The sequence below is a fragment of the Macrosteles quadrilineatus genome, unplaced genomic scaffold (assembly GCF_028750875.1).
Source record: "Macrosteles quadrilineatus isolate MER2022 unplaced genomic scaffold, UCM_ALF_1.0 Scaffold_2__2_contigs__length_208266976, whole genome shotgun sequence".
Taxonomy (NCBI): domain Eukaryota; kingdom Metazoa; phylum Arthropoda; class Insecta; order Hemiptera; family Cicadellidae; genus Macrosteles; species Macrosteles quadrilineatus.
This window is the reverse complement of record NW_026542595.1, coordinates 193,659,276-193,731,364: the sequence shown is the minus strand read 5'-3', so window position 1 is coordinate 193,731,364 and position 72,089 is coordinate 193,659,276. Positions and strand designations below refer to the sequence as shown.

Genomic DNA, 72,089 nt, shown 5'->3' with positions numbered 1-72,089 from the left:
CAAAAACTTAAAGAATGGCGAAAACTAGAGGTCACTATCTCTTCTCTATCCAAAATGGTAGCCTGTCAAAAGTTGTAGAAAATCAATGGTAAAATTGGTTTGTAATTGTAATATTGGCTACCATTTTGGATAGAGAAGAGATAGCGAACTCTGGTTTTCACCATTCTTTAAGTTGTTGGAAACACTTCAAAATGAGGTGTCACTTGAGGGGGGTTTACATTGAAAATATTTGAGTTACCCCCCAAATCCCCCCTTTTGGGGGAACACTAAAAAATTTCAAAATCACAAAATGAAACTTCCTGCTAAAATTGCACGACCACCAATAGGATATCTCTGTATATTTACTTGGAAAAATATTAGAGGGGGGGGGGGTCTTGACTTTTTATTCACCCTGTATAAAAACATGTTGTGGCAATAACAGTGTAATGATAAATCCTTATTATTTTTATAAACCGACCTGTGATCTGGAGACAGCTTGCACTGAAGAATATCATTGGACGAGTGAATCTGACCAGTCTCCAATGTAAAAGTAGCACCTAGGGGTAAATAAGTAAAAGATAACAAATATAATATCTATGTGAAATGAAAAAAAACTGAATTCTTTATCGTTTCTACTTTCTACAAAACAACCAGAACTGAACTATCTTTTGGTACAGAGTTTTTATTCATTGTGACGTTGGTTGTGAAATGTTACTATTTTTATTTTCTTGCACTCTTCCAACATTTCTGTCTTTTGGTATGACAACATTGTTGCAATCCCGCTAGTTTTGAATTTTTTTACTCCCTCGAGTTTAATATCAAAAATTTTAAGTAAGTATCTTCATCTAAACGAGATGAGACAGTTTAATTTTATAGCTTGCCTCAGAAATAGATTACTGCAACCAGCAACTCGTATGAAATGGACAGTATTTTCACTAGTTAAACTTTGTGGTCACTTTCAAAGGCGAAGATCCGGAAGTCTCACTTTGATTGATAAGACTATCTTGCAAATCAAATTTAAGACCTCATTTTAAGTACTACAGTTCCAAAAAAGAGCTGCATGTTGGCTCTGCCAACCAAGTAAAAAGAAAATGCAAACAAAATGTATGTGAGCAAAACCTAACTGTAAAACAGAGATTTAAAATGGTTACCCCTCCAAATTAACATAAGGCCAAAAGAATGAAATGCACTATTTTAATACAAGTATTTTTCCACTGACGTTAAACACGTCTGTGTCTGACATATAAATCGTCATACCATTTATGAGTGTTTTAAGCTGCTGATCAAAGAACTTGTTCTCTTGTAGTGTGGCTGGTGTGCAGTTCTTGCAGACTCTGACAGGGTCTATGAAGCACATCCTCGGCAAATCTAGCTTGTGGTCACAACAGCCACTGCAGTAGATCTGACCGCAACGGCGACAGTGGTGCTTTACAAACAAACATTCATTATTTAGTGGCGAAAAATGAATAACCCTACCTAAAGAACAAGAAAAAGTATAAAGTTAGTTTTGTATGTATAATAATAAAGTAAAATCATGACTATCTAAGCTAATGCGGGCTCACCAAGGTCAGATCAGCAAAAAAATCAGCAAACACAAACAAGGTGATTAAGGTACCTAACTATAACAGTTGTGAAAAATTATATGTACAAAAAGTGTAGGCATCCATCATTATTATCAGCAAATAATCCCTTCTACCTAGTTAAGTTTTAACTTAATTTTTAATTGATTTATTTATTACTTGGTACAGCACATATATACAATGAATTTAGGATACAAAAACTGCATAAGCCTTATAAAAAGGTTTGTCCGCAGCGTTTCTTATAATACTAATTGTCTTTTCCATCCTTATCTTGATCTTGAGTCAGTGTGAGCTTTTAACTGTACAGAAATACCGGGTGTTTCAAAATGAATAGCTGGGTTTTAACGCTTTATAACTTTTATACTATTAAACTTACATTTTAGACTACAGTGTAACCTTTGTCCAAGATTGATGAAAAATAGTTACACACTTAGTCCTATTATTTATAGATGAATGAGCAAAGTACAAAAACAGCCCCAGTGGCTGATTATCCAATAAAATATCATGGATGTCACAAATCTAAAAGAACTTTTTAATGTTCAAAAATTCTTTGAGCTTTACCATACACTGCATTATCCTTATAAAACTACGTACCCGCCTTGTAGTAAATCCAAATTTGATACCACATCTGGTACATGCTGGGGCCTAAAACAAATAGGTAATATTGGTTAAGACTGTAAACTGAACAATTCAAGCATTATTTACATGAGAGTTGGATTACATTTATTTGAAATTATATTTAAAAATGCTTTGCATTGTTTTATTACCATTCAGCTCATGACCATTCATGACAGCTCAGTAAAAGTGCCTGGTATGTGCTGCAACCTTAAAGACAAGCCTGGAAGTACCTGATTGAATTAAACTCGGTTTGATAATACCGAGTGTTCTAAGGTGTTGTATCCACTGCCAATAGACAGCACTTAATTTATTGCAGATTGATATTACGTCTCGATTGTTAAATCTGATATAAAACTACCTGTTTTTGGATACAGCTTAACACAGGAATAGATCACTATCCTACACTGGCTATAGAATTGCTCTCTAAGGTTCTTATAGAATTTTAAAAAATATGATCATATCACAAGTCACAGTAGGATGTTGAATACAATATCCGTCCAGGAGAGCTGTGATAAGCAGGTTATCTGTATGGTGCACAAGACACTTGTCACTGAGTCACCGCAGTATTTAAAGGAAAAACTGAAAGTGAGGTCGGCCGTGAGAGAGCGCAGAACTAGACAGGACTTGTTGCTTGACATATGCAAATTGCAAAAATATAACCCTCTGTCGGGCGCATTCATTTTCAAACATCAAAGGGCCCTCACTGAAGTTACCTCCAGAAGTACAAATACCCCCGCCGCAGCAAACCTGCAGACTAAGCGAATTTCCATTTGCCTGATTTGATTTTCAATTACATTACAATTACTCTTCAAATAACATTAGGTTTAACAAAATATTACCTAGGTTTGCTGCCTACAGGGAGGGTAATAAAGTGTGTTTTTTAGTAAAATATTAATAGGTAGGTTCTTAGTATAAAATAAATAGATTTGCCAAGTTTGGTCCAAATATATCAATAAACAAGCAAACTACAACAGTTTACTTATTCTCCCAGGCCCACTTTTATAAACGGGCAGACTGGGCATATGCCCAGGGGCGCCGGTGGTTTAGGGGCGCCCGCTGGGTGCCCCCAAACCAACACCAGCCAGCACTAGAAGAAAAGGGGGCGCTACTCTTGGGTTTGCCCAGGGCTCCACTGACCCTTAACGCGGCCCTGTATTCTCCATAAGAATAACATGTGCATTTTTTTAATTAAAAAATTTCTCTTTAACTAATAACAACACAAAAACACTTCAATATACTAAATTATTTGTTTTTTTAGCTCTTCAAAATCGTCTTAAAGAGAAAATTTGGGAAATTTTATTCTTTGAGGCTCAAAAACGAGAAAAACAAATTTTACCCCATCCATAAATCCCCCCATAAAACCCGGTGGGGGACACGGGAGGGACTAAGGCTAACATATCTTGTAGTGTCAGCATTCGCCGCTAGAACCGCTAAGATGAAAAAATTTAATTTTTTTTATTTTTAGTTTTAAAATCAACTTTTTAATTATAAAATATTGTTTTAAAACTATAAAATTAATTTTTAATTTTTAAAATAAAACTGTCATAACATAACCTAACCAACCAGACTTGCTGATAATATAAAAACTGTATAAGATAAAAATCTAATTAATGATTACCTATAATTTTTAATTAATTTTAAAATTTAGTATTATAAAATTAAGCTGTCATAACCTAACCTAACCAACTAAACTTGCTGATATTAAAAATTTTGTTGACAAAATGTTAGTGCTACCAGCGGGATTCGAACCCGGGACCTCCTGAACTTCAAATCATAACGCTACTAACTATGCCACGAACGCCGCTGAAAACACATTGTTTCGTTACGGTAATCGTGTTGCCTCAAGAGTAGACATTAGCCACTAGAGATATGACATCACTACACCTTTAGCCTTAGTCCTTCCCGTGTGCCCATTCCGGCCAGTTGTAGTAATGGCCGTACATTATAGCCTATGCATGTTATAAGAAATAGGTAAGGTATAAAAGGAAATACCCCCGCCGCAGCAAACCTGCAGACTTAGCGAATTTCCATCTGCCTGATTGGATTTAAACTAAAATGTCTCCTTAAAAAATATCACATTTATTCCCTATTTAAACAGAATTAGTTTAATGAGTACTTAGGTTTGCTGCACCAGGGAGGGTAAAAAGTTTTTTTTTATGTAAAATATTAAAAGATACTGTGGTTTGGTAAGAAATTAATGTATTTTCCAAATTTGATCAAAATATGTTCATAAACAAGCAAACTACAACAGTTGACTTATTCTCCATAAGAATAACATGGGAATTTTAAAATTACAATTTTTTTAAATTTTCTCCGTAACAATTAGGCGCATAATAACGCTTCAATATACTAAATTATTTGTTTTTTTAAGCTCTACAAAATGGTTTAAAAATAAATTGTGAAATTTTGTGTTTTTAGGGTCAAAAATGAGAAAAACCTATTTTTACCCCATAAAACCCCCCATAAACCCCCGTTCCCATAGTCCGATCATGCTGGTTCGCGAACTCATTCAAGTTTATCCCGCCTTACACCTTCAAACCAAATTTTATCAAAATCGGACAAAAATTACTCAAGTTATCGTGCGGATGGACACATATATATATATATATATATATACTAGCTGTTGTACCCGTGCTTTGCAACGGGGAGAGGACACAAAATAGAAACATTTTAATCTTTATCTCTTGCATACAATAGTTACACATCCGCCAACGCTTTTAGAAACAAAATTCAACTTTTATGGCCTTAATAGAAACGTTTTAGTTATGACCTTTAAATCTGGTAAGTAGTGGATACCACCATTTTGATTTTGATTAATTTTAAATCTTGTGTAGGCTGATATGAGAAAAACTGACCAAATCTTCGAGTAAAACCTTGACATACATGATTTACCAGATTTACCTTCATCTCCCTTAATTACACATGTTTTAATTTATTATTGACATTTTCAATTTCAATTTTGAAGTTGCAAAAATACTAATTATTAAATTTAAATATCTTTATATTAAACTCTTCTTTATATTAAATCACAAATCCTTTCATCTTCAGTTTTTCACTCACAATAAATCAATAGCAAAACTAAGTCAGCTGTTATAAACTTTAGAAATATTGCTGTGCCTTACCAATACATACAGTCTTTTGAAATATTAAAGAAACTATATCTATAGGTACTTAAAAATTTCAAACAAATAATGTAGCATTAATACAGCAGACAAAACTAATATGATTATCAAGGACTAAAAAATGTAATAGCAAATACAGTATATGTTTCATTGCATCTCTGATTCTACTAAACAAAAATATCAACAAACAACTTAATATACAAACCAGTTCTTTTAATCAGTTCCATCATCCATTGCTTTTACATTTTCACACTTACCATTAAGAAAACATAGTAACAGATATTTCATTGATTTTAGAAACAAAAGAACACTGTGTACTGCTTAGTTTTATGATATTTTCCTTGGTTTAATTTAATCAGTGGTGTGGCAAAACACAAATAATAAATGTATCAAATAAAGTAAATGTGAACTGAAAGCTTTGTTAGGATAAAATAAGAGTATTTTGTATTACCATTTGATAATTAAATATAGTTACACATATATAACAGATTTTAGAAAACAAAAATCAACGACAATTTAGTTATTGATGATATTCTTTAGTTTAATTTAAAACACAATAACTTAATTTACCTAAATATACATATAAAAAACAATGTGATGTGAAAGCTATGTTAAGTTAATTTAACACATGTGAAGCAGTTAGAATTTATTTAAAGTAGCCTCCAAATGCATACAAAACATCTATACATTATAATTTTCATACTGTTTCCATGAAAACATATCAATAACATTATTTTCACTTAAGATTATTAACTTAAGACGCTTTAAAAAATCCAAAAACGGTTATAAAATCTTTTTTTTTCTATAATCATTGTCATAGTTTTAGAATAAATAATCCATGATAAAAGGTTAGATTAAAATAAACCTACCTCATATTTATGGAAAATATTATATTTAATTTCTTTGTATCAGCTGTCTGAAATTGTGAAATATGCAGTTTAGCAGTTCTTCTTGTTTATATGTCAAAGTAAATGTAAACAAACATTGTTAGTGTTCTCATTACAGCCATGGAGACCAATCAATATTTACTTTTAAAATGTTCATCTCAGAACTTTTAAAGCCAAAGGGGCAAAGCCTACGGTCAGTATCGAAATGTGAATAGTCCTATAATGGTCCTTGGTATAGTAGCTATATTTTTGTAAAATTTAAGCCCAGTTGGTTCAGTAGTTTTTGCACCTATTAGTAATACACATACAGACACCATTAGATTTTTATATAATAGTATAGATATAGATATATATATAAAAATTTGAACGAATGGTGTTTTTGGCCTCTGGGGACATCAAAATGAAAAAGTAAATCGGTCCCGGGCTTAGGTCTTACCATGAGACCTACGGTAATAGCTACTTCCCTATAGGGAAATTCGCTAAAATCAAGAAGACATGATAAAACAAATTTCACTTTTACTCAGTGTTATCATAGGGCATTCACCAGTTAATTTTAAATCAAATTAAGCCTTCTCTTCTAGCTTGAATTAAAGTCATCAATAACTTTGGAAATGTTTACTTCAGCTTTCATTTCAATAGCCAAAAGGGCTAATTTTTTATTTTTCTGTCTGCGGCCCCCTGAGAATTGCGGCCTCTAGGCAGTTGCCTATCGTGCCTAATGGGTAATCCACTACTGTCCCACGTTGTTCTTGAAGAGATTGGGCTGAAGAGATGATAGTTGGTGCAGAGATGATCACGAGAGAAGAGGTCCTTGGATGTTGAAGATCTACCCGCCCTGAAGTTCAGAAGTTTGAGAAGTCCGGGACAGTCGATTAAGCCATTGACCAGTTTGTAAATGAGCAAGATGTCCTGGATCTCATGTCTGGACACCAATAGAAGGATTTGAAGGGCCACGGAGGATGGGTACCTCTCTGTAGTTGTAGCGTTGTAGCCCAACCTCACACCGACCACTCTCAAGAAGTGATTTAGAACCATTTGAAGTTCGGTCTTGAGATACGGTAGTCTTGGTGAGGTGACCAAACACAACAGCCAAACTCTAGGTGTGGCAATACAAAGGCCAGGAACAGGGTTTTGAGTAGAGTAACGTCTTGGAAATATTTGAAGCTTTAAAGAACAAAACCCAGGTCTTGAAGGGCTTTTCTGCAACTAGAGATAATGTGACGCTCCCATGACAGGGAGAAGATTAAGGTCACACCTAAATCCCTCACTTCATTAACTCTTGCAAGATTAGATTGACCCAAACTATAGACAAACTGAAACTGAGACTTCTTCTTGCTAAAATATATGGCTACACACTTTTTAATGTTTAGGTCCATGTGGTTTGAGACACACCAGTTCTGGAGACTACGTTGGAGGAGAAGGCAGTCTTTGTGGCTTCTAATGGTACGGTACATCTTCAGGTCGTCAGCAAATAGAAGGCAAGGGATACCATCATGGGTCACCAGGTCAAAAATTCATGGGATAAAGAACCAAGAAACTTAACTTGAACGGGTTTGTGAGGTAGGACTGGAACCAAGATAGCATTTACCCAGTTATGCCTACACCAGCAGATTGGAGCTTAGTGAGGAGGAGCGGATGGTTTACCCTGTCGAACGCCTTAGCAAAGTCCAGATAAATGACGTCCACTTGCAAGCGATCTCGATAACGATAGGATGTCAGCTTGTATTACCAAAAGATTGGTGGTAATTGAGCGTCCGGTGGAAAACCCATGTTGCAGTGGAGAGAGACTAGGCTTGATAACAAAATTAAGTCTCTTGAGGATCAACTTTTCAAAGAATTTGGAGAGTGTATTTAAGATAGCTATAGGTCTGTAGTTGCGAACATCTAGAGTAGGACAAGTTTTGTGAATGGGTAAGATGTAAGCACTCTTCAGGGCATTAGGAAACACACCCAAGGCTAAAGAGTGGTTTAACAGAGATAAAATAACAGGAGCCAGTACATCACTTGATTTGAGAACATTAGGCGGTATGTTGTGAGGGCCGAAACCCTTGGATCCATTCAGATTCCTAAGGCAGACAACGACTTCGCCACGCTGAAGCGAGCAGGAAGAAACTCACACATCAGGTGGAGGATTATAAACATGATTGTTGGTGTAGACCGATGAGAAGAAGTCAGCGAAGAAGTTGGAAATGATATCAGCATGCTCCGAGGAATGATCATCATACTTGAAGGTTCAAGGCTGATCATCAGAAGGTTTAAGGTTCCTCACAAAAGGGAAAAGTGAAAAACTTAGGCCTCGTTAGTACTCAAATCAGAAAAAACATGATTTTTTTCTATTAACATAGGCTTGGCAAGACTGATGAATTGCCAATCAATTTCTTTCAGGACAACAGTATAATGTAATGACTGGGATGCAAGTCATATGATGTAACTTCAGGCCTACTTGACTAAAAACTGCCAACCCGAACCGTCTATCTAGGAGCTAACTTAAGTTAATGCTGAGGCATAAAACAGATGATAACACATTTAAATGAACATCTGTTAACACGTTCGCTGCAAGAACCCCTTTGGCAGTACGGTCGGAAATGTGACACAGCCTTGGCGTGCCAGTGACTCAGCGAACGCAATAGCATTAAATATATCAGTCTTGACAGCGGCAAAACAGCGGTGGTGATGATGGTGCTGTGTTACCCTGAGAGTGGACGTAGTTCACTGAAAAACTCAGAGATAGCAGCATTGCCTGGATCCATAGCCAGTGTCTTTGTAATGTGGCTCAAAGAGAGAAAATCCCTGAAAACAGGACAAAAATCGTTGCCGGACAGGATTTTAAGGGAAATTTTACTACCAACCTAAACCCAACCTACACCAAATTAAAGTAAGTTATAGGACCAGCACAACATGCTGACATAGTTGTTAAGTTGATCCCCGATAAATGCGGAGATCACAATTGACAAACTTGTATAACACTGCACCGTGACTCCAGTCGTACGCACACTGTGCCAGTACGGCATGACTCCGATTAGAGTCGTCAGCAGCGAACGTGTTTAAAGTGAGAACATCAATTTTTTTGCAACGATGGTAGATCTAGGCCTTAGTTATTGATGATTATCTCTAATCAAGACCTTGGCCTAAACAATGTTTCCTCTTCCTGGGATAGAAAGTAAAGTGCAGCCCAACAAATATTGGGTTATGGCAATTTTGAGCTTTAAAATTGCGCGTCTATCAAATAGGAGCTAGACTAAGTTACTTACTTCTTTGTCTGGGATCCACTGAGGTTCACAGAGATGAAATGGGCTTTCGTAGTTTTCATCTGCAGCAACAATTCTCAGCCCTGATTTAGATCGAATTAGCTTTTTGGAAGTATTCTCTTTGCTCATCGTTGAAAGTTTCACTTCACTATATGGTTTAAACGTTTCCTGAGTCCTTATTTATTCAGATTAACTAAAGCAATTAATTTGTATTAATTATTGACTTTATCATTAATTAATTATCATATGTGATACTTTAATTGACACATAAACAACAACAGAACAGATTAAGACAAAGAAGAAAAAGAAGATCAAAGCAATTACTTCGCCTATTTATCTGCCATGTGTTTTTCTAATAACTGAAAAATGACATGGTGGAAGGAAAATACATAGGTGGGCTATTCCCGTCATATGCCATTGCCAACGTCCGTCATCCAAATTGCATTGCAAACAAAAAGTTATCTCATTGTGTTGCGTTATGTAAGTACGGTATAATTGTTTAAAGTGAACCTTTTTAAAGAGCTTAAAAAAACAAATAAAAGTGTTTTTGTACGGTTATTGGTAATGGATAAAATAAAAACAACTGTAAATTTAAAATTCCCATGTTTTTTATGGAGAATATGGTAAAATGTTGTAGTTTGCTTGTTTATGGATATATTTTGATCAAACTTGGCAAATTTGTTTATTTTATACTAAGGTATTAAAATTTTACTAAAAAATACACTTTATTAGTTTCCTTGTAGCAGCTAACCAAGGTACTCATTAAACCTAATTTTTTTAAATATATTTAATTAAAAATGAATTCAGACGAATGGAAATTCGCTTAAATGGCAGGTTTGCTGCGGCGGGGGTATAATTGGTGGCCGTGATTCCGCTGCTGTAGGTAATCGTTTTAACTTTTGGCTATCTTATTTATTTATTTATTTTACATCTTTGGCCATTAGTAGCTATATAATATATAATATGTATAGTCAATGCTTTGGCATTATTGAGGACTGTGACTAAGCATGAAAAAAATGTAATAAAAGCTGAGCAAGCCCGTTGGTTGGATTGACCCTCCCCTCGCCCGTCCGTCCTGTCCTGTCCCCAGACCAGATGGAGTGGAAGTGGAGGGGAGTGGTGTGGTGGTGGAGAGGAGAAGTGAAGTGAGACTCTTCCTTCAGTTGACGAAACCCATATTGATTTCCTCGGCCCTCGTCAATTGTTGGATTCATCCCTAGTTTCTTCAAATTTCAAAACTCATTTACTCCGTAGACATTCATTTTTATATTCCTTTATTGATTCTAAAGTTAACATAAATAATAGCCTTGGTTGTTACAGTGAAAGAAGATTTGTGTTTTAGACTTCCTTTATAACGTCAAAAAAACAAAATGGCCTGTGCTACTCTGAAACGTTCATTAGATTTTGATCCGGTTCATAGCAGACCCTCCAAACGACAGAGATGTATACCTATGTGCATTTCACCTTCGAACTCTCCGCCTACAACACGAAGTGATTATGATCCATCGCCTTTTGCCAACGTTTGCCCAAAATTAACTCCAGGTAGGCCTAGTTAAGTTCAACTCATTGTGTTTCAGGTCCAACATGGAAGGCGTAGACCTTCCCCAGGAGAATATATTATCTATAATTAGCCAATTTTAAGCTAACAAGTGCGCTCTTTTCTGAAATGTTGACGAATTTGCTAACTAAGTTAATAAGGAAAAGTTGGTTGCATCACGTTCACTCACCTTTTTACTTTTTTTTATTGCATGGGTGACTTGTGGACCTAGGCCTAGCTTAGACCAGGCTTACAAGGTTGAATAAGATTACCTAATAAGTTACCTACGGTTTTCATTTAATTACAAATATATTTGTTAGAATTAATTACTAGCCTATTGACCTTACCACTGTTTGCTTGTTAAGATAACTTGTCTGCGTATAAGTAATAGGCTACAGAAATTGAAGTTAACTTACCTAACGTATAGCCTAGAAGTTATTGTAAAAATTGTGTCTACCGTTGAAAATGAATAGGCCTAAGTAAGGACTAAGCTAGGCCTATGCTGATTATGGAACTAAAATAATGGCAGGCCTAACTTAGCTTCCTCTCTAACATGTGCTTTTCAGTCCCACCACTTCACATCATTGGCCCAATTTAAACCATAGGCCTAGGCCTATCTATGCCATTAACCCTAGCTGTGGCCAAAGGACTAGATTGGTCCATTTAACCGCTCATCTCACACCTGTAGAAAGGCCATGGACCAATTAAGTCCATTTACACTAACTTATGTCCATAACTTTTCTAATGCTAACTTAGGCCTATTAAGTTAATAATTTAATTGATAAATTAACTCTTGAGTGGATAATTGATATAGGGGTGAATCTCACAAAATGTGACACTTTGAATAAACTGAAAAAAAATTTTTTAATGGTTTTAAATAATTTAATTTATTTAGTAGATTGTAACTTTTATTGTACCTATATTAAATTTTCATATCAGCAGAGCTAAATTTGATCATTTACTTACTATTTTCCCCAATATTTCAAATTTAGTTGACACAGAAACATTTACAATCAGGTAACGCTTGAAAACTGATAAAAAATGCAGTGATAAATTTTATTAAATGATAAAATAGGCTAATTATATTAACAATATAATAGACCCTTAACTTAATTATTAAAATTCCAATGTAAAAAAATGTTATTCAAATTACTTTGCAAATTATAAGGAAAATTCTTGTATTTGTTGGTTACCTGATAATTTAAACACACAAACTTTCTAATTAAACCTACAAAATCTTGGGATCTTTTAAATATTCACTGTTACCAGTTAATATTTACTCTAAAGAATATAAAATACCTATAGGTAATGACTATTTAATTATAATTTTAACTAAATTATTAACAAATCTGCACTAGTTTTCATATTTGTTACCTGATTGTATTGACCGTTGTAGTATAAGGTATAAGTACTACCTTATTGTAGTATAAGGATGAATCTCACGCCAATATGATGTTCTGACAAATGAATAATTGCCAATAAAACTGTGTTTAATTACTTCCCTCAATCCCTATTCTCCATTGCATTACTATTTAGGAATATCAACTTAAATAGGCCTATTCAATTTATATAGTTAAGAAAGTTTAGGTCTATTTCACAAAAATACAATTCGGTAACGTGTCATCGACTATTGTCTGCTACTTCACTGCACATCCAGACAGCTGGGCATAGAGAAAAACAACACAAAAGTGACATTAAAAATAATACTTAATTTTATAAGTAGGCCTAACACTACCGGTAGTTAAAAAATAGCGAAATTAACAAAAAAAACATGGTTAAAGTTAAGTGAAAGATTAATTTTACCATGTGAACACTTAATGAATAATACTAAATTAATAAATCGCCAACTAAAAATTGTATTGGTGGATCTTTCGGATTTCATCAGTGTAATGTAGATTAATCTATGATTTTATTTAAAAAAAAAAAATCTGTTTGTTGGGGTGACACGTTCTAACTTAACAGGGAGGTTTTACAGTGTAAGTTAGATTTCTCCTTCGTCACCTCGCGTCAGTTCATACTTCTGTGCCATTAAATAACCCTCTAGCACAGTTTTGAGAAATTGGTTGTGGGGTTACTGTTAAAGCTGGAATTCCTTGACATGGGGGATGTCAGTTACATAGTTGTCTCAGCCTTATCAGTTAGGCTACATAAAGTTGTCAATATAATCTCTCTACGGAATGTTAGGTGTAGTGGAATGAGGGGCCTCCTCATTTATATGGTCAAACAGCTTCATTGGCAACAAATAATGCGAATGACATAGTAATGTGGCATTTCCAAAAAGCAAAAAACAATGTAAATTGGCTGCTTTACGTAAATATTGACATTAACGTGCATTGTTAATCAATGTATCTTATAAAGGATTAGGCCTATGCGATCTAGTTTAAAAGGAATAAGACCTTTCTGTCATGACAGTAGCTGCTTGAATAGTATTTACTCATTGGGCCATTTTTTACAGCCAAAATGTCGTGTTATTTTCAATAATGTTACCAACCAAGTGGGTCACGGTCCGTAATATAGGCCACTGCAAATCATTTTTCAAGATAGGTACTATTTTAGGCAAGGTTTCTGTGTTTGGGTGTTATTAGAAACGGTAAGAGCACAATGAAATTCTTCTGAATTTTCTGTTGGAGATTTATAAGCCGAATGATAAATGTCACAATGCAAGTTTGAGCATTCTGTAACTATATTATATGGCTAAGTTACATAGATTTTTTAGGCTGCTGCTCAGTGCACTTTAAGAATATAGGCTATAAGTTATTTAGATATAAATTATATGGTTTTTGTTGCTGAGTGGCACTAGTAAACATGCACAACCCTTTTTGTTAGTCTAATAACATTCAAAAGGCTCTCTAAGGGTTCAAGTTCTTGTATACATTTCTATATTATATTTTCACTAAGCTGAATGAATACATTGAAGTAACCTCCCTGAAAGGTCTGCAGTAGGCTATAGGTATTGCAGTTTTCCAGCTTTAATGACTTTATTGTAAAATGTGTTATCCAGTTGCTGGATGAATGAGGAGTTTATAAACTCCCGGGGTTTACATGTTTATACCAAATTTCATCAAAATCGGATCATTTTTGCTTGAGTTATCGTGCTAACGGACACATATTGATAGGCTATATAATATATGAATTGAATGGATGGTGTTTTTGGTCTCTGGGGACTTCAAAACGAAAAAGTAAATCGGTCCCGAGTCCAGGTCTTACCATTCCCTAGCCTATATGCTATGGGAAATTCGCTAAAACAATTACAGACAAATGTAAAACCAGATGTTCATAGTTTGGTTTATTGATATTAATATTTAAATTAAGTACTGTAGCATTAAAGTGGAAAATTATCAGTTCACTGAAAGTTTATGTGAACACGAGAAATAATGAATAAAAAATTGGATTCTGTTCAAAGCAACTTTTTGCAAACTGTAGTGTAACCAACAAATGATAAAACGACACCAGTCATTGTTTTTTTTCTTGTTTAATCAGCCAAATTGACACAGAAATTGTTTTTAGAGCGCTTTAAGCTACACAAGCCTTGTTCAAAAGTACCGGTACTCTAATATTAGTTTTTGTATCATTGCTTGTAGCCTATTAGCTTGACATCAACCAGCAACAGGAAGATGAAATGATATCCCACTTGTGGGTGTTTTGTAAAACATTCAGTAGAAATAAATTACCCTACTTTCTTTGAGCCCTATGACATTTGAGATACTTATACATGAAATTATTCTAGAAATGATGGCTGCGGCGATTCGTGAGGAAATGCGCCGCCTTCATCGGCGAAAGCAGTTGCACTTCAATCCCAACGAGAGCCATCTGGATCGTGAGTCCTCATCTGACTCCCCGGGCTCACCTTCGGGCAGTAGCTTTGCTGCGACTTACCATCAGAGTCACCGCGACAAACCACTCTTCACATTCAGACAGGTCAGTAAAGCCCATCGATATATAAACACGATGGATCGCGCGCTGAGTAGCAGCTGTGCGGTCCGGCTACAGACAGCTCCCCCCACCACTTTCCGGGCATACCTGCAGCGCTTTCATTTAATGCAATGTTATTTTACACTTGAATAACACATACAGAACATGTGATTGCATCGATAACATTCGTTATCTATATTTTACAGTATTAACTGTTTATTGTGTAAGTTTAATTGATTTTGTTTGTTGAAAAATAATAAATATATTTTAATAAAAACTCCAATAATGTAAAACAGTTTTGGAACAGTTTTGCTTAGTAAATTATAAGAACAGAGGAAATAGGAACAATAATTAAAGACAAGATTAGGCCTACATATTTATAATTTAATCTGTACACTCGATTTATGAAAATACATTTCTTAATAAAACAGTATCATAAAGAAACAACACAACTAGGCCTACATAAGGACACGCGTTCAAAACATCATACGTTGCTAAACAAAGCACGTTTTGTTAATTTCTGCCTATAATGCCAACATTTCCATTTACATATGCTAAGGTTAATTTGTTTGCTTTGCTAGTACAAATTTAATTTGCACATAAATTCAGGAAAATATCTTGCTTAACAAAACGATATCATATACAGGGTGTCCCGTAAGTAAACAGCCCATCTCCGGGAATTGGTTCTATGGGTCAAAATGAAGAGAAAATCAAGCATCTTTTTTTTCAAATCACTTCGTTAACCAGATATCCAATATTTGTTTTTTTACATAAACATTTTTATTTTTGAAATGTTCAACCGATCTTTATAAAACTTGGTATATAAAAGTTAAGTAAGATAAGACCAATGCTAGAAAAAAATCATCTTGATTAAACATACAATTTCAAAACGGTGGCAATTTTAATTGTTTTAACTCATTGCTCAAAAACGGCTGTTATGACAAAAATTTCAAGGACACTTCTATTTAGCATATTTATTCCGTATCAAACAATACAATGTTCAAAAAGTTCGAATAAGAAATAGCTGAAATAGTTGACCTAGTTAACGAAGCGATTTTGGAAAAAATGTTATTCTTGATTTTCTTTTTATTTTGACCCATAGAACTATTTCCCGGAGTTTGGCTGTTTACTTGCGGGGCACCCTGTATTAAACACCAAAACTACAAAATCACTCACGTACAAAACATCAAACGTTGCTAAACAAAACAAGTTTTGTTAACTTTTGCCTAATCCCTACCTTTGCATTTACAGCTGCTAAGGTTGTTTCTTTTTGCTTTGCTAAAACGAAGTATCTTAAAAAACAAGTTTCCTATGGATTTTGCTCATTTCATTTCGTGGTTATCCTCCTAAAACTCCACGTTAGATATGTGGAAAACAACAGCTCTAAAAAAATCGTCTTGAGAAAACTTATAGCCTATGTTAAGATGTACTTAAAAATTTAAGTCATCTAATAATCTGCTGGTTATAATTCTTATGGAACATTTATTAGTCATGAACCCTAGGGCAAAGGGTTTTCTAGGATGCTGCAAAATTGAAACTTTTTCAATTTTCAAAGTCTGTAAGTATTCTATGCACTCGTTCAACATTTCTGAATCACGTATGAGATTTTCTTTTGTACGAAATTGAACTGCTCTTACTTCTTCTGCTTGTGTAATTGAATGCAGAACACGATTCTGGCATGATCAAAGTACATCACGTCGAAGAAATACTACTACGAAAAAATAAAACCACGCACTTCCGCTTGTCAGCTATACCGACAGTAGTGGCAGTGCACGTGGTTGCCCGGACTGTGGTAGGGGGTGTCTGACAGCGCCGGACCGCGTTTCCATGTTTGTTATATATCGATGGTAATGCCATGTCAAACCAAACACAGTAGCTTATATTATATGTGACTCATTTCAGAGTTAGGAGTCCTTGGATGCTAGTGGCCATCTTGGATTATTTCAAATAGCTGCTTAAGAGTTATTCTTCACTCTAAACTATTATTTTCATAGGCCTAATCCAAAGTGGTTATAATTTCAATATCTAGGACATTGTGGGATTAGAAATTTTCGATGTTGCTTTGAATTATTTTCCAAGGGAGTCCATGGAAGCTAATGGCTTTTGGCCATCTTTTGCCTGCCATAAAAGAGCAATGTTAGTTTCGTGAATTTCAAACAGCTGCTGAAGAGTGATTTACCATCTCAAAGTATTTGTTAAAATACCAGTTATAGTGATAGTAGACATAAGCCTAGTAGTAATAGTAATTTAAACTATCTAGTGAACTGTGGGATAAGAAATTTTCTTTGCAGTTTTTAATCGTTTTATAAGTTAGAACATCTAGGCTCCAAGGACTCTTATGGAATTTGGTAAAAATTGGTACATACATTAAAAAAAAAAAAAAAAAAAAAAAAAAACACGGTGACTAAAAAAATACTAAATTTCAACATGATATCTGAACTGTAGTTGAAAATTACACATATTCAACGTTTTTTATGACAATAAAAATGTTTCTGTTTGTCAATCTTCAAACAGCTCTAGCGCTCTACTGAATCCAGCTAGACTAAGATTAGAGGGGTGTCATTTTTCAGCTTTATCTCAGATATTTGGAAAGTACTAGCTTAAACACTAGCTTACAGAGATCATACCAAAATATTTGCTTGGATCTTGCAATAGAAGTTTTGATTTAAATTTATATTAACTTATTCCAGAATGCAACTTTTTTGATGAAAAAAAAAACTTGTCAGGTACCGGTACGGTGTGTTTAGTCCTTGTACTGTTCCATTTGTCAGTTGATGGTAATAATTTAATAGTTTAACTAGGTGTAGGCCTATTCAAATTGGAATTTGAAATTTTCCCTATCCTCCAATACTATGCTAAGTATTGATTATTATTACCAGTTGAGATGAGGATGCCAACTAGGTGCGTATTTAAACCCGATATGAGTGTAGAATGAACTGAGATGCCTTGTGTAGCTTTGTTACTGACTAAGACCAGCTGTTTCACAAGCCGGGAGCATTAATCAAAAGACCAATGATCAATGCCATGTCCATATTCCATATACAAATTCAAATTTCAAATTATTGAAATCTGAGATGGCAAGAGGAAACACCAAATTGAATTAATTGCTATAATTTGATGTAGGCCTAAACTGTAAGTTGTATAGGGGTAATCCTTGAGAATACCCAGCACTCATCCTTAACAGAGTGATTTAGGCAAGGGGGGGGGGGGGTTTATCACAGGACATAGTTACTTTAGGACTCATTTTATGCAAAAACATGATGAGACACCTACTCCTTGACTGTAATAACCAGAGGTAAAAGCTTAGGCCCATTCCTTCAGTAAGTTTACTAAGGGACATTCAGTTTCTCAAGGAGATCTTCAAGATCATCAGGCTTGCAGATATTGGGTAAAATTTCTAGAGATTTTTCACAAAATTGCAAAAAGCCCATTTGGTCATCCTTCTCAATGTTACTGTAAGTTACTATCAAAAACTGCCACTTCAGATGCTCAGAATTATAATTAAATTATTATATAATTAAATTAATAGCTAGATAGGGTTTTCAATTTTACTTCTAATAGCAAATTTCCCATTTAGAGAATAAGCCATTATCTATTTCGTGTTCTAACCAAAATTGGTAAAAGGAGTTAAAGGATTCCGCAAAAATAATATTAACGGCTTGCACTTAAAAATCATGATACATTTGTAAATTTGCAAGCAAATTTGTTATTTTCACTTTGATGAGCGCTGTTGGGAAAATATCAATGTAGGCCTATGCTTTTCCTAAAATACTTTAAGTTAAATCAATAAAATATGAATCATTTTCAAACCTTATTAAAAAAATGCACATCATTTTGTATTCTGATTCACCAAATTGAATGGTATCAGTTGGTAATGTACGTTATTTGAAACAACAATAGGCCTACACTTAAATAATCCAAGGAAATTAATCTACCTTAAATTGTACCTTGAGTTGTGTTTTTTTTCCTAGGTGGGAATTATTTGTGAAAGAATGATGACTGAGCGAGAGACTCAGCTACGTGAAGAATATGATCGCATCCTGAACTTGAAACTTTCTGAGCAATACGAATCATTCGTCAAGTTTTCTAATGATCAACTCCACAGACGTTTTGACATGGCGGCAGCACCAAGCTGTAAGTATTTATCGCATATTTTTTTATTTATATTGCATTGAGCAAAAGCAGTTACTATATTTGTATTACACAGAGCATAAAAGGAAGATACTAATAACTTCTTATTGTTTTTTCATTTTTCAAACAAGCAGTCTCCAGATTATCAAGATACAATTAAAGTGGTAAAAATATCTGTAATGTTGTTAATCCTAGTTGTTGTGTAACAACTAGTTTCGGCTCACAATGGAGCCTTCTTCAGGTTTTCCCAAGGACATTGTCGCTTCTGAAGGTCGTCAAAGCTCATAAATATTTATTTACAAAACATGGAACACATTTTAAACACACAACACGTATGACTAGCCCTATCGACGCGACCGGAGGGAGTTTACGTCAAGGGAGTCTAGAGACAGACAAAACATGGGTATCTCATATGCAGCTAACAAATTTCTCCTTAACTTGAATAAGACACAGAATCTAGACGTAACAGCAACGAAAGAGGCAGATGATGACAGTAGCGTTAAACTTTTAGGTGCCCATCTTCATCCTAAGTTAGTTTGGGATACTCATGTTACTAAGGTTTGTTCAAAGCTTTCCAAAGTTGTTCACATGTTGCGTCGCCTTAGGTTTGGCCTACCTGGTCATTACTTAAGATCTTGTTATATTGCTTTTTTTCACAGTGTTTTGCTCTATGCTATTTTGTACTGGGGCAATAGTTAAAAAATAAGTAAAGTTTTAGTGAAGAACTAAAGTGAAGAAACGGGACAAAAAGCAATGCCAGACGGGATTTTACAAGAAATTTTACTACCAACCTACACCAAATTAAAGTGTAGGACCAGCACAACATGCTGTGCTGACATAGTTTGGTTGATCCCCGATAAATGCGTTGGTACCAACTTGTATACCACTGCACCGTGACTCCGGCCAGAGTCGTACGCAAGCTGTGCCAGTATGGCATGTCTCCCGTCGGAGTCGTCAGCAGCAAACGTGTTAATGAAAACCTAAGTAAATTAAATATGTTAGAAGTACCAGTGCGTTGACTGAAGCACCTATTTTAAATTGTCTGTCAAAATTACTAGTTCCTAGTTTTAATATTTTTAATGGACAACTAGTGTGTCATCGCTTCCAAGATAATGTGTCTTGTCATAGAGATTGCCAATGGTCGTAAATCAACTCAACTTTGATTCTGATGCTATCATTTAGGAATTGGTGTTCAGAATCTTTGTTTCATATGTCAGTAATTAATAGATATTTTTATCGACAAATCTCCTTGAAACACTGATTATTTGTCTGTTTCAGATCTGTCCTAAGCCAGACCAAGAGGGGCGAAGCAGTGCCTGATCATTCTTTCACCATCGTTTCAATCATTTGTCATCGGAGAGTAGTGGCTATTGTAAATATTGCGTAAATTTTAGTTTATTTTGGTGGATTATTTTACTATGCATCTTTGTTATTCTCGGAAAAGTTTTATTTGTTGAATTCAAGTTTTGATGTGTTGCGCCTACAGAAAACCGATTAGAACGGTTATAGCAGGACTATTTGAAATCTTTTAAAGTTTGAAGAACTGTTTAATATTGGGTAAATAAATTAATTTTTTGACTTGTGATGTTTTATTTCCTAAGTGAAATTTCAACACTAAAAGTAGCTATTAAATTATTAATAGCCTAAATAAATAATTGTAGAATAGTGTTTCATGTTAAGGCCTAAATAAATAACCTTTGTTTCGTTTCAATTGGTTGTTCTATTTATACTAAAAATAATAACTAATACATATGTACCAAGGCTGATAATTTTCTACTCAAACTTTCATAACTGATGTCAGTGATTAAATTATTGTACTACCGTAACCATTATTCTAACTAATGATAAATGCAAAAAATATAATTGTATAATTTTTTATATTTTTAGATTTATACTGTAGGTATTGTATTGAGTGTATTGTATTTTTGTTAATTTAGATTTTTCATGGGTTGCTATTGCTTCTCTGTACTTCCTTTCTAAATCTTAAGATTGTTTGAGACTGACAACTTCAAATAGTGTCTTAACTTTAATTTCTCCTTAGCAATTTTTTATGCAGCCTACTCTTTTGGTTAGAGTTAGACATTTTATTTTTTATTGTAGAAGGAATAGCAGATTTCTAAGCATCAAAGTAAAAACTACACTAAATTTATGGCTTTCACCCGCCTCCTTTTTATTTAAGTTACACTAAAGTGATATTTCACACTATGATAGCAGGAACAAACATACTTAAAAATGTGTATACTATTTATTGCCTTCTGCCAATCTTTAATCTTCTCACCCTGTCAAACAGGTTCCCTTTCTTAGCTTTAGTAACTCAATATAATATTGTTTCATTTTATTTAATTGTATAACTTTTATTATTTCAATGCTAGTTTTAAGTTATGTATAATTGTAGTGGTAGATTTATAAAGTTAGTTTTAAGATATAACATTTGGTATTAGTCTTAAGCTTTTTCGCCTCTAGCCACCACTCTCTCGATCTCACTCGGAAAGAATGACTCTGTCACTATGAAGGTAGAAAGAAACAATATACTTAGACTTACTATGCCTAGATCGTAACTTATTTATATCATAAAATGTAACAAATAACTAAGCTTTTGATGCTTTGGCACTCGCTATTCTTGATTTTTGGTACACTGATTTTATATTGTAAACAGTGTGACGTGCAGTAACCTACTCGAATAAGCTCAATTCTAAACACTATTTTGTACAACAGAACAGTTATTGCCTTGTAGAATTAATCCTTTGTATGTTTCGTGTGTAGCTGATGTACAAATGGATGTAATCAGGTGTTTGTATATTACGTAGCTTTACATTCAGTTGATTTATCTTTGAATTAAATTCAGTAGCTGATTTTGTGTATTGATAATTATTTGGGTTGGAAATAAAGTCATTGCAACTGTATAACCTGTTTTATTTATCCAAACCTGGACCTAGTTAGTGTAGTGTACAAAACTACAAGTTGACTGTAGCTTGAAAGGCAGACCACATACATCACTGGCCAGCCTTTTTGGTATTTTAAGACTGCTTGATGCACTTTAATTTTTTGTATGGTTTATGTAGAGAATTGCACAACATTCGCCAGGTTTTGTAATTTGTAGTTAATCTGACACAACATTTTTGCTGATTTAATAATATTCAAATTATTTCTTAGAGTTTTAGCTAAATTATTATTAATGATCAATTATTTGAGATGGGGATGCCCAATAGGTGCATATTTTAACCCAAATATTATGACTATTGAGTGAAGGATGAGTGTAGAATGGAGTGAGACAATCTGTATAGCTTTGTTGCTGACTAAAACTAGCTAGTTCATCAATCAGGATCATTAATTTAAAGCCCAATGATCAGGAACAGCTGGTTCAAGTAGTGTATCATAATCGTTTTACCTTTCCAAATGTATAACCGATATATTAAAGTAACACCCCATCCACAATCTTCCAGCTTTATGGCATTCATTTCCAAATCTTGTCTAAATTTCCTCCTTGAAAATAAACTTCTAAAAGACATTTTATTATAAAATTCAACACAAAAGTATTTTTTTTTCTGCACAACAAAATAAAATATTCTTCCCAATTATCAAAAACATACGTTTGACAATAATATGTTATTTCTATAATGTCATAAATGATAATGAGTTCAAATAAACGGTATTAACAATTTAACACATACTTTCTCCCATTTGCTTGTCAACAACCTTTATCGTCGGTATGCGGTGGGAGTAACTATTGCATTAGGTAGAGAAAATAACAAAAAGTTACTTATGAACCGTAATTTTTACAGCAATGAGGGTTTGCAGTAAAAGTTAGACAACGTTCCCCCACACTAAACTTAATGATTGCACCACTATACATTAGTCATAGTCAAATTTATTTATTTATCTTTATTACTATACATTACCAAGACCACAGGAAAAGGAAATGAAAACAATTGGTTTATAAAATGTATTAATAAATATCTGAATATAAACTACATCTTTCTTTACACACAATATGTTTCAATTGTACAAAATCATTTCAATTACCATATTTCATCATTAGTAACTAAACTTGAACCAAATTCAAATTCAAACCAAAACGTATGTTGCTTCTTGAAAAACAAGATGAATTGGTACTTGGATGAATAAATATTAAACTAATTGGTAATGCAGGTTGCTATATGAATTGCACTAGCTCAAAAGATGATTACTTCATAAACAACAAATTATTAGTAAGACTAAGAAATGGTAAAATCAAAGGGGGAAAACATAGATGTTGCTGCTTGAAAAACAAAATTAATTGGTACTACATGAAAACTTACAAACGAATAATATAAAAAGGATTCTTGATTACATTAAAGATTGTAAATGCAGGTTGGCTATATGAACTGCAGTACATCCAAAGATCTTTTCAAATAAATTACAGATCCTAAGCAATAAATGGTTAATCGATCCCATCCCATATAGAACAATATAGACAATGCAAGGCTGAAACAACAGAATTTTTTCAGTAATGTAATGACAACAATTTACACAAAAAACATGGGAGAGTCGTTGACGATAACCTCTTGAATTGTTCGGGTGTTCATCTCCTGTTTAAGGTTTGTGAGGTTGATGCCAGCCCTGAAATCAGTAAAACAATTAATCAAACAAAAAACAAGTCGGCCTACATGAGAAACTTGACAAATAATAACACAAATACTATCTATGAAATTGTAATAAAAATAGTATATTTCACCACTTGTGGCCTGTGTAATGAACTCTATTGTTATACTGAACGATATAACAGTATATTGTAGCTTCTTTAGTAGGACTGTACCTCTTGCAAACTATAACTAGTTAAAATATAATTTACGCTATCTCTCAAAATGGTTTCTATTTTTTTTTTACAATTGTATACAACCAGTTGTTACCAATATTGATGTATTAGTCCACCAAGGTAATAAATTCAAACTTGTCAAATGTGTCTAACAGTTGAAAAAAGAATAATGTCAATATTACTGTAGCGAAACATACAGTGGTGACAAGGTAATAAAGACAAAGATATTTTAATAACAATGTGGGCTTATAGTAGTTTTATCAATCACGACTACTTTTTACACGTGACCAATTCCCCCAGGTGGGGAAATATTGTGTTTGTGTCTTAGGTACTATGGCCTACCTAGACTTGTCTAAGCTAAGTTACTAAGACTGTGGGGATGCACAATAAGCTTCGGTTGACATGCTTGAACCACGAGTCCCCCCCTCTCACAATGCAAGTTAGCTATTATTTGTTATAAAAATCACAACCTGATCTAGAGTCTTTCTTTAAACATAACTAACCTTACAAAGCTTAGTTAGTTCTTTAAACTTGTATTTTCTGAAGAGGAGGGGTGAACACCAACCAATGGTAGACACACAGTCTGTACACATAGTTTCTTTGATGTGAAACTTGCTAATACAATGACTTTTGCAGACTTACCCCTCCAAGTAGACTCTGCCCCGAGCTGCTGCCAGATGGGCGTAGTATGTCGGTGCCGGGTAGCTGACAGAGCGAGTGCAACGAGAGAACAAGTGGCACAAATAGTATGTCAACTCCTCCAAGTCGTCCTCTCCAATGTCTATGTCATCGTAAAGTTTATGGTACTTGGTGGGTCGGCTGGTACCCTAAAGAAATCATTCTTAATCAATTCATCCTGTAGGACTCTGCTGATCCTTAACTATTAACTTTTACCAATCGGGGTTTTGAAGGAAACAGAAGTCTAGATATACATTAGGAATAATTGATTAGAGTAAATAGGAAAACAAGACGGGAAATACAAAACAAGAAACATAATTCTACTACCTCATCTTAGTACATTCTGTTAATGATAATAAAATTACTGAATAAAGACACAATGATATTAATTAAAAGAGTCATTTATGTTTTAATTCAGGTGTTCACGTAATAGGGCTGCTGATAAAATATTCAGGGTGCTCAGTTGTACTTATTTACTACAATAATTTAATTAAAAGAGATAACAAAATAGGGTTGAGAATAATATTTTTCATCGCTCCGTAACGAAAGTAACTATTTTCGATAGCAGCTGACATCAATGAAAGTAGTCGTTTTCCAAGCTTTAATTTAGGGCGAGGGAAAATCGATCAGCTGATTTTTCCTCGCTCTCAGTTAGTTCTCCATTTATTCACTACGCACGGTAGTGTTTTGTCTCGGTTCAATTTAACGATTTGAATCAGCTGTTGGTAATGTTAAAAGTTGTTTTATTCTTTTATTTTGATGTTTAAACCTAATTTATTGAGAAATATACGTAGGTTTCCTTAAGAATAGTTTCTCTTATTTTTATGTTTTACAAATTAATCAACAATATACGTAGGTTTCCTTTTAGAAGATTTTATTTTGATGTTCAATCAAATTAATTGAGAAATACAATAGTTGTAATATAACTGCTATTCTGTGTTAGTGTATTTTTGCGTCGTGATGAAAAGTATCGTTCATAACTCGAACCGAAAGTTATTATCCGGCACTTGCTCCATTTTTCCCGTCCTCCGTGACATTGGAGTTCCCTGTGTTCGGCTTCGCCTCACACAAAAACTTGAGCGTGCACCGGAAAATGCCACTTTCGGTCCTAGTAATGAGATATACTATTACAATATAATAGGCTTTATTCTTGTGATCACACAAGTATGATATTTTTATTTTTAACCGTATTGAACCATGTGTGCTTTAGAGTGATCTAGGTTCAAACCACTGCCTGAAAATCAGTTGTTGAAAAAGATTGTTCTAAAATGATTTTCATATTTTGGATTGATTTTAATTTTTAAAATATAATGGCACAAGTATTAGTTCAGTTTCTTATAGTGAAGCCACTATACCTGCAGACTAGCATGGCTGACCAAGTAAAAGTCCATCTCCTTCGGATGTGTGATCATCGTATCCACAATGGTGCCAGGAGGCACATTCTTGTTCTTCCCGTCCTCATCTTCCGGGCGAGTGGGGAAGAATCTTGTGTGATGGCGCTTCTGCACCACCAGGAACAACACGGCTGGCTTGTAGTCGGAACTCAAGCTCTGACAAGCTCTCCTGATCGCAGACATCTCGGCTGACAGAACCTTGACAAATCCAATCAAAGATAAAAAAAAAACCACCGTGCCATGATGTATATTTAAGTACACTGTTGTGCAGTCTATGAGCATCATGTTTTGGATACTAGTGTAGTCTGTAGCTTAAACTTCATTCTGTCAAAATTAGATTTTTATTCTAAAAAACTTGTTACAATTTAAATGGAAATAGGGAGGGATGTCTACTTTTTACATATTCAAAGCTAAGAGATCAACAATTAATTGTAAGTTTTAGAGTGCCCTGCAAAGCCATGATAATAAAAATCAAGAACACTTCCAGAATTCTGAATTTTAAAAAAATTCCCAGATTAACACGTTGAATAAAAAATTAAAACAATAGTTATTTGTGCAACTAGTGAGAAAAGTGAGCAATTTACTCACTCGAGAGATATCCTTACTCACGAGCCGTAGGCGAGTGAGGAATGGTTTCTCGAGTGAGGCAATTGTACTTTGAACTCGAGTTGCACATTATACTTTTCCTACAGTTACCATAAAACAAATAAATTGGTGAAGAAACATAACCTATTTTTACACAGAAGTGAACTTTTAATATAACATTTAATGTGAAGTGACAAATACAACAGTACAACAGCTGACCAGCTGATTTACAGCCAGTGCTGCCAACGTACTTCGCGCGCATACGACGTTGCCTGCATGTTACGCGCTCACTATTTCGTGCCTTCACGTTGCAAATCTGGAGTGAGACAAAGTAATTAGAGTGAGACAATGTTAACATTGTCTCACTGATGAGTGGATTGGCCACTTTGCTTTCTCAAATCAGTGAGAGAACATGTACATTGTTAGGTAACTGTAGGAAAACTTATTAGTGCCACTAGTACCCTATGAAAGTGTTCAAAGAACCTTAATAATCTCCAATTCAAAAAGAAAAATATCTATCATTTTTTTACATTGATTATTGCTTATTCTACAGTATATGATTATACTTATTTACAAGCTAAATCATTTGATTACCTGATTAAACTGTCCTTCGCTGACTCCATCCCTGTAGAAGACGATCTTGACCGGTTTATGACCAGTCTTCTTGTAGAAAAACATGAGCTGTTTCTTCATGATTTCCTCCAGTTCCTGGATGATTTCCACACGGGGAGGTTGAAGTTTCCAGATCATGTTGTACATGAAGGCTCTGGGATCATGGCTGGCAGCCACCTGAGAGGTTGTAACTAGTGAGTGCGCTTACAGATACACAGTCACTCAAGAGTAATTAATTATGAGATTCATTGGTCAAAGAACGCAAAATATAATAGTGCATAAGACGTAGAAAAGAAAACTATTGAAACAACAAGAACAAATATCACAAGACCAGCGATGGTTTTGTCATGGTGTTCAGCGTCCCCTAAAAATGAAATTCAAGGGAAACTCCAGGTTTCTCAGGTGAGAAATTAGGTCAAAAATTGTCGCAAAAAACCACCCTCAATTGTACCTACTAGTAAAATAAAAACAATTAAAGGACCTAAATCTACTTCAAACTCTATTCAACTCTACTTCAATCTACTACAGGACAAAGGATTCCTGAAATACAACTTTGTATCATTGTCCTGCTATTGGAATCCTCATCAGCCCTCAAGTGCAGTGGTGAAAATCTAAATATAGATCCAAGGTTGCGCCCTCCCCTTCTCCCTGCACTACTCCACTCACAGTGCCCCCTCTGCTCCTTTCAAGGTCATCGCTCAACCCCTCCCACCCTCCTACTGTTTTGCCTTTCAAGTGATTCTATTCTGACTTTTTCTTTAAACTTTTTTTAACAGTTTTTAAAAGTTTTAAGCCAAACTCGACTTGAAACTGCCGAGTTCAAAGATAAGCTCGAGTTTCAAGGCCGTACTCGACTTGAACTTGAAATCTCGAGTACTCGCACATCTCATTTTATACGCTGTACTGAACCGAAATTGTACCGAACCGACAACGGTAAATTAGGCCAGAACCGTACCGTACTTTATCGGTATACCCCAGACCCCAAAAAATTGCAACCTCTTTGCGAACCACCATCTTAACACTCTCAGTATGATGACACACTCACCGCAGCCACTGAAGGGATGTTGGTCTGGTCTGGGGAGGGGTGAGTGACATCAGCCCCTACCAACATTGTCGGCTCTCTCATGATTATAGGGCTGTGAAAAACAGATATTACAATGGAAATCTCAGTCCTTAGAACTACTGTATGAAATCAATGTAAACATATCAAGGAAATATATGGAGAAGTGCGAGTCTGAGATTTTTGATTGAATAAGGATTTTGTAAAAATAGTTGACTTTTCACAATAATTATTGTTCTTTCCAAAACAAAATTTTATGCTATGAGCCACCTAGGAAACTGAGTTTAAAATAAATGCTAGCACCTTTTATTTCCATAAAAAATGTGAGATACTGAAAATAAATACACTTATAAATGCTAGTTCCTCATAATTTCTAAAAATGTGAGATAATAAAAATACACCTATGATGGATGAAATTTCATTAAAACTGTTCAATAGAAATAAACTAACTTCAAATGCATTATCATAAATAATTTTAAAAGAAATAAAAACACTTTACAATCGACAAAATATTTAGAAAATAGATGGAAATTTGTAAAATTTGAATTGCTATTGTTATATTATCATGAGTTGAAACCATGTGAATGTAACGATACTATTCTTCTTATAAAGTAAAATGAATGGGTTTTCTGAAATCAAGTGACATATAGAGGAAATTAATTTGACTTTGAATCAATAATTAGCCGCATGAGGATAACTACTAAATCCCCATGATCCTCGATCCTGTGATGGTTAAAAAAATTGCTGACAAACAAGTTGAATATTAAGGAAGTCTAAACGGTTTCGTGTTACTAAGGAACAGAGTAATTAACCCTTAGAGCTCCAATATAACAGACACATAACTAAAATGGCCAAACTTTCAGTTACAACTATCTATGGGAGGTAAGGTCAACAAAAACAACAGAAAGTTTCACCTAACGTGTGCTGCAAATGTGAAGTCAGTTCTAAAGCACTTTGCTACGGGCCTAAGTTAACCAGTGCTGGAGTCTGATTTGGCTTGGACAAAGGCAATGTCTCACTGACCAGTCTAAGGTGTTAAACTGTCTGTGGAAGAGATGGAACTTGGAAGGGTAAATTCTTCCGAGACACCTCAATTCAGCTATTTCACTACTTCTTATCCTTACCATGTGTGTATGATTATCAAAAACTAGTTTTTATCTATGGAGTTCAAAAAGTTCAGGAAAAGGATATTACGTACCATCTGTTCCTGTCAACTGAATGATTGATGCCATTGAGTTTGGCATTGATCTTGAGGAGAATATTCCCTGCAGTAGCTGGATTCATTTTTTGAAAGGTTCTTTCCTTGATACACTGTGTAAGCAGGCCTGTGTCTATCTCAGCCGTCAGTTTAACCTTGCCTTAGATAAAAACACCAGATTATAAAGTTTGAAGACATACACCACATATCATTCAACTAATTTAGTAATTTATTTGGAGGGGAAAACTACAGAATAGTAAGATTTTTTTTAAGAGTGTGTTATCTGTACATTTCTTTTTAACATTTAACTCATTAAGAATACCCCTCTGAAGCAAACCAACAGACTAAGCAAATTTGATCTGTCTGATTGGATTTTTACTAATATATTTCCATAAATGAGCCATATTTATTCGTTATTTAAATAACACTTGATTTTACGACAAAAAGTTAGTGTAAATAAATAAAATAAAAAAAAATCTAAATGTAATGTATAGTGCTATATTTAGAAACTTTAAAACAGTGATAAAGGTCAATGAAGTCCACACCATTTTTTACTGATTTATAATTAATTTCTTTAACAGAAATTGATACATATCGAACTAAGATATAAAATAGCAATGAATCTATTTTTTGTTAACTCACTGTACGTTTCCTTTGGCTGATCAGGTATGATCACCACCACCAACTGAGCTCCTTCCTTCTTGTATGTTTGGAAGTGAGGCCCGATGATACGCTTTAACTGATCGCCGTTCACTCGATTGAGGTTCTCAATGTTTGAAAGAACTACGTACTTGAACGGCTCAGCAATGTTCATGCCAAGTGTTCGGCCCTGCTGAATCATTGTACGAGCAAAGTTTCTGGAAAATATAAAAAAATGCTCAGTTTGTATAAAAACTCACTTAAACTAAATAAAAAACTAGTTAAAACATAGACAAGTAGAATAAATATAGACTGTCAAAGGAAGGTTCCGGCGCCCACCGCTAGGAGTGCCGTGTAGTTACAGCGTACACCGCTGCAGGAGCCGAATGCGACCTACACGGCAAACCTAGCGATGGACGCCAGAACTTATTCTAACCGCAGCACAGCTGACGGTCTATTATTATTCTATTTGTCTATGGTTAAAACTAGTACCGTACCTTCAGCAGCCATTCATTCACTATCTATCAAAGTATATACTAAGGTGCAATGAATTGTCTGCGGGAAACAGTGACTTGGAGAAACGAGTCACTTTAGACGGAAGCTGCAGGCTTTGTTAGGAGCGAGAGGAAACAAAGACTCGTCTATAAGCTGAGTAAGTTGCAACGGTCCCTAAAAGAATCAAGTGTTTTTTTCTATTCTATGCTTCGTGAGGTGGGACCCTAGCGCATACTCCCACTACTTGATAAATTATCCTTACCACCATACAAGTTTATGAGGGGGAGGGGGAGCGGAAAGTTGTTTAGTACGCTAGAAAATTGTCTAGAACCAGCCCCGATTAAGGTACCACACATGCTTAAAATCTTTTACCCCAAACAGGATTGTGCCAAGAAAGAAACACAATTAAGAAAATGCCTTACATATTTCAATTTAAGATAACTCATAGCCATGATGGTTTTAAAATTAGGTTAAGCATTTTTAGGAACTAAACATGTTTTAATAAATAATTTGACAAGATAATTTAACACAACACAACTGGTATTTTTATTCCAACTACGGTAAAACAACATTAGGCCCAGGCTGTACCAGACCGAATTTGTTGTAATGCTGCACCGAACCGATGGCGGTAATTAGGACGGAACCGCACCATACTGACTTTTTCTGTGCCCTGATGAAAAGGTTACCTCAGTGAAGGTTCATCTCCCCGGCGACACAATGTAATCACAACCCATCTCTCCAGGTTCATGGGCTTCATGAATTGTTCTGCCCTCCACACGCCTGCCCTAGACCTTACCTGCCAACATACCACAGGCTAAGTCAGGTTATCTATTTAAAATATCAGGTCAAAACATACTATTGAAAAAGTTTTATCTTGTTAGTATTTTCTTGTGCATGAAATATGTCTATGCACCCATTTTTGTTTATTATATCATATTTGATAATAGTTTTTGGAAGTACATTATCACTGCTGCAGACATTAGTGATGAAAACCAGGGATTTTTAATATTAAATCTCAAACTGATTTTTTTTTTTACTTTAAAGTGTTATTGTTGATGAATACAACACAGAATCTATTACAACCAGCAGCCTAAGTAAATTTTCATATTTCCCTGATGCAATTTTGACCTAAATCTAATAAAATAACATAAGTTTAACAAGTACCTAGGGTTGCTGTTGCATACCTCTAGTTTTTATTTGTTCCCACCAAATAAATTAATTGTAAAATCAATAATATGAATGGGTAACATGCTTAACAATATGATGATGTACAACATTATGAAATAGGCAAGCATCCACTGACTTTACGAGCAATACAGGCTCTTCTATGATTGAAAATAAATATTTTTCATCTTAAAGCCATAAAGTCAAATACCATATAAAAAAGTGAGTAGATCACAAATGTTACTTCACTTGTATGAATAAAACAAGCCTGTGTTGCTTCAAATCGAAATGCATCAATTAAAATTAAAAATTCATTAGATCAAATTGTTGCATCAAATTGAAAAGTTTGGCTGCTTCTCACACCCTATACTATAGTTTACTACAAACAATAAAATTATTTCATAATATATTGAAATATAAATTTTAGTGATGGGCGGATCCAAGAAAATGTCGGTACCGGATCCGGATCTTGAAAAAATCGGATCCGGATCTTCGGATCTTCGGATCCGGATCCAGATACACACTGTCATAAGGGCGGGTTAAAAAAAACGTAATTAACAGAATGCCAAATTAAATCATACTGTTTAAAATTAAATCGGTAATGTTTAAAGGGTAATATATCTTATACACTGAGACATGGCCTTGCCATATAAGTTATTTGCATCAAGAGACAAACACTGAGTCATGGCCTTGCCATTTAAAGTATTTGCATATAAAACATCGAGACATGGCCTAGCCATATATAAGTTATTTGCATCTAGAGATAAACATCGAGACATGGCCTAGCCATACAAGTTATTTGCATCTAGATCTAGAGACAAACATCGAGACATGGCCTAGCCATATAAGTTATTTGCATCTAGAGACAAACATCGAGACATGGCCTAGCCATATAAGTTATTTGCATCTAGAGACAAACACTGAGTCATGGCCTTGCCATATAAGTTATTTGCATCTAGAGACAAACATCGAGACATGGCCTTGCCATATAAGTCATTTGCATCTAGAGACAAACACCGAGTCATGGCCTTGCCTTGTAAGTTATTTGCATCTAGAGACAAACATTGAGACATGGCCTAGCCATATAAGTTGTTTGCATCTAGAGACAAACATCGAGACATGGCCTTGCCATATAAGTTATTTGCATCTAGTGACAAACATTGAGACATGGCCTAGCCATATAAGTTATTTGCATCTAGAGACAAACATCGAGACATGGCCTAGCCATATAAGTTATTTGCATCTAGAGACAAACACTGAGTCATGGCCTTGCCATATAAGTTATTTGTATCTAGAGACAAACACTGAGACATGGCCTTGCCATGTAAGTTATTTGCATCTAGAGACAAACATTGAGACATGGCCTAGCCATATAAGTTGTTTGCATCAAGAGACGGGGGAAAAACGGTCTTGTACATGGATACAGACAGCTTTGTGTTAGTAAAAAAATCGGGGTTGTACAGTGAAACATACAGCTATATGTTAGTAAACAAATCGGGGTTGTACAGTGATACAGACTGCTTTGTGTTGGTAAAAAAATCGGGGTTGTACAGTGATACAGACAGCTTTGTGTTGGTAAAAAAATCGGGGCTGTACAGAGATACAAACTGCTTTGTGTTAGTAAACAAATCGGGGGGAAATCGGTCTCTTACATGGATACAGATAGCTTTATTTTAGTAAACAAATCGGAGTTGTACAGTGATACAGACAGCTTTATTTTAGTAAACAAATCGGGGTTGTACAGTGATACAGACAGCTTTATTTTAGTAAACAAATCGGGTTTGTACAGTGATACAGACAGCTTTATGTTAGTAAAAAAATCGGGGTTGTACAGTGATACAGACAGCTTTATGTTAGTAAACAAATCGGGGTTGTACAGTGATACAGACAGCTTTGTGTTAGTAAAATAATCGGGGTTGTACAGTGATACAGACTGCTTTGTGTTGGTAAAAAAATCGGTGTTGTACAGTGATACAGACAGCTTTGTGTTGGGAAAAAAATCGGGAAAAAATTTGAAAAAATCGGATCCATCAAAACCGGATCCAGCCCAAGATCCGGAATTTTTTGGATCCGATCCGGTGCCGGTTCTAGCTTGGATCCGGCGGATCCGGTAGTCCGATATCCGGATCCGACCATCACTAATAAATTTTTTTGTCTAGTATTTAAGTACAATGTGAGAAAAATGAGTACAACTAACCATCTTCTTGTTTCCGTATTCGAGTGCCGGAGCTTCTAGAACTCGGCCCTTGATCTTTTGGAACTCTTGAGCAACTGAGATACCGAACTCATTAGTGATGCACTGATCTTTGTTGAATCCAGCTGAAGCCATCTGTCAAAAATAAACACACATTTCAAATGATGAGCTTTCTCATATTTTAAACTCTTAATATTTAAACATAAGAATTTTAATTTTATATATCTGTGTCAATATATTATTCGATTTGTTTACATCTCAATCTTTACTTATATTACTACATTGAAGGGGGAAAATTTAGTTTTTTAAAACTACCCATAGATAAGAAACTAGCAAGTGCCAAAATTAAATGAATAGAGAAATTTTTTGTTACAAGCTTATGAAAATGTCAAATTTTCCCAAACACTGCATGGAAATTATCACATTGCCACACCTATAATCAGTATTCAAAAAAGCTCATTTCCCCTTTATTCATTCCCATCCTCCAAAATCAGCTGAGTTTACTGTTGGCGTTTTTTTGACGATCTTGGTTATATTCATTTTAATGGAAAAAGCAAACATAACCTAAATGTTATTTTATATACAACTAAAAAGTTAAAGTTTTTTTTTATGATAGGATAATTACGAAGGTAGGAAAAATCCTGAGCAAGAACATTCATTGAGCTCTCCAAATGTAACAGTTCTAGAGCGGCAATGACATACTTTGCACTCTTACACAAATAACAATTCCTAACTGAGTCACTGTTTGTATTTATTTGTCCGAATACATTATTTGACTTTTTTAAATTTAGTGATAAAAATACACAAACAGACAAGTGGTCTTGTGGGGAATATTTACAATTGTATTGTTATTGTTTTTGTAAACGAATGAATTTTTAATTGCAATAAAACATTAATTACTCTTTTTACCCGCTATCAGTTGTGTAGTAAGGTTTTGCCTAAAAAAATTGTTTTCTAATGGAGGGAGAAGGGTGTGCATATCAGGAATAAGTACAAAATGTTACCTACTGCATAGTTTTGTTTTTGGTAGGCTACATTGTTTGTGATACCATAAAATTGATTTCATATTGATTGATTTCATTAGATATGAAGAGTACAAATTAAGAGAAGTACAACACAATTCTATTTTAACTTTCGGAGTGACTAGGCCCACCAGTTCCATAAAACAAATAAATTAGTGTAATGAAGAAGAAAAAAATCATGTAAATTACATTAGTGAATCGAGAATAGAAAATCACATTGTATGTTCTCTGATTCTTTCATCAATTTTTTAAGTGAGTAAATGAAGTAGCCTATGTTGCAAATTAATTTCCTACACAGATTTTTTTTATGTTATAAGATGTGTATTTTACAGTTCTAACAACTATTTTGGGTTAAAATTTACTTAAGTCTATCTGGTAATAATTGTTTTAATTATTTTTACGCTTTTACAGATACATTTTATATATGAATGCAGTTTAATCCATTCCAACACATGTATCCACTCACTGAGTAGTAATCAGTTAGTAAAAACCCTGAACTTGTGAAATAACCAGCATATAAGCGGCACCACTCGCGGAACTAGAGGCAAGTTAACCGATGGCAGGTAAAGGTACCATAGTTTACAAGTGATCTTAGTCATACTCACAGCTTCATAGATCTTCCTCTTGCGCTCGTCAGCAGGTCTTGCTGCAGCTTTCACCATAGCAGCCGTCTGAACCTCATCCATCTTGCGATTGGTCACTTGACCAGGAAGAACAGTACAAAGCTGTAACAACAAACAGGTCAACCACTGGTTTAGCACAGAAGGAAGTTTAATTTACATCACAATGCAAACAAAGAAAAAAAAACCAAAATTCTTCTGCCACTGGTGTTTTTTCTGTCGGAGGGTGGGGGAGGGGGTGTCCACGCTCCAGCCTCAGTCATGACTCTGCCACTAGACACTTTGTTATGATAAAATAGGGATTATTTTGTCATTATAAGTCATATCTTGTTCCTCATAAATAAGAAGAAGTTTAGAACTATGTATGAATTATGGAAATATTTACTAGTAGGCCTATAGTTGTTTTTGATTTTGTAAACTGTAATAAAATGTATGAAATATTTTTACTAATAAATTGGCTGGAGTAAGATGTGAATTGTTCATGGTTTTTGCCAAGATTGTGGAGGACGATGAGGTACAAAAACTAACCATTGTCTACATTATCACTGACATATTTTAAATACAACAAAATACGATAATTTCTTTTTACAATGTTTGGCAATGCTCAACCTGGGCTTGGCCAGGTTAGTGAGTTCCAAGGTTAGCAGATTCCGCAGGACAAAATCGAGTTAGGGGGCTCTGAGGCTAGGCAATTACGGAGTGGGGCGGTTCGACAGTTCTGCATAAATACTTACTCTTACTCTTACTCCCAGGGCCATTTATATCGGAGGTGATATTTGGCCGCACCAACAAATCTTCGCCAAGTTAACCGGTCTTTCGCATCATCCTCCGTTGCCCCAATTCTCTCCAAATCTTCTTGCACTTGCTTCCACCACCTCTGCTTAGGTCTTCCCCGGGGTCGTCTTCCTGTAGTGTTTCCCTTTAAAACTCTTCCCAGTCTACAATCTTCATCTCTTCTTAATATATGACCAGCCCATCTGATTCTTCGGCACTTGATTTCTCCAATTACATCTGTGCTATTATACAGTTGCCTTAATTCCCTATTGTGTCTTATTCTCCATTCTCCTAGCTCGAATATTGGTCCAAAAATCTTCCTTAAAATTTTATTTTCGAATACTATTAGTTTCTTTTCATCTCTTTTATTTAATTTCCAGGTTTCTGATCCATATAGGAGAACTGGGCAAATTATTGTTTTGTACAGCCTGATTTTTGTTTTCCGGGACAAAGATTTTGATGAAAGTAATTTATTGCAAGCATGAAAACATTTATTTGCTGAATTTATTCGGCTTTGGATTTCTAGTTCATCAGTATTTTGGTTGGATATAATTACTCCTAGGTATTTAAAACTGTTGACTTTTTCAAATGTATGGCCATCAATTTCTATTGGTTCTTCAGTATTATCCAGGTATCTTGAAAAGTGCATGTACTTAGTTTTTGAATCGTTTGTTTTTAGGCCTACTTTTTCTGTTTCTTTCATAAATACTTCGGTTAAGGCCTTCAGATCTTCTAGTTTTTCTGTGATTATAACCACATCATCTGCAAAGGCTAAGATGTTTATTTTGGTTCCTATTTTCACTCCTATGTTCTTCTCTGCTACCTTCTGTAGAGCTTCTTCAATGGCAAAATTAAATAGGATCGGTGATAGCCCATCTCCTTGTCTGACACCAGAGTTTACTTCAAAGGTGTTACAGTTGTGGCCATCAATTCTAACTGAACATTTAGATCCTGAAATACTCATTTTAATTAAGGCTATAATTTTATTCGGTATGCCGAATTTTCTTAGCTGTGTCCACAATTTGTCCCTTCTTATGCTGTCGTAAGCCTTCTGAAAGTCGATAAATAAGGCATAAAATTCTTTATTGAACTCCCAATAATTGGCTACTATTTCTTTTAAGATAAATATTTGGTCAGTTCTGCATAAATGTCTTTGCTATTTAGTTTTGATCATTCTGTTGTAGTTTATTATGAATGTATTTTATTTAATAATGCTGTAATTTATTATAAGGAATAAGTACATTGTTTATTTCATTCATTCACTGTATTATGTTGTAATAATCCTTTTAATAAGTATTCTAGCAATAGCCGGGAGGCAGAGCTAGCGGCCAACCGCTATCTACTCAGGCAACATCAACTCCTTACATTAGCCACACCTTAACACTCCCACACCCTTCTATTGTTATTCTGTGTTCACTAGTTACGACAGGCCAAGATGCCTGTTACTTACTTGCCTTTGTGATCGTTTTGGTTACCAGGTTTAACTTTACCTCAGGTGGCAGACAGATTTCTTTGTTCTCCGGGCCGACCCAGATGCTGGGAAGATGGGGGAATCTCAGCCTGTAGTTTTTCTCTCGCTGATAATACTCCCCGATGGTCATTTGTGTCCCGTTCTCAAGACGGAACCTGTGGAAAGTCAAAAGCATTAAAATAATAAAAAAAATAATAAAAAAGACAAATATCATAAAAAATTTTAAATATTTAATCAATGTCAATTAGGTCACATTAAATTCAGGTAGTTCAACAAATATAAATCCATCTGATTATTCACACAGAAATATAATATACTACAAGACAATGATTAAGTCATACATTTTTATAGCATTTAACAGAGACAATTGCTGCTTTTATCCAAACACATATTTGTACGGTTTTGTCATTTAAGTCAATTATAGCTTCTACAATAATCACAAATGTTGTTTGTAGCTCAAATTATACACTTAGTCAAAATCAACGTATTAGAACTACTCTTTACAAAGAAATACAAGGCCATTTTACGTTGATGTCCAACTATCCAAACACCCCTCTGCCCCAATCGTTTAGGATAATCAACGCTCTACTGAATTTTCTTTCAATAGGATGTGATTGTATTTACAAAAGCACAGTTAATTTGTGAGTTTTTAGGACTTTTTGAGAGGATAGCAGGCTTACCTGAATGGGAAAGAGTCCAAACTGGCACAGGAAACAAAAAACTTAACACTAGATTGATACACAAAATGTTTAAACTAATACTTATGTTTTGTATATATAGTGTAAAGTTTTGTGTTTCCTGTGCCAGTTTGGGCTCTTTCCCATTCTGGTAAGCCTGATTATCCCCTCAAAAAATCCTAAAAACCTAGGTCCTTGTGCTCTATGTTAGGCCTACATCATTTACTCTGTGAGTTATAGTTTTCAAAAAAAAGTATTCTATTTCCAGACTAAAATGTGCAGCATCGTATCAAGTAATCTTTCTATAGTACATTTAATTTTTACAGGTAGGCTATACAATTTATTTAATTGCCTTTCATAATAGGGGTGTAATATTGTAAAAATAGTGTGTTTGGCGATGTGTGAGTAGGCTAGAAATGTCGATAAACAATATCTTGTTGTTCTCACCTAAAAAAGGCTGTGGCGATAAGTAGGTCAACGTACTACATCTTGGGTCAGTTTTATGTGTCCTTGTTGGGTGATTAGTTGGGGGAACTGGAACCCAATTTGGAACCTTTTTCCAAAATGGGTTTTCTGTTTTATACCAATACTGTTTCAGTCCGTTCTACCTTTTTGTTGTTAATTATTGTTGTGTGATTTGTTTAATTTAATTTTGTGGTTTAGGAGCATAGCTGGGTTTGGTAAGCGAGTTTTGAATTTGTTTCCTGAGGTATCTCACCCAAAGTAACAGGAACCCACCGTTAGAGGTGGTTGAGACACTGAGTACAAACAAATAATGTTGCAGCTAACCTGTGCTCGGAGCAAGGTTTTTTGCAACCGTTCATCTTGTACACTCTCCGAGTGTGGGGCTGGTTAGGCAGCATACACTCACACTTGAGACCTCGAATGAACTTGACAAAGTCTTCTATCTCATAACGCTGCAGTCCGTTACGTTGTAAATCGTCTAATGTGGATCCAGGGTCGTTCCAGCGCTTGTTCTTATCTTTAATCATAAGCATGACGTCCAGAAGATTTTTCGCCTCCGGGAACCCTTTGTGGGCAACTGTGTGATGGAGATGACAAAAATATTAGTAAAACAGGTTTTAACAGAATTTTACACAATTGTGATTGTTAAGGCCCAATCAATATATAATCAATATTCAACTTTTATAATATACTGTACAAAAATACAAAGGAGAAATTAGAAACATATGTTATCGAGAACCAAAACAACTACTACATGAATTACAATGTAAATAAAGATTATTATGTACAAGGATAGGGATCAGCTAGCTTACCTGGTAGATAGAGTCCAGATTAGCCTTGATTACACATAAAACACATGACACAACACAGAAAAACTTAATATTTCGTCCCAGTTAGGGACTTCATCAGAAGGGAGAAGAAAGAAAACAGTTTTCTTTCTTCTCCCTTCTGATGAAGTCCCTAACTGGGACGAAATATTAAGTTTTTCTGTGTTGTGTCATGTGTTTTATGTGTAATCAAGGCTAATCTGGACTCTATCTACCAGGTAAGCTAGCTGATCCCTATCCTTGTACATAATAATCCTAATCAGCCAATTGGCCTTTCCTTAACTCCTAATGTAAATAAAGAACTGAAATGAAGTAATTGAATTGTTTAGGTTATTTTCTATTGTTACTCTTAAACAAAAACTTCATTTTTATCAACTTATAAAAAACAGTGATGTTTCAGAAATAATCACATGAGATATAAATCATGTTTCCTTTAGAAACAAAATACAGATAGTTAAATTTATCTGCATATAAAGAAATTTTACTCTTTTGAGGATTAACAATACTTTTAGGCATTTATTTTGTATAAAATAAAAAAAACTTGTCCCAGAATTGAACTCTTGTGGCACGCCCCACTTAATTCTACGTTTATTAGAGTTAAATGTAGTTAAATAATTGTTTTTGTTTGACTTTATTTCAACAAATTGCATCCGACCATCCAAATAAGAATGAAACCATTTTAAGGGGACTCCCATTATCCCACGACTTTCCAGTTTTTCTAGCAAAATTGAATGACACACGCTATCAAATGCCTTACTTAGAGAGCATATAAAACTTCCAACTTATATAAAAATAAGTTTGGATACCTTGACACAATACTAATCATACATTATCGTGTTGGTTATTAAGATCTAATATATTTAAAACTACCCCTAAATCCCAGAAGTATTGGACATCTGTAAACAACAAGAAATGAAAAACAAAAAATTGCTTGTCCGAGTTGTTAATCTAGACAAGCGTAGCAGACAGCTGAGACATTAGACCACAGATGCCACTAGGACAGAGTTTAGAGTTGTTGTATTCACGTGTCGCATCGTCGTTCAGAAACCGAGCTCTGACGTAGCAACCCGAATCCTGGTCCAGGGCTGGACGGCTTCGAGAAAATGGCGTTCGTAGCCTGTCGTCTTCATAACATGCTAATTTAGCTTTTTGCGCTAAAAACATTTTCCGGTTGCAGAAAAATTGTACACATGTTCTGTTTGACTCTCAATAATTAATTGTTGAATATTTAAAATAAAAAATCGATCCCAGAAACATTCCCGCACATTACTGCCATAATTACAGAATTATGGTATAGTCCCCAAAATAGTTCCTGGTGTCATAATATTCCCGTATAATTCCCGCTTTTTACGGTTTTCCTGGTCGCAGGACACCCTGATGTAGTGTCTTTTTCTAGTGCCATTGAAGTCTTCTTCCCATTCAGGTAAGACTGTTTCTCTTATCTTAACAAAAATCCTTACAACCTATGTATGTATAATTAAATTACCATCAACGTTGAGGAAGGGACGCCACCCTAAGATGGCACTTTGGTAGAAACCATACCAAAGCTCCAAGCCATTGCCGAGTTGGATGATTCGGTTACTTGGCCGGGTGAAGTAAGATCGCCCAACTGGAGTAAACCTGATACATCAAGTTTAAAGTTAATAATATTGATAGATAATTTACTTTCACTAAAAAGCTGTTTACTCACCCTGTAGCCTATTATTTATACCAGTGATGTGTAGGTACTTGACTTTATTAACATTGCAAAAAGGTTAAAGCTTATGCTCTGCTGGGTGCCTGGACACTCAGGCATCGATGGAAATGAAGCCGCAGATAGAGTGGCAAACGCTGCCTCTGCAACAACAATAATAGGTCCACAACCCTTCTGAGGCATTTCACGAAAAAGCGCATGCTCTTCTATTGCGACATGAGCCAATGAAAAGCACCGTAAACTTTGGGTTGATACTCCCTTTCTTAGGGTTAGCAAACTTACTATGTTTAGGCCTTCTAAAAGGGTTGCCTCTGACCTCTTGAGACTAGACAGGCGAAGAATTAAATTATGGTGGAACTGTTAACCGGCCATGGGCGATTCAGGAAACTTTTACAACGGATGGGCTTATTTGATGGCGAATTATCTGTAGGTATTGCGATAGGTCAAAGGAGACAGCCGATCATCTGCTCTATGATTGTGATAAGCTCTCTGATGCTAGAAGGATAACTCTTGGCCATTTGGTAAGAGGTAGACATCTTCCCGAGGAGGAACTAATTGGAAGACTACAGGCTTTCATTGGATGCCTGAATTTGTAGGGTCTATCAATGAAACAACTGTCTGGGGTACGCAATAGTTTGACTTTTCGGATGAAGTGCTTTAAGGTCTTGGCCTGCCCCTGTTACATGAGATAAGGTTACATTGCAAAACGCAAAGCTTGCAAGAAATTTATTCTGTCATTTTAGTCACAGAGTTCTTTATTTGACTTGGATGTGTATCAATTTATTAAACAGAAGGGTCCAAAATTTCCAACTCATATTTGTAAAAATTATAGCTCTAAAAAATCGCTAAAATAGACAGCTATTTCTGTGTTATTAAATAGCCCTTTACAACATGAATATGTAATAAAAAAATGTTAACCATTTCAACTGGTATTCAAAGAATAAGTACATTATAATTTAGTTAGGTACCTATAATACCAATACAGAGGACCAATTATAGTCAAAACAGTACAAAAACTGATTTTCGTCAGGAACCAAAAAACAGATTTTGATCAGGAACTAGTACTGACAATTACCAATCTTTATCATTTGCACCGATCAAGCACAGAGATAAGCAAGAGTAGAGTTACTGGCCTCATTGCGGAGGGGTTACGCAAGGCAATGTCCAGAGCTTGAATAGCATCCTGGGGAAACCCAACTCCATTGTTGAGGTAGGCAGCGATCTGCCCCAGGTCCACAGATGATACTCGTTTGATTGTAACAATAAACTCCTTGGGTCTGTCACGTTCCTCATCACTTACTGAGACTGTATCAGTCACCTACACAATAAACAAATCATATTAAAACGTTCATAAACAAACACAACAAAATACTTACACTTATTCTAAAAAAAATGTTTTAAACACTATTCAATTCCAAGAATTTATATACAAAAAGTATGTATTGTAAGTTTAAGTACCTAGAATGACAACCTGACTTTCACCTATTGAGTCTGATGATTGAAGTGACCAATCGAAATCGATCACCACTTACCATCTGTAATGTATATTTACCGTCTTGTGAGTAACAGTATAAGCGTAAAGATATTTTTGAAAGTGTTATAAGACGTTTCTTTTTTTTACTTACCATAAATTTAATAACAGGTACAATGCTGATCAAGAAGTTATTTAAATCTTAGATGTAACGACATAGTAAGTCTTTTTATGATTGGTTCCTTTTTGACGTCTTTAGAAAAACAACTACAGATCCATCTCATGGAGAAAAAAACTCACCCCATCTCCAGGTATAGGTAGGTCACCGTACGAGTAGAGATTCTTCCGACCATCAAATGCCGGGTGGCGGGAAGGGAAATGCCGCTTCCTCATCTCTTCCATTGCTTTTCTATAACCAAAAATATTTTTATTTTAAACTATCTGTCTTTAAAATTTCATTATATATTTTAGGACATTGTTTCAATATTACTGTATATTATATTTAGTACGTTTAATATCATAAATATCTATTTATCACGTTATAGAGAATGAAGAAAAATGTCTTTAAGGGCTATTCAATTGATAAAGAAATACATATACAGTAATAATATATTACGTGAATTCTGTGAATAGGTTGTAGCAAGAGACTAACCGATCCTAATATATAACAACAAATTACCTCAGCATTTTTTTCGGAACATCTGGCTTGAAGTCAACATCATAGTGAATTGCTAAACCAATTTTATTCAAGGTCAGCGCAAGATGATTGACCTCAAGGTTAATGGGTCTTCCCCTTGTCCCGACCATCATGTTTTTATCACATTTTATCTTCCGCTCAGGTATCTTCCACAAGCCAGTAGATGTGTCGGATCTCTTCGGTGACATTGTGATAGACACTTGAGATATTCCCGCAGTAATGTCGCCAGCTGAGAACAGTTCACTTTAATCAACTGAAAAACTACTGATGATTAATCGGATACAGTTGGCACTAAATAACATAATTTATTAACAACACAGGAGTGTAATTTATTTAATTTTTAGGTTAATTTTAGGATAAATTTCAGTAATACTATATAAACTTAAGTCGGGACCAAGTAAGTTTGCAGTTGGTAGCAGCCAATCACAAGACAAGGCTAGTGCGACGTTGCCACATTGCCCGTTGACAACAATGACAACACTAATTAAAATAAGTAATATTTTCAAATCAGCTGGTATTATTAGATTTGGCAACACCGCACGGTTCTCATTGGTTCATTCAAAACCATATGGTAAATAGGCTCCTCCCTCAACTGCAAACTTACGTGGTCCCGACTGTAGTTTTTTCTATTGAAGATTCTACTTATTTCAATTTAAGGGGATTCCCTACTGAAAATGCTAAATATCTTAATATTCTTATTTTTGGTTATAAATATGTTTTTTCTAATTTGTACTTGTTCTAAAAAGGTAAAATTGTTGTTCAAAATTTTTTTTTTCAATTTCATGTATTTTATATATATATATATATATACTTAAAATAACGGTTATATAAAAGTTGATATATCTCAGGTTCTACTGGCTATAAATTCATGATCAAAGTGTCATCTTGTAAGGTTTTCAGTCTTCTAAAAAGTTAGGTAAAATTATATACATACTTATTTAGGAAAAAAAACTATGAGCAAAAAACTAAAAAAAATAATAATACAAACGTTAAAATTTTTTAAAATATTTTTTTATTTAGTTTGTAATTGTATTACAGGCATAATTTTACCTAACTTTTTAGATATACTAATAAAGAGTATAAGGTAAAAATTTCATCACTGTACTGCAAGTACTTTATGAGATATATCAATTTTAGTGTTGAAAAACACGGAAAATTCAAACTTTCGGGAATCGCGCGTTGAATGTAAGGCTAGTTTAGCTATGTAGGCCTATACTAGTTTTATCTAAATGTAGCTACAGTAATAAGCCTCCACCATTTATTATTTATATATTATATATAAAGCAGGACTCACCAAGAAAGAATTACTAAGATGTTGCTAGGCATTTCTTGAACAATGGTCCACAATTATTGACAACATAAATCACAACGCACAAAAAAATACAAGATTATATATTGAAAAACTGAAATAAACCATTAGCCTACTGTACAAAACTGAAGTCAATGTCCTAAAACATTCCAGCACCATATGTAAGTCCTTCTTTTTGCTTTCTTCTCTCTTCCTCAATCATCTGAGCCTGCCTTAGTTTTTTTCTATATTCCGTAAACTTTAAGTTTTTTCGAACTTTTGAAAGCTGGAGTCGCTTCCTGTCAAAACGTTTGGCTATTTTTAATGTTGAACAGCCAGGACTTACTCCGCTTGAGATTTGGAAGCTACTCACTGTTTTGTTGACACCAGTATTGTATTGGCAAATAGCTTCACTTGCACACACTTCAAGTTTTTTTCTTGTTGCGTAGTTTACTTTGGGACATTTCGACCAAATAACGCCGTGAAGTGATTCATTAGCATTTTGTGTCTTACCTGACACACACCTTTCTAAGAGAGCATCTGAAGCAAGCCTTTGGTACAAAGGCATAACCTTTTTACATACATGCTCAGTAATAGGAGTCTTGATCTTTTGCCGGTGTGGCTCGGGTTTTTCTCCATTAGCGTTAGCTCGGTTATAAAAACACCAAGAATCTTTCCCCGTAGGACATTTATGATGTTGAGGATGTTCATCGGTAGATTTGCAGTGGTAAAGAGTAGAAAAAATGGCACTTTTCATCTTGCTAACATCTCCTAGATTTTTCTCAATAGCATTTCTGTAGTAGACGGTTAGCTTATCGATTGTAGATGCTTTGAGGCTCCCATACTTTTTGCCTCCGAGGGGCTCCCCTGTGCCTGTGTTTTGGGTGACAATGTTCCTAAGCCCTGTACCCAACCTTTTGGCAACATGGTTTAGACATTCCACCTTTTCAATGGTTATTCCATCATAAATATTCAATTCACTCAGGTGGGAAAACGTTTTTGAATCACCGTCAGAAACAACTGTTGTGTAACGGAAACCATGGTTCAGTGACCGCCTCCACATATTCTCAGCTGCAACCACTTCCATGTGGGGTGATGAACCATCATAGTTTTTGTTGCAGTTTATTGCATGAGATGCAAACCAGTTTTGGTAGGCCTCAGTGTTATCACCTAATGTCGCCTTCATTTTGTGGCACTGTCGGCAATGCTTCGACAGGACCTCAAAATCTATGACGAGACCCGTCACTACATCCACAATACAGCCTACACCATTTTTGGATGTGAACCCTCTCTTCTGCCAACTACCATCGTAACTAACCGTGATATCAAAAGGGCCAGGATAGTCAAATGGTTTGTTTTCCAGAGTTATATAAGCTTTACGGACTTCCGTTCTGGCTTTCTCTAGACTTTCATGGGCTGTTTGGGTGTAGGTAGTGTGAATCTGTTCCATATGCCTATCATAAGCCTTACAACCTATTTGCTTCATGTTGAGATGCATAGAGAAAATCTCCATACCTCTGTGACCTTTGCCTAAAGAGGTGAAAGCCTGCACAAGCCTACGATTTACGTCGTAAGGTGGCCTCGAAGAGTTTGCCACTGATTGCCCTGCTAGGCGCGAAGTATCAAAACTAGTTTCAGCTTCACATGATATGCATTTCACAATGAAACTGATTGCATATCCTTTAGTGTATGCCTTTTTTACTTCTAAGGTTTTACTGAAACACTCAGTACAAGGAAACTGACATAAATATGTAGTAAACAGTTTTACATCTACCAACATGTATTCAGGTGCTGTCTCATTTGTTTGGACTTGTTCGTTGTAGCTGTTATAGAGCCTAAACCCTGTTAGAGGCTCATTTTTAGCAATAGGCTCACCTGCACAATCATTTTCAGTAGAAGTCGAAGGCTGATCGATCATTTGATGACAACTAGGCCTAGACTCCAACACACTTTCATTTGCAGCATTAGAATCTTCACACTGTTCCTTGCTGGTTCGTTTATCACGGTTTATTTTGTTCCTTGCAGCAATATTCTGCTTAGTTTTCTTAACTCTACCCATGTTATATTACAAAAACATTCCTTTTCACTAAATAATTACAACATACAGTTAATTAGTCACAGATTTTGCTTTGAATGTAATTTCTTCTTAACTGCACATCTTTTGTTAGAATTTTTGGCATTTATAATTTTATGTTATGAGGACAATTGAACCATCATTTGATTTTTTTCACTATCAGCAAGTTTGGTACTATAAACAGTTCACAACAGTTCACAACAACACTAACAAAACAACAGCAGAAGTCACAAACTGAAACTAACCTTATGCATAAATAAAAGTTGTGTTTTCATTACAGATGGTCAAACAGCTGTTGGTTTAGTAAAGCCAGTACAAAGAGTGTATTTCATATGTACAAAAATGTATAAACCAACTGATATGTATAGGAAATGAAAGAGCGAGCTATTCCTCCTGGCTAGGCTAATATTTGACAGGGTATGCAGAGCCTGATATAGATAATATGTATTTTTATTGCAAATAAAACCATTTATACCTTGTTATTTATGTTTTTTCTGAAAGAAGACATATAATAGAACAAAAATACGTAAAAATAAAAAATTTAAAAAAAAATAAAAATTTGACCATTTTCAGTAGGGAATCCCCTTAAAAGTAAAATCTGACAGATCTTTAAAAGATGGTGTATACATGGTAAGGTGATCCTTCCGATACTAAAATTAACACACTATCTTAACATGTCTAAGTGGTCTTAAATAGTTATTTTTTTTCTAATTAGTCCTCAATCTAAAGATTGGATTTCATAAAACAATCGAGCAATCTACTACAGTGATATTATTTCATTTGCAAAAGTAAAACATTATTGACACCCTTGACTGTACTACTTCACATCCACACAAAAATACTAGTGGAAAAAAAACATGCACGAATAATAAATTGTGTAAACGTTTTTAACACATGCAATACTCCATGAATAATCAAAAATGCATGTCATGAATACATGTCTCAAGGATCATCCAACAGTAAAACATAGAGATCAGAGGAGTAACAGTGTAGAACAATGGAACATGCTGAATCTACTGATACAGTAGCAATACTCAATGTATCAAATTTCAAAAACGCACAAATAAATCAACTGAATCAAACACTCAACACAATAATAGGAAAAATTACCCCAACTAGATGAGTCGGATGAAGCATCTGACCATTCTACATGAAAAACAAAATTAAATAAGCTATGAAGTAGAAAGTAGTTTTTTTTATAGTACTATACAAACTATACCTACCATAACAAAAGTAACTGCACTAATATACAAGCTAACGGATCACTTTTGAATTACCGGTACCGTACCTAAAACTATCGTATACTTTTAAAGAATAAAAAAAATACATAATATAATATTTATAGTATACTTATAATTTCCAGCTAAACAAATAATTAATGGGCCAACCTTAATTTTAAAACACTTAATTCATGCCTCAAATTTTAAGGTCGGGATATTATAAAAAGTAAACAAAATATTTTACTTTGCGTCAAAGGAGATTTAATTAAACCCACAATTAGCATTTGACAGAGAGAGGTACAACATACACAATTATTGTGTTGGTTGGGAAAAAGTAACCAGTTATGTTACATTATCTTGTCAAAATGTTGCTGCAAACATGTTTATTCCTAAAAATTCTTTACCTAATTTTTAACTACACTTTATTATGGCTATGACCTATCTTAATAGTAAAATAGGTTAAGCCTTTGTTTTTTTCTTGACATAATCATGTTAACCCTTTGGCTGCCAAGAACTTTTGCTGTTTTCTGTGCGAGAACGGCCAGCTGAGTTTTCTGTGTGTAACCGACAGCTGCCAGGGCTATTAGCCATATGACAACCAGAATTGCCAGGCCAAATCATGTGATTTTGCAATGTTTTTAAAAAATAACTATAACTTCCCTTATAATATAGATAGAACCTTATTTCTTTTTTTGTTTTAAAGATAAATATGTGCTCTAAACGTTGATATATATTTAAATTAAAACTGGTCAAAAATTTTTTGCACAACTAATAAAATGATATAAAATAAAAATTTTTATAAAACATATTTATTTTTTCAAACTAAAAATTTTTTTCTAAATTTCACTTAACTCATTAACCAATACTATATTTCGATTTACTATGTTGTTTTGTCATAGTACACCAATTTTCATTAATTTTGGACAATAAATAATAATAAAGCAAAAATCTGTCATTATAGGCCTACACCCTAAAATAAACATAAAACTCAATAGCGTCAGGCAATTACATGTAGTTTTTTGTATTTTTTATATTTTTGTTGCTGAAATATAATGAACATTAAGAAAAAAATAAAACTTAAGGAAATGAACAGCATAAAAAAACATATTTTACTTACATATAAGTGAAAGCGGCTCAAGAACTGGAGAACAAAAGTTTGGAAACTCTTGAGGTAAGTTCACTTAAAATCTTGAGAAACACTAAATAAAAGTAAATTCACAAAAACAAAAATGTCAAGTCAATAAAACGTTTCCTTAATATCTACTATTTACATATATAATACATTTTTGGTTATTTTTTCGAACTAAAACTTGCAGTTGTGCAGCGTGACACAGTCCAAGTGCAGACCTCTCTTACACTTGACGCAGACAGTCCTGGAGCGCCTCCTCTTCCCCTCTTCGTTTTTAGATCCACTGCATTCAATACAATCCTTTTCCCTTTTTCCATCTAACTTTTCCACTCCACACGTTCGATTTCCTTGCGGCGCATCTCCTCCTCCGTTCTCACCTCGTGCTTGATTTTTTTCTGAAAGCCAAACATCTGCTAGTGATTCAATGACAGCTATCTGGAATTGTAGTCTGGACATTGGTTTGTCTGTATTCATTTTATAAATTACGTAGCTGTTCAGGCACATTCTTCCAAAAATGTTAAATACAACTTTCTTCCAGTGCTTCATTGTCCTCCTCTCGTCCAAATAAGTGTATAACATCTGATCTGTGCCGTCGATGCCCCCCATCCCATGATTATATTTGTATACAATTTGGGGTTTGTTTTTGATGATAACTTTCCCAGATCTCCTAATTGTATATCTTACATTTTTGGCTTTGGCATTAGTTGACATTATTATAAACTGTGTCCTATTAGTCGGTTTTTCTCTATATGCCATCTGTAGGATTGGCCCTTTTCGGACGTACACCTTCTTCCCTACATCATATTTCCCTCGAAGCTGTCTGGGAATACCTTTTCTGCCAACTCGCACGGTTCCGGTCAAATGGGTTTCATTAGTGTACAAAAACCTAGCCAGCTTAGTTGTTGTAAAAAAATTGTCCAAATATATATGGAAACCTTTCTTCAAAAGGTTTCCCATTTCCAAGAGCTTTTTGACAACAGCATAGCCGACACCAAACTGATCAGAGACACTCCTATCTTCGAATGCAGCTCCACGGTAACAATAAAATTGGAAGCAGTAGTTCGTTACAGCGTCGCACAACACCCACAACTTGATGCCCCAACGATGATGTTTTTTTTTGGGGATATATTGTGTGAGGGCCACTCTTTTCTTCGTACCAACCAACGACTCATCTACGGATAGCTTTTGATTGGGGGTATAGAAAAAACGAAACATTCTGTTGCAGTGGTCAATCAATGGTTGAAACCTTCCACATGGGTCATAGCCTGGATTCCCTTGAGGCACTAACATGTTCGAGTCGACAATGTGGAAGAACTTTAGCAAAAGCTGGAATCTGTTCCTCGTGAACATATTAGAAAACCATTTTATGTTTTGGGACGAAGAAACAAACCAATAGCTTGGAATGGATGGCTTTTGGTTGATGCCCATATTCAAAACAACTGATAGAAACCCCTTCATTTCAGACATGGTCACATCCACCCATTTCTTGACTCGACTGTTTGGTGACAAGTTATTTCCTCTCGATTCAATAAACCTTTGAGCATATTTGTTTGTTTCCACAACAAATGTGTTTATCAAAGTGGCCGTGAAAAATAGATCGAAGTATGAAATCGGAGGACTATTACGGGGGGGGGCAATGTTTTGGCCCGGACAGTTCATTGAAAACAAACGAATGTTCATATCCACGGTCAACGTCATCAAAAACTTCTTCCCAATCACTACTTTCTGGACTTTGTGGACGAATTTCTGGATGGCTACCTCCTCTAAGACGGCCTCTACCACGCCCTGTAGCTCTTCCTCGTAGGTTTGAACAGCCTCTTGAATTAGTTATAGGAGGCATTACGGGTGCCGGATCATCTGCATCCTCTTCAGAGTCATCCAAATCAGGCCTTGAAAAATGTCCATCCCTGGAGGTCCCGGGGAGGTTCAAATCCAAATTAATTCTTGGACGAGGCAAGGATAACTGGAATCGAGGCCTTGGAGTAGTACTTGGGTCATAATCTGGGTCCTCGTCTGTGTCGTCGACCATTTCGTCACTACTCTCTGTCCCAGAAGAGTCAATGTCATCTAGTGATTCGACATCACTATTGTCATTGTTGACATCATTCACATTCACACCACTTTCACACAAATCACGTATAAGCGTTCCCTCACTCACAGGAGAATGTGGCCGTTTATTACTAGGCCTATTCATTTTGAAACAAACCACAGTAATGCTCGGGAAACTCACAATACAATACTGTATAAACAAACACAAGGCACGCTGGTTTACATTAGCCTAAGCCATAACCTAACATCCAAAAGCATAATAATAATAAGGTATTCCCGCTAGATTGACAAATCACATGTTAAAAAAAATTGGTTCCACGCAGTCTGAGAGCGGCAGACAGCGTGACGCCCAATGCCACAGCCATCCGTATAACCTCAACACTCATGACTTTAGAATGCTATACGAAATTAATCCGCTCATTTTTCGTTTACCAACGCATATTTTTCAAGTACTACAACTCTTTAGCTTTAATTTGAGTTGTGGTAAGAACGTTTACTGTTAAATATGCGTTTGCTACAATGAATTAACAAAATGCCGATTAGATCGGCGGCGGGCATTTCTCGCGCAGACGCCAGGCGCCGATGTCATCGGCAGCTGGCATTTCTCGCGACGGAAGGCGATGCCGATCACATCGGCAGTTGGCACTTCTCGCGATGTAATTAAAAGCCGATCTAGTCGGCTTTTGGCACTCAAAGGGTTAAGAGTCAAGGTGTCGATAATGTGTGATACTGTAATTTATTGTTAGAAAACCATAAATGTAGGAAATTATTCATTTTTATAGTAATATCAATGAAATAAAATGAAAAAATACTGGAAGCCCTGTACAGTACCCATTTTGTACCAAGAACAAATAACATAGGTTAGGGCAAAAATCAATTATTTAAAATGTTATATTGGTTAAAATCAGAATTATTAACCTTAGTAGAGTTCCAAAGTTGTGATTGGAAAACTCTTTTGATTCTATAATAATAACATAAATATTTGCTTGGTATTATTTGATATTCTAAAATATTATGATATAACGATAATAAATAAATAAAATATTACGATTTGAACCCCAAAATCACTATTCGCACACCCCTAGATAAAAGAAACATAATTACTATAATAGCCAGTGTAGGCTAATATAAAGATGATGAATGAATTAAGGAGCCAATATTTTGCATTGTTGTTGAACGTCAGATGCCAGGCTAAACAGTGGTTTTCTGAGCGCCGATAAGCAAAAACATGCGTTCATGTTGAAGCATATTAATAATGCACCGTAAGCTTGATTACCAAGCAGAAAATGTTACGGTATTCTTTAATATAATTTCCAAGTGAATTGTTTTTGGATTTTTAAACTTTTGTTCTAGAGGTTGAAAAAAATCACATAGGTATGAAAAATTAGATGTATGTAGTTGGACAAAATAATGACAGTTAAAAAAAAGTAGATAGCAAATCACATCCGCAATTGCTTTAAAATGAGATATTTTGCAACTTTTCATCTTAATAAACAATGCCGAAATATGCTTCGACCATTACTGTTGCCCGTATGGGCAGAAAACCAAAGATGGTCAGACACAGTCCCCACCTTCACATCCTATGTAGCTCAGCACTGTTTAGTACAGTACTGAACAGTTGAACACTGTTGAAAAAAAGTGTGATGTTTAGGATTAAGACTAGACTAGTGACAACAGCTGAGACTAGCAGGGCAGGTAAAATAGATAGTCAGGTGTGTTCAAATTTATACAAAAAGTTATCAAAGGAGTAATAAAGTGGTTGTCTTGAGTATGCATAAAGTAGTTAATATTGCAATAATTGTATTCCTTTTCAAAACCCCAAAACTTAAAAACAACGGGAGTGATTTAAAAAGTCAAATTATTAATGAATTCTTACCAGGTGACCCCTGTTTAGGCTGTTGTTGGGGAGGTGGCCTTGCTTGGGGTTGTTGTTGAGGTGGCCCTTGTTGAACAGGAGGTCCTTGTTGATATTGTTGAGGAGGGGGTCCTCGTTGCTGGAATTGTTGCTGAGGAGGGGGTCCTCGTGGCTGGAACTGTCCTCCCTGTTGTTGAGGAGGGGGTCCTCGTGGCTGGAACTGTCCTCCCTGTTGTTGAGGAGGGGGTCCTCGTTGCTGTTGTTGAGGTCCCCATTGTTGAGCAGGGGGTCCTTGTTGAGGAGGGGGTCCTCGCTGAAATTGTTGAGGGGGTCCTCGTTGCTGAAATGGACCTCCTTGATGTTGTGGAGCTTGTAATCCCGGTGGTGGAAAACTCTATAACATCAAAATACTTCATCAAAAACCGACTAATCATATATATTTATGAGTTTGTTATCATTTGAAAACTCATGAACCCCTTTAGAGATATTCCCTAAAACCAAAAACACAGCAAATCCTACCAATAGCTATTTACTTATGGCGTAAGAAAATTACTGAGACTATTATTCACAACATAGAGTAACTTATGATTGTAGCTTTACCTGGGCTCCTGGAGGTCCTTGTCCTCTTCCTTGTCCTTGCGCTGGCGCTGTAATCAGACACCCTGTTAGCTTTAGGACTTAAGATTCTATGGAGGCTAGCAGCCATCTTGGGTAATTTCAAACACCAAAGTGATTATAATTTAAATATCTAAGACACTGTGGGATTAGAAATGTTCTTTCAAGTTTTCTAATTGTTTTCCTAGGGAGTCCATGGAAGCTAATGGCCATCTTGGATTTGCTCGCCATAAGAGCAATATTAATTTTGTTAATTTCAAACAGCCGCTGAGGAGCTATTTACCAACTCAAAATATGTGTTCAAACTCCAGAGTGATTTTAATTTAAATATCTAGTGCACTGTAGGATTAGAAATTTTCTTTGTAGTTTTTGAATTGTTTTATGACCTGGAACGTCTAGGCTCCAAGGACTCTTATTCACTAAAGATATCCAACGTCAAACTAATGGAAATAGAAGAGTACAAATTACTTGGTGATCTTAAACTATAGAGACTACAATGTTTCTTGATTTTTGTATACTGTATAGTCATGCTGTAAAGGTGAATTTCTCATTTCACCACTTCTGATAACTTTGATTGCAATGAAAATAATAATGTGTGTAAAGATTTCCTGCATAGCCATAAAAAATACAAAAAAAAACCTCGATATACTGACTATGTTGATATATGTTGACTATATTGACGCAATCTATCCAGGATTTCGGTCAGAGACAAAGCCTTCGAGTATTCAAGAAAGTAAAAGACTTGTTAGTTTTTTGTTTTTTTTGGGCTCTACAAAATGGTTTAGAGATAAATTGGGAAATTATATGTTTTGAGGGTCAAAAATTTGAAAAAGCAATCCCATTAAACCCCCTTCCAAAAAAAAAAAACCTTGTTCCCATAGTCCGATCCTGCTGGTTTGCAAACTCGTTCAAATAATGCTTAGGACTTGTTTGCACTAAATTCCATCTAAATCGGATATTGTTATCATGGTGCTATCTGACAAAATGTATACATATATATGACATAGTGTTTTTGGCCTCTGGGGACATCAAAATGAAGTTGGGCCCCAGATCTAGGTCTTACCATGAGACCTATGGTAATAGCTTATTCCCTATATGGGAAATTCACTAAACAGAAAGTAGAATATAGAGCGGGAATAAAAAGTCAAGCCCCCCCTCCCATCTAACATTTTTTCTAAGTAAATATACAGATCTCCTTTTGGTGGTCATACATTCTCAACAGGAGTTTCATTTTATGATTTTGAAAATGTTGAGCATCTTGTTAAGTTCCTGATTTTGGGTGCAACTCAAAATTTTAAAATGTAAATCCCCTTCAAGTGCACATTATTTTGAAGTGTTTACAAAAACTTAAAGAATGGCAAAAACTAGGGTTTGCTATTTTTAATTCTATCCAAAATGGTAGCCAGTTTTATGACGTCTACGCTTACATACATTTTCTTGGGTAAAAAAGTAATTTTCCCTCCCCTCTAATTTGTTCTAAGTAAATATTACAGCGTTATCTTTAGAGTCGTCATGCAGCCTTGGCAGGAAGTTTCATTTCATGACTTTAAAATTTTTTATTTTGAAGTCCCAAGAAGCCAAAAACACTATTCATTCAAATTTGTATATATTCAAGTTGGTGAACGCAATAACTAAATCAATAATGATGGGAATTTGATTTGATTTGGCTATATATGTAGAATGGGATAATCTAGAATGAATTTGTGAACCAGCAAGAATAGGTATTAAAACAATGTGTAATGAAGTTTATTATTTTTCCTACAGACACCCGACAAAGTTGGCTTCCTTGTACTGTTTATAGTACAGAAAGCTGCTAATTGCTGCATATTTATACTTTGCCGTACGGTTTATACTTTGCCGTACGGTTTATACTTTGCCGCACATCAGGATTCCAACGAAACAACACAAAACAGCGTGGTTCTATTATGCACGTAATCCGTGTACGCTTGGAAATAGGTTGGCAACACTTAAAGATAATAATACTATGAGCAGCTGATTGACGATTATAACTACGATTTAACCTGTCATTTCGTGTTTATAGTTTCGGTATTTCTGAACTTTCTGTACTTTTCTTTTAAACGTTTTTAAAACATTCCTACCATCTTAATAAACAAGAAAATACCTTTAAAGCATTTTTGTTAGGCGCGGAAACCACTTCAAATTACAAAAACATACGGAACTATATTCTCAAAACGCGGAGCACATTTCTTGCCGAGGAAAAATAGCGGAGTGATACGGACCGCGGGTACTACTTTCACTAGGGCACCATTTGTGTTGCCAGCTGAACCTAAAAACGTGTTGTACAGTGTTTGAAAGACTAATTATTTATATGCTTTATAGTGACTGTAGGAAAAATATAATGTGTAACACGAGTGAAAAAGGCCTTTGCTGCACTCGAGATCATTCCGCACTCGCCTACGGCTCGTGCGTAAACATTGCTCTCGTGTGCAGCAAAGTGCCACTTTCACCACTAGTTACACAAATAACTAGGGGTCTGCGGTGCACCGAAAAAGTCGGTACGGTACGGTACAAGCTTAATTACCGTCATCGGTTCGGTACAGCATTTTACACGGTACAAATTCGGTTCGGTAGCCTATTATAATAATAAATTACTTTCAGTTTACTATCGTAGTCAACGGCAGTTGGTTCCGAGCACATAAAAGTCTTATCAGATGTTTGTTTACGATCTTCATAATTTATTACTAGCGTGATGATGCAATAAAAAACCCATAAGCAGTCCCAAATCCATTAACATTTTATCACGACAATAATTGTTGTATTGAAGTACTTCCAAGAACTGTTGAGTTTTATCACTTTTATTTCTTTACGACTTTCCCCAATTCTGTTTTATCATAAAAATAATAGTTTTATGATGACTGTTAAATGTTATCTCTAACTTAATCAGTATTTTCACTACTGCCATAAAACTGTTTATGGCTACATATTAAACTTGTAACAAATCTACAATCTTATTTTATAAATTAAATATTTGTTATGGATATTTTATCTTAACATAAAAATACAATATTGCACAATCGTGATATTTTAGGCCATTGACCTTTATTATGCATCCAGTATTGCTGTTTCAGATTATAAACCTATAAAACAAAATCATAAAATCTTACATAAAGATAACAATACCGGAAATTGTAAAAAGGGTATAAAGATAACAACGTCATTCTTTCTCTTTGTTCTTCTATTTCTTGGGTTTCCCTTCATCACGCATTCAACAAGTTGCCATGGTTACTAATCACCCATGTCGTTATCAGCTTTTGTGACATAGCGCACAGCAGGGGGTAAAACTTGACGAAAATCGGTAAATTTTTACCTATTATTTAATTACCAATGAATGTACGGTACTACTTTATTGGTATTTGGTATTGTATTAATAATCGGTCCAAATGGCAGATTTTTGTCAAATTTTACACCAAATTTATTGAAATTTCAAGGTGAATATTAATAAAACAATTATTACCAAATATTTGTATTCATTTAAAAGATTGATTTGTGGTATTGGGTTCCCCACTGAGTGCAGCCGAGCGGCACTAATGAGGGTCGGACCTTCTTGGGGGTGAACAATAGACGGCTTATCAGACCCTCCCCTCCCCCGTGGTCTGGAGAAAGCATGTAAACAAACTATTGCACAAGCGTGCGTGACTTGACATTGAGCTGCTTCAACTATAATTTTGTCAAATGAACTGTGATGTTTCAAAATCAAAAACAATAATTTGGGACCATACTGCTTAACAATAATGGACTGCAATTATTGTTGAACATACAATCCATTTTTAACAAACTAAGATTATACGATTCAAATACAATTATAAAAATTATCTTGGTATTTTACTTGGGGTAATGAAGTTATGTAGGCTAGTGTAATTCTCGGTTCATCAAGGTTCTACTGAATTATGTTTGGCAGTGAATAAGTGTAGAATGCAATTTATAAATTCAGGGATACACACCTTTTACACAGTTATAAAGTCTAATTGCCCAACATCAAATCTTACTCTGTGATAATCCAAATTTTAGTTTCAGAAAAAAACTTTGCAAGAATTGTATCCATCTTATAACTTAACTAGTTTTGAAGCTGATAAAAAAAATGGTCTTTGCCATTACTTCATCATAACCTCCAGTTTTTCATTGTCATCTGCTGTGAACAGCTGGCAAAACTACACTGTCTTCTACTGAATGCTTTTATATGTTTTTAAAATAAAAAAAAAACAACTAGACATTGTGTTGGTTGGAAATAATTTATCAGTTTTGTGAAATTATCTTGTCAATAAATGTTTCAAACATGTTTATTCATAAAAACTCTCATCCTATTTTTAAACTACTTTATCATGGCTATTCAAAGTATCTCAGAGTAAAATAGGTAAAGCCTTTATCTCAACTGTGATTTTTCTTGACACAATCCTCGTAGTAGTAAAAGGTTTTGTTTTAATAATATGTGGTACAGTAATTGTTGTTAGAAAACCATGAATGTAGGATACTATCCATTTTCATAGTAATGTTTATGTATTAAAGTTAAAAATAAATAATGGTTTGGATACAGTTCTGAGAAGAAAACCGCAAAAATACGGGTAGCCGCGTACCGTACCGATTTTGTACCGAGAACCGAGGTACAAAATATTGTACCGTACCGAACCGTACCGACCTTAAATTTTCTGTACCGCAGACCCCTACAAATAACTATTTTCAAATTTTTACTCTTAAAATATGAAAATTCACGATTTTTACTGGGGCAATCTCTGTAAATTCTTTGAAAAACCAATAATTTTATACTGTGAAGCATTGATGTGCGCTTAAAGGTTACATAGAAAATTTCAAATAACAGTACAATTAAAATTTATGTTATTCTTGTGGAGAATAAATAAACTGTTATTATACAGTTTTGAACATTCCCACTAATATAAGATTATCAGAAGATGGAAAAATTATTCCATAACAACCAATAAAGACTCTTTCCATCAATTTTTGAATTGATTCTATTCTAAAATGTAGAACAGACAAGTGACGTTAAACATCGACCTAAGTACTTCGACTGTTAATACTTCAACTGCATAGACCTGTTAATATTCCTAGTATATAAGTTTGACAAAATAACAAAAGTACATTAATTCACTATTATTAATTAAATTACAATGAAAGATGCTACAAAAAAATTTACACACTTTATCGCTGTTAATCACATTTTTCAACTGAAGTACCCAACACATCAGCAATTGAACATTGCAGTCAGTTACTCAGATGAATTTTGGTAAGCAGAAAATATAGAATAATCACCGGAAAATAACATAACTTATTTGTTTTGTATAGATTGTTAATCAAGGCGGCAAATAGTATAAAAGTAAAAGCATGGGAGGGAAGAAAGAAAAATGCTTAACTTCAGGTGGGCAAATGGGCTGACAGGAAAAGCATGGGAACCAGGGATTCAGGGACTGCACAAGCTCTCGGAATCAGCAAAAATGATGTTTCCAAAATGCAGACACTTTGGAGCTTATCTCAGATTATGTCCCACGGATACATGGAATCATCTTTACTTGACCTATTGAAGAAAGTAACTACAGTACCAAAAGTAATGAAAAATAAAAAGCACGAAAAACTGAGAAAACAAGAGGAGTCAGAGTTGAGTTTATTTTTTTTAACTAATCACTCAGTCACTATTTAGGAACTTTTTAAGTGATAGAGATCAGAGCTAATCAGAGTCCACAGAAAATCTATACAAACAGAACCCTACAAAAAATTGAGTCAACAGTGAGAAGAGGCAGAACTTTTAAAACTGGTTGGGATATATTTTAACTTATTAACTACCAATTATACTTACCTGAATTACAGAGGAGTGTGGAAGGAAACGTTTTAAAACAACATCATTGTTTACCACGTAAACCCTCACATGATTTAATATAGAAAAATGCAACAACACCCTCTCTTAACTTACCCTACTGGAAACGGGAGTACCTAAAAGAACCATAATATTGTCTATAAAAAATGTAAAAAATTATTTTAATTTTAAGCGTATCGGGCTTAAAAAGTGACTATTCTCAGCTCCCTTGGATGCGCAGCAGTAGGATGAATGGTGTTTTCCTCTATTCACCACCAAAGGTTTTTTCACAACTGGCAGCTTCTTCTTATGCTACATTGCCAGTTTTTGTTATTCCTTTAGTAACTGGATGGACACACGGTAAAATACTAAATTGTGGTGATGTTTTACCTTGAGGTGGACCCTGTGGTCCATCTCCTTCCCCTCCTCTTCCTTGTCTAAAAGCACCGCGTCCGCCTCGGCCTACAACCAAATTGTACAAAACTACACTACAGTGACATGAAACACAAAATACACAAACAATAATGGAATTACTTTGGATTCTATTCAATTTCTCTAAATTTAAACTAATTTCTCAGAGATGGAACAAACCAAAATTTACATACCTTGACAAACTCAAAAAATTACAAATACAATGGCTGTTCGAGAATGACAAAAAAATTGTACAGTCTAACCTTGATATAACGAACCTCGATATAACGAATTCCTTGATATAACGAATTTTTTTAAATCCCCTAGAACTCTCCATAAGACACAATGTATATTTTACCTCTACATAACGAACAAACCATAACAACGACCTTGATTTAACGAATTTTTCGTGATTTCGGCTAAAATAAGACACCTCAATATAACGAATTTGTCATTGTCAGAACCTCTACATTGCGAATTTAACCTCTGCATAACGAATTGTCTACGTCTTTCCCTCGATATAACAAATCCCCCACCCAATTATTGTTTTGGGAAAATCTGTTTATTTATCAAATGAAATGGAAAGGTCACGTCATCGCTTGCGCTAACATTCGTCTGCTCCGTTTTACATCTTTGTCTGCTGTCGCTGCGCGCGCTATGTTGCAACTGAGAACTGAACTGATTTCATTCACTGAGGACTGATGACGACGTAATGTTTAGTAAGCTGTGATTGGGCGATATGGGATAACTATGGTGAATTGTACAATTTTTGGATAAAGAGAAAACTAAGAAAGAATATAAAAACAAACCCAAAGAGAAAGAATAGCAACATCGTTGTCTTAACATTCCATTTACAACTGTTTTTATTATCCTTAAGTTGGCTATGATTATACACTTTTATAATGACTTATCTAATAATTTCTTGTTTTCAATACGATTTGTTTCAACTAGCAACACCGATGCTATAGTTAATGATTATTATTGACATTCCTCTGTTGTGATAAATCAGTACTGTACTGTAAGTAGCCTACCGGCCTATCACGAGCAGTAGCTTACAAAACTTTCTACTGTTTTGTTTTGTTCTTTACATGGTTTATGACTACGCAATACAATGTTTGGATAGGTTTTAGGAGGGTTAGAACAAGCTGTGATTTTACACTTACAGTTTTTAACCTGTACCAAGGTCAATGCCATTATCATGATTGCGCAATATTCAAGATCCCTCCCCTTTATTATGCCACGCCGGATAATTTAGGTTCTACTGTACAATGTAAACACTGTACTGTAAAGTATTGTAGCCTATGCTACTTTAATTGTATTTTAATGAGGTCAAATCCCGACCTATATTGACCGATGCTGGTTCTGAACCTCGACATAGCGAAATTCCTGCAAACCTAACCTCTATATAACGAACCTCGTTTTAACAAAATCCTTGATATAACGAATATTCAGTTCGGTCCCTTCAGATTCGTTATACTGAGGTTGGACTGTATGATGAAAGGTCTGACAGTTGTAGCAGCTCAGTATTTTTGCTTTAGTAAACTTTTATCGCACCCATGCATTTTAATTAAGTATCTTTGTTTAGTTTAGAGCTCCAAACAATCAAAAATAAAATCGTTCGTAAGTGATTTGATCAATTTGAATTTTTACAACTGTTCTAAATGAGGTAATGACCCCTCCTAGTTGATTTCCTTACAGATGGTCACTCCGTCACTACAATAGACCAATATCAGCTGTTGATAATGCAGACGACAGCCCAGAGTCAAGTCAGTCCATCATAACATAACATTCAGTCGGCTTCCTGCCATGTCCACGGCAGTGTGTGTAGTTGATACGCCTGTCATTGTCGTTTTTATGTTTTGTTTAAAAAGTGTGTTTTATTTATTTATTCTGACGACACATCAACTGGATCCTTTTGGTAGCCTGACGATGGCGGAGATGTTTTAAATAACCGCCAAAACATATGTAGCACATTTGACACTACAAGTTAAGGATTGTCTGACGAGGTACATTTACACATTACTTGTCGTAATGATAAGGTTAACCCTTATAAATAGAAAAAGACAATAACTTTATACGATTTTAATATCTTGCTTTTAACCGTCCAAAATAAAGAAACATTTGATTTACTTAAAACTTTTCAATTGGATTGCTGAGCACCAATCCGACAATAGAAATGGAAACTCCATTTTCATGTTACAAGATGTAGACTGTTTTATGTAGAATTAAAATGACCTTGGTCCAATTGAGCCTTCAACAGTGTGTAAAATACTGTTTCCGCCCAAGAGCTTAACTTCATTTTAATTTACTGAAAACTATAGCACCTTCTGTGTCGCATCCAACAAACGCAGTAGGTAACAGTTGAAGAAACTCAGACTGTAGCACAATCTTTGACTGGCAAGTTTGAATATGTTACTTTTGAATAAAAAAAATGACCACAGCTAGTCTATTATTACACCGGGTGTCAGAAAAGGAACTACCTAGTTTTAAAAATACCTCACCATAGTATTAGTTGGATGAGTAATAATCCTTTGGTGCTGTTGAGTATACTTGTAAGCATTATTTTTGTATGTTGGCAATAAATTTGGTACACCTGTTTTGACCTGTGAGTTTTGCCACACGCCTCATCCAGCGCTTAGCACTTTCAGTGCAATGGTTACTCCGCAACAGAAAGCACAATAACATGTTATTTGGTTAGTGCAAAACAAATTCTGTTACTACTGTGTAGCGCAATTTTAGGCGTGAATATGGTGGTAATGCACATAATCCTTTTATTTACACACTAATTACTTAATTTTTTTTTTATATTTTTATACTTTTTAACATTTTTTTTTACTTAATTTTGAATACACACAATATAATAGATATAAACTTTTATTTCATTACCTTTCATTTAATGTACCTATCAGTAATTGTGATTTGTATATCTTATCTTACTAATATTATAAATGTGAAAGTTTGTTTGTTTGTTTGTTTGAAGTTCAATCACGCTTTAACTACTGGACGGATTGGGCTGAAATTTGGCATGATGATAGCTTACATTCCCGATTAACATATAGGCATAGTCTTATCTCAAAAATCCTTTCAGGCTCCGCTTCAGTGGCTCTGTAGTTCCCCATGTTAACCTTATGAGTATTCATATTTAAAGGGAATTAAAGAACTTTGTCAGCTGTTTCAACTAAAAAAGTTTATTCTATGATATGCAAAAGCATTAAAAAGTTAAAAGATTTACCAACAGGGTGCAGCACTATTATTTTTTTGCATTTATGAAAACAGCTAATTTGAATTAAGCATCGACAAAAAACTGTGATACGCAATGAGAACTGTCAAAGTAGGATTGTTTACAGGCATGTTTATGTTTTTAATTTCATAAATGATTTGTGATATTTTGTGGTTTTTCAATAATTAATTTTTCTCTATTGTTTAGGAGAAGTGGTAGAACATTATGGCTATGGTAGATGTGTAATACTATAAGTATACCGTAAATTTAAAGAAGCAAATTTTATCAAACTGTGTCCGCCCCCATTGCAAACGCAAAACTTGAGTATAACTGCAATAAGCATTTTATTCTTGATGCCAACCCCGTACGAAGGACGGGTTCTCTGCTAGTTGTACAATAAATAAAGAAATCTCAAAACTAGGGAATACTTTTTCAGATTATCACTTACCTCCATCCTGTCCTCTGCCCCGACCTCCTCTCCCACCTCCTCTCCCACCACCTCCTCCCCCTCCAATGCTGGGGAAATCTCCTCCACCAGCGAAATCTGGCCCAGGAGGGGGGCCTGCCCTCTGTTGCTGAGAAAAGTGGAAATCAAATAAATGCAATGTAAGAGAAACCAGAAACCAGAATTAGTTAGGCAAATACAGTTGACTCCAGTCCAAACCAAGATGGATTGGATTTATCTATAAATCAATAATCATTTTATTTCCAATAGGACAAATACAAAATATACACATTTCTAAAAGTCTATATTGTAGAATAGGTTGTTCACTAGCCGCAAATGAATCTTATTACATAATTTATGCACTGGTGCTTCACATTAGGTACCCAAGTTTGTGTAAACTTATTTTCCATAACAAGCAGGTTACAGTGATATTCATGAACATCTAGATGTAATGACTATGTTTATTTAATTATCACGTTCGCTTCGGCCCACCAATGGCAGGCCTAGCTCCGGTGCAGCGCAGCGTCGAGCGAATCCGTTTGGCTTTCAAATATTTCGGTCTGACGAATACCAAATGACGGTGATGTGCTGTGTTACGACACAAGTCAACATAGTTTGCAGAAACACTTACAGATAGCAGCACTGTCTGGAACTAGCTGGTCCCATTGTATTATCGATTGGAGAGAGAAAGATGTTACAAGTTGATTTCTAAGCTTGCCAGAAAGGGATTTTAAGCGGAAATTTACTACAAACCTACACCACAATAAAGCACCCATACCTAGCTAAATGCAGACATGAAAATACCGGTTTTTCCCGGGGTGCTACTGCGCAGAAATTGAATGGAATGTAGGTGATGCCGGCACTCACTATTGAGCGTTCAGCGTGGCAGAAAGAAAATAGAGCACTCACCGGTGAGTGGCTCGCAGCAACTGTTAACTAACAATGAACACAAAATGTGTGGTGATGAAACATATCTATGTTGTTTTTTTATTAACCGTTAATGGTTTTGAATTATTTCAATTTGGACTAAAGTTGAGTATTGAGGCGTTTGAAATAGCAGGAGTCTACAGTCTACAGTCTGTATACGATTCATCCCAATATTTCACATTTTGACGCTATTTGAACATTGGCCTATGATTGGCCTCAATGTTCAGATTATACCATTCCACTAATCTTAAAAGGCTCTACATAGAGCAAATCTTACCTGCTGTCGCGGGGGTTGAGGTTGTTGTTGCTGGGGTGGAGGTTGTTGTTGCTGGGGTGGAGGTTGTTGCTGTGATGGAGGTTGTTGACCTCCTCCGCCGCCACCGCCGCCTCCTCCTCCTCCTTTACCTCCTAACATTTTAAAACACATAAATTATGCAATTTACAAAATACTACATTCTTACCTTATTCAAGCCGTTTTACTTCTTTTTGATGATTATCATTTGATGATTGCTCAAACATATGGATTAAACGTCTTATAATAAAGTATACAGTCAAAACCTTAAAAATGAAGCCCTTCCTTTTTTGGCAGAGGGGGTAAGATCGTTTACATAACTATTACCAATTTATACCTTAAATATACTTATGTTTGGCCTAAACAAAGTCTTCTGAGATTGCGGCAAAGTCATTAGCATTTTTTGGCCATGTAGACAATATCATTGTCTTCCGCGTTCGCTGCCAAAATCTGATAATCTCCCGCAGTCGCGTGGACATACATCATTATCAACTCCCGCAGTCACGGAATCGTCATCATTGTCTTCCGCAATGGCAGCAAAATCATTAGCATCTCCCGCCCCCGTGTAGACATCATCATCGTCTCCTGCCATCAAGGAAACGTCATCGTTGTCTTTAGCAATCGCGGCAAATCATGAACATCTCCCACACTCGTGCAGACGTCATTTTCTTCTCCCACGGTCATGGAAACGTCATCGTTGTCTTTCACGATTTCGGCAAAATCATGAACAACTCCCGCGCCCGAGTAGTCTTGTGCGATTGTGGCAATAGCGTTAATTTTTCGATTGCGCTGACATGACGGGTATCGGTATCGACAATCGATTCTCGATACCAACAGCCAAGTATTGGTAATATCGAGAATCGACACATCCCTTTTCCTACAATATTTAGGTAAGTTACATACTAAAAGAAATAATATTTAATATATACAGGGTGGGGCAGAGTGGACTCCCTGATTTGATCGGTTAACTGTATAAATACCCCCGCCGCAGCAAACCTGCAGACTAAGCGAATTTCCATTTGACTGATTGGATTTACACTGAAATGTCTACTTAAAAATATAACATTTATTCTTGATTTAAATAGAATTAGTTTAACAAGTACTTAGGTTTGCTGCATCAGGGAGGGTAAAACTGTTTTTTTTTTTTTTTGTAAAATGTGAATAGTTAGTAAGAAATAAAAACATTTTCCAAATTTGATCAAAATATGTTCACAAACAAGCAAACTACAACAGTTTACTTATTCTCCATAAGAATAACATGGGAATTTTAAATGTACAATTTTTGGTATTTTCTCCGTAACCATTAGGCGCATAATAACGCTTCAATATACTAAATTATTTGTTTTTTTAAGCTCTACAAAATGGTTTGGAAAGAAATTGCTAAATTTTATGTTTTTTGGGTCAAAAATGGGAAAACCCTATTTTTACCCCATAAAACCCCCCCCCCCCCCCCGTAAACCCCCGTTCCCATGGTCCGGTCATGCTGGATCGCGAACTCGTTCGAATAAACGTACGTTTACACGTTTGTACCAAATTTCATCAAAATCGGATCATTTTTGCTCGAGTTATCGTGCTGACGGACACATATATATATATATATATATATAAATATATAAATATATAAATATATATATATATATATATATGAATTTGAACGGATGGTGTTTTTGGCCTCTAGGGACCTCAAAACGAAAAAAAAAATTGGTCCCGCGTCCAGGTCTTACCATGAGTACTATGGTAATAGCTTATTCCCTATATGGGAAATTCGCTAAAACCATACAAGATTATTACAAAAGCTTTTTATTTCTGAAATCTAAATACAATGCCATTTATTTTTCATTAAGTTTTAAAAATGATATCGTCCAGGTGAAGACCTTCACGAGCGATGCACATATTCAGCCGTTCAATTAAGTTTTCAAAAACTCTACGCAGCATATCTGGCATTATTCCAGTGATAACATCAACAATTGCTTCCTTAAGGGCTTCCAAGATCCTTGGTCGAACTATGTAAACCTCAGTTGCAGATTCGGTCGCCCGTACACTTGTAATCCATTTCCTTAAGGTTTTAGCATTGGGAACACTATCATGACAATTCAAACCAAACCGTCTACGAAATGCACGCTGGGTCGCCACCACACTATCCTTATTTTTAAAGAACGTTTTGACTACAAAACCACGATGCTCGCCAGTTTACGGCATGGTGACTACTAACAATGGCGTCTTTCCCCCCACCACATGAAACCTTTCCCACTCCGCTAACTCGCGCGCACGCTCTTCAGCGACTGGTTGAAACTAGGGAGTCCACTCTGCCCCACCCTGTATGATTATCATGTATAAAACTTAATTACCGATAGTTACCTGTGGTGCAGAAGTTTAGAATATAACAGAGAGGGAATGGAATAGGGTTCAGACGAGGAAAAAGAAGTTTGTAAGCAGTAAGGGAAAACAAGATTGAATAGTTAGGAATGAAGAGTTGAGAAGAGGAATAGTTGAAGAAAGCTTTAGAAAGCAAGAGGAGAGATTGAGATGGTTCGGCCACTTGAGAAGAATGGAAAATGATAGAATCCCCCCAAAAAAATGAGCGAGCTTCACATGAATGGAAGAAGACCAAGAGGAAGACCTAGAAGAAGGTGGATTGACAAGGTGAGATCACCATGTGGAAGCAAGAGGAGTGCAGTGTCAGTATGTGGGAAGAGGAATTGCTGAGGGATAGAGGAAGATGGAGAGGCCTAGTGAAAACCCAGACACGGAGCTAACCGGAATGGAAGAGGATATGTACATACAAAAATGAACTCAAAGGATTTCAGCTGTGAATGATTAGTTTCTAGGCTAGTTATCTAAGGTCATCTAGTTATCTAATAAGTCAAAAACTTATTACCTCCTCCTTTCTTCTTTCCCATTAGGAGTTATGCTAGTGAGTGATATATTCTTTCTCAAAGTTATCTGGAACAGAAAATTAAAATATTAAAGGAAAGAATTGGATGCTTGACTCTAGAACCACAAACTTATATTCGATTGCCTAAATAACTTAGCCCATGCCATGTTACTTTAGGCCTACTAAATACAGCATTACCGGTAACAGATAATATGGCAAAATTGTGTCTATGCTGATGATGCAAATTTGTTAGTTCCTGGTAAATGTTGTAAATATAAGAGTCGGCCCAAAACAATTTGTTATCTAATAAACACTACTCTAACTTCAATAAATTAAAATTCTCAATTTTAATCAAACCAATTTAATATCATTCAGTACATACAGCACAAAATAAAAATCCAGAATGTTCTATTAAAGTACCGGTAAATGATCTCCAAATTACTCAAGTAGGGGAAGTTAACAAAATTTTTGGGTTTATTGCTTGAGGAAAAATTATCACATGATCAATACATAAGGATAAATTGTTACATAAACTTTCCTCCGGTTTATTTGCCCTGAGAAATCCCGTTAAAATTTTGTTCGCTTGAGATATTGCTTAAAGTTTACCACACAAATATCAACTCACATACCGTATTACATTTGGTATTGAGTTATATGGAGCTACAAGTAAATCAAAGTTTACAAAGTAATCCTTCAAAAAAGGGCAATAAGAATCATGTTAAATCTGGATAGTGAAGAATTGGCAAAAAACTATTTTCCTAAATTAAAAATTCAAACCGTTTGCATGTGAGGGCTTCTGAAGACAAGGTGCCACTGCTGAGTTATAATCAGATGTTAGGGGAATGCGATGCATCAAAATTCTGATTTGATTCAATGCATTAAATCGCGATTCGATTCAGTGGTGATAAAAAAACAATTGGATTCACGAGGGAGTCAGTATCTATATACGAAAAACGCCTGCAGAAAGTCAACGCAATACCCTCAATACAGGAGCGTTTTGTTTTTGTGTACTTCCTTTGTGAAGGCGTTCTTATTGAATTAATTCTTTGCTTGTAAATATTGCTTTGATTGTTTTATAATTTTTTGTTTTGATATTGCAAATTATGATAAGTTTTGTTGAGTGTAAGCAGTGTGAGACATGTTTTACTACTGTAATAGCCAAAACAAGTCACTCCAAAATAATTCTAAAAATAAAATACCCCCGCCGCAGCAAACCTGCAGACTAAGTGAATTTCCATTTGCCTGATTGGATTTACACTAAAATGTCTTCTTAAAAATATTACATTTATTCCCTATTAAAATAGAATCAGTTTAACACATACTTAGGTTTGCTGCAACAGGGAGGGTAAAAGTGTTTTTTTAGGTAAAATGTTAATAGTTAGTCAGAAATAAAAACATTTTTAGGTCTGAAAGATTGTAACTTGATACTTAACTAAGTAGTAATTGATGTTTTATAGGCTACTGATAAATTTGGTATTTGGTATTAACTTGGTTTTTCAATGGAAACCAACTCAGGATCTTCAAATATTGAAAAGGCTGGTCCATCAAACCGCTACTGGTTGTGATTCATCACAAGCGAAGCTCTTCCTTGGCCGCCATTAATGGCATATGAAGTTTTTATTTTTTTATTAATAAAGTAAACGAAAAGGGGAATTATCTAATGAAATGTAAGATGTGTTTAAACTGCATACGTACGTCTTTTAAGTCTTTGTGATAGGCCTAACTAGGAATGATAGTGGAACTAAGTTAAGAGATGTTCATTATGGATTCGTCTATAAGTCTATATGCTATTTAGGATGTCATATTTCTCACAGCTCTTTGGTTGGTTAGTTAAGTTTTAACAATATAGGCTAGGCTAGATAGGTTTGAGTAAAAATTCTTTTTGTATGCCTATTTATTTTAGCCTACTTATTATTATTATAATGCCATATATTTATTTTTGTTACGTCAGTTGCATTTTTTATTGAAGTTTTTCAACCCTTTTTTAATTGGAAACCGTCCAAACCTTTCTAACGATATGAGAATACTAAGTCCGAGATGTTAACCGTTACGCTAGCGACACATCCAGTTTATTTTTTTGTAGAAAATGTTAAGAAATCTCCATATTTAACCTTATTTAAACCCAGTAATAGGTGGAGTAGACTGCCATATGTGTTCAGTGTTCATTATGAAGCAATGTTTAGGCTAGGATGTAAGATGTTGTGTTGATTCAATAAAAACCTAATTTAAGTTTTGTTCCAGGGATTCAGTTAAAACCTAAAAAGTAGATTTGATTTTACTACATCAAGTAGAGTTTCAGCAATAAGTTAATGTACCAAATAAAACACATTGTGACGTGATCCAGGGCTGATTTATCGAATAAACATGGTAGGCACGCGCCTAGGGGAGAGGCAATTGGCTTTTCTAAGGGGGCGCCAATAATTCGAAAACTAAAAAAAACGGTGGTTAAAGTTATTTGCATGCATTTCAAAATTCTGACTATAAGTTATCCTGTGGTCGTGCGGACATAATTATCGTCTTCCATGATCATATGACCATTACATGTCTTCCATAGACATTATATGAAAATATCCCACGGTCATGAGAAGATTACAAAAATCTACTGCGAATGAGGCAAAATTCAGATCTTTTCCCGCGGTCGTGTGGACATAACCATCGTCTTGCGCTACCGGTATCGCGGTACAATTCTGATCATCCCTCGCGACCGCAAACACATAATTACGGTATATAATCGTCTCCCCGCTTCCGCGAATGAGACAAAATTCTGATCTTTTCCTGCTGTCGTGTGGACATTAACTTATCATAACTTAGTTGTGCGTGATTGCGGCATAATTCTGATCATTCCTCGTGGTCGTGTAAACATCATTATAAGTTTATTGTTTCTATTGCGGTCCTGTAGACATCGTAATCGTTCCCCGCGATTGCGGCAAAATTCTGATCATCCCTTGCGTCCGGTCGGTGGACACCCTGTTATATTGCAAAGCGAGCGCTACTATTAGTCGTGTTGTGCCTAGGGCGCTGACAGGGTCAAAACCGGGCCTGACGTGATCCCAGGGTTGGCACACTTCTAGCCTACTCAAAGTAAGTAAGTTAGCCAACGCTATTTGAGGTTGGGTCTAGATGATTGCCAAGGGAGTTTCTAGCCTAGGCCTAGTGCTATAAGTTTAGGTCCTACACTGCACTCGTTCTTAGCAATCATTTATCTATGTGCCAGAATAGGCTGCAGAATCAATTGAATTATCCCTAGACCTACCAAGTAGTTCAACATAATTGGGCTACATCACTTTCAGCCTGCCACTGAAGTTGTGCAACTGCAACATGTCAAGTGTCAATGTCTTTCAACAGGCATGATAGCCTAGTATGAACAATGAAGTGAATATGCCTACCAAGCAATATTATCTTTGTGGGATCAAATAGAGATTCAATCTACAACAGATTAAAATAGCCTATGCCAAAGTACTAGAAGTGTCAAAAGGCCTAGGCCTACTTCCGAAATCCCCAACATCTTAGCAGCTACTTTCAGAATTAGCATTAGATTTAGAATTTACGTAGGCCTAGCCTATACATATACAATGTAGCATAGTGAACCTTACTTACCTGTTATTTGATTAAATTAGAGGTGATACGAGTAAAATTAAACAATATTTGCCTCTTTTAGAGTACATGTAGGCCTATAGTCAATAATACAGTTCACTTCACTTCACTCATCTCCTCATCACATACAGGAACAGGACAGGACTCTCTCTCACTCACTCTCACTCTCACTGCTAGGGCTATTCCAATCCACCCACAGAAGACACCAGTTGATCACATACTTGTATACTGTAGATCAGTCCATCCAGTGGTTCCACTTCAGCTCCACTATAATCTCCAGATCTCGATCTGACCAACTCAGTCTCTGGTTAAAGTTTCTGTACTTCCCACTGAGCTATAATAATAATTATTGGAGTAACCACTCTGTGTTTTAAAAACCGTACCACTGTTTTTGCTGGTTTGGTTTCAGAGTTCCGTGTTGTTAGGTTGGCCATGCGATCGGTTGGTGGGACTTGTCAAATTAGAGGCAAGATCAATATGGCGTCATCCTGTTGTTAGTGATGTGCTAAATGATTACTTTCGAGTACTGGTTACAATTGATACAAGTACTCTTTCGTACTGGTTACAAATACTGATTACATTGTAATCATGATTACTCTGTCTACTTGTAGGCCTTTAGTGTAACATTAAACCATTTTGTTACCGATTCCTTCTGTCTGTACTCTGTACTGTACTCGTAAAGTCACGTGACAACTGAACTAGCGATTCAATTGGCTCTGTAGTACTCGG

The 72,089-nt window shown here is 35.3% G+C and overlaps 3 protein-coding genes across 7 annotated transcripts in view; 1 reads left to right on the top strand and 2 right to left on the bottom strand.

Annotated features, from left to right (window-relative positions):
- The window catches only part of LOC128986801 (zinc finger FYVE domain-containing protein 21-like), a 21,152-nt gene extending 11,439 nt beyond the window's left edge, over positions 1-9,713 (bottom strand). For both annotated transcript variants that reach the window (XM_054407325.1, XM_054407326.1), the window contains exons 1-4: positions 9,438-9,713; positions 2,154-2,204; positions 1,237-1,405; positions 458-536 (exon numbers count right to left, since the gene is read on the bottom strand). In XM_054407325.1, coding sequence (XP_054263300.1) covers positions 458-536; positions 1,237-1,405; positions 2,154-2,204; positions 9,438-9,563 — 425 coding nt within the window. In that variant the 5' untranslated portion in view covers positions 9,564-9,713. The remainder of the gene's footprint in view (positions 1-457; positions 537-1,236; positions 1,406-2,153; positions 2,205-9,437) is intronic.
- Positions 9,714-10,561: 848 nt separating this feature from the next.
- On the top strand, positions 10,562-20,592 carry LOC128986891 (akirin-like). Its single transcript, XM_054407495.1, has 4 exons — positions 10,562-10,976; positions 14,699-14,889; positions 18,855-19,017; positions 20,293-20,592. Exons 1-4 carry the CDS (start codon positions 10,805-10,807, stop codon positions 20,301-20,303), a joined length of 537 nt encoding a protein of 178 aa, XP_054263470.1. The 5' UTR covers positions 10,562-10,804; the 3' UTR covers positions 20,304-20,592.
- A 2,357-nt stretch (positions 20,593-22,949) lies between these two features.
- LOC128987929 (protein argonaute-2-like) lies at positions 22,950-71,471 on the bottom strand. 4 transcript variants are annotated; one of them, XM_054409031.1, is made up of 24 exons: positions 71,364-71,471; positions 67,770-67,834; positions 64,877-65,007; positions 63,676-63,802; positions 59,987-60,058; positions 53,761-53,807; positions 53,182-53,554; positions 48,018-48,053; positions 43,528-43,774; positions 43,149-43,257; positions 42,511-42,695; positions 41,171-41,304; positions 39,182-39,434; positions 37,735-37,870; positions 35,456-35,575; positions 33,832-33,963; positions 31,157-31,266; positions 29,979-30,193; positions 29,337-29,496; positions 28,124-28,214; positions 27,061-27,255; positions 25,843-26,079; positions 24,452-24,636; positions 22,950-23,613 (listed from the first exon to the last, which is right to left on the bottom strand). In XM_054409031.1, the coding sequence occupies exons 2-24, from the start codon at positions 67,789-67,791 to the stop codon at positions 23,520-23,522; spliced, it is 3,411 nt and encodes a 1,136-aa protein (XP_054265006.1). In that variant the 5' UTR covers positions 67,792-67,834; positions 71,364-71,471; the 3' UTR covers positions 22,950-23,519. The 4 variants fall into 4 exon arrangements, with proteins under 4 accessions (XP_054265006.1, XP_054265007.1, XP_054265008.1 ...); XM_054409032.1 differs by having other exon boundaries at positions 63,676-63,796; XM_054409033.1 differs by lacking the exon at positions 48,018-48,053.
- Between the last annotated feature and the right edge of the window lie 618 nt (positions 71,472-72,089).

What these genes read in the sequence shown, in the direction of transcription:
- LOC128986891 (XM_054407495.1), top strand. Translation starts at nt 10,805, where the DNA reads ATGGCCTGTGCTACTCTGAAACGTTCATTAGATTTTGATCCGGTTCAT. An exon ending in TTGCCCAAAATTAACTCCAG is followed by an intron (nt 10,977 to 14,698) that starts GTAGGCCTAGTT and finishes AAATTATTCTAG; the next exon opens with AAATGATGGCTGCGGCGATT. An exon ending in CACTCTTCACATTCAGACAG is followed by an intron (nt 14,890 to 18,854) that starts GTCAGTAAAGCC and finishes TTTTTTTCCTAG; the next exon opens with GTGGGAATTATTTGTGAAAG.
- LOC128987929 (XM_054409031.1), bottom strand. Translation starts at nt 67,791, where the DNA reads ATGGGAAAGAAGAAAGGAGGAG. An exon ending in AAGGACCTCCAGGAGCCCAG is followed by an intron (nt 53,555 to 53,760) that starts GTAAAGCTACAA and finishes TTGATGTTATAG; the next exon opens with AGTTTTCCACCACCGGGATT. An exon ending in AGAGGAAGATCTATGAAGCT is followed by an intron (nt 33,964 to 35,455) that starts GTGAGTATGACT and finishes TATTTTTGACAG; the next exon opens with ATGGCTTCAGCTGGATTCAA.